We start from the raw sequence: 71,887 nt of genomic DNA on the forward strand, positions 1-71,887 counted from the left end.
ATCAACTCCTGCTGACGTCTACTTAAAGCGAAGCATCCTTGGGGTAATCGGCTCATGAACCATGTGTGTATGTATATGAAGCGCATTTTTCGAGATATATATATTAGGATTAAAGATCAGCATGATATACTAAGAAATGATTTTATATTCAGATATGAATATGGTGACATGCAGGTTTTGTGTATTTCTCTCATTGAATTAAATTAAATAAGCTAGAGCAATTTAAGTTTTCCAGACGTTATATAAGTCCCATTGCACTGATAATTTTTGGTAGGTCTATTGCCTTTAGTGAGCTGCCTTGAGCCTTTTGAGAAGCTTGATAATCACCACCCAGTTGTTTGCCTATGAGTGGGCCAGACACTTCTCGAGGGTTCACGCTTTTCACACGGGCTTGTTTATTCAGGATCTCAGGGGAGTGAGGTTGGAGGTTCAATCGCACCTAGTCTGCTGGGTGTATAGGTAACTTCCGCATTCCATCTAGAAGATAGCGAACCATCTGTAGATCTATGGTCCATACCGCACATCCTTACTGAACTTAACTGAAGAGTGGAAAAAAAAGTTTGTGTATGCATATAAGATGCTTCGGCCGTTTTATATCGCAGGGTAATGCTTAGAATTTAAAAAAATTAATGAGACAAATAAATGATCGAAATATCACTCCGTAGAATTGAATTCGAAGTGGCGTGTCCGACGCTCACGCTTATACGTTATATAATGTAGACAACGAAGACAAATTACGAGTGTCATCCATGTAGGATACGAAAGGCGTGCTCGCAAATCCTCTGCTCCTACCCTGATTATGACTCGAAACGCTAAAGCCCCAATTCTCACACTGCCAGGTTTGGTGACTGACTCCTTTCGGATCGGGAAATTTTGGTCGTGCACTTTCTTTTTTTTCTCACTCCGAATGGCGCCGGCAGTCCAAACGTAAGATCTTGATTGTGCGCGATCTAGCATGAACAAGGCCACGAAATCAACATTGAGCTTCTTGAAAGCAACTGGACTGTACGAACGCTTGCGGCTGTTAGCAAATATTAATCTGCGAGTGTGTTCACAATGACGCCTATTAATTATTGTCTTTTCTTTGATCTATTTCGTCCCACTTTCCTCCTCCCCAATTGTAGGGTAGACAAAGGGGCATGCTAATTGTTAACCTCTCAGTCTTTCGGTCTTCACTCCTCTCTCTCTCTCTCTCTTTATCTCTCTCTGATGGTGTGGAAAAACGCTTGAAGTGCCACTGTGTGCAGGAGGGCTTTGCAGACACTTTCAAAGATAATTGAACAGTTCTAATGCATGCTCTAGCATCACCTGCCAGCCGCGTATGTGCTATGAAGCGACAGTGCACAGAACAGATAACCACGTCGCACGCGTAGCACGCATTCTTTCGTAGTCGGTTATTGATATCTGCACTCACTCCTTTCCTCTGGTCGTCTCATACCTAATTGTATACTGCTGTAACCTTGAACTTTTCTTGTTTTTTCCTCACTTGGTAGATTTTATTATCACTCCGCAGAAAAAAAAAGAACAAACATGCAGAACAGGCAACAAGAAGGCTGCTGGCCATTTTCCTTTTTTTCTTTCTTCTTTTATCTGACAGCTGGGCCACCGGAAACTTCATGAGTCTCGATTCACTGAACGCGTCAGAGTTTACTGAACTGCGCACGCTGTCGCTCGATCGACGTCCCGGCTTCGCGGGAACATACGTATCGATGTCGACTCGGGCACGATTTATGACGCGTATGTAGTATCTCACAGTACTATATTACAGTCACCTGCCATCTGCCTCTCTCCTTCCCTCTATGTCACACTTCCCCTTATATTAGTGAGGAACAGCAGGTTAAAGCCACTCTCTCCAAGCCGACCTCTCTCCCTTTCTCTTCATTAAACTCCCCTCTTCCTCCGGACGTGGCCTAAGAACTACGGCTTCTGAGAAAGCATTTGGGCAGAATTGACTAGGATATCTAGTGTTGACTAGCGTTTTACTCGCACGCACGCACGCACGCACGCATGCACGCATATTTTCTTATCATGCCGGTGACTGCAGGAACTGCACTAAGCAAAAGCAACTTCGTTGTTGTGATAGATCCAGTGGTGCTGGCTAATTGCATCAACCAACAGAACCCCGAAGAAAAATAAGAAACAAGACTGCTCTAGCCTGCAGATCATCTGCGGACATCACGCAAACTGCTTTACATTGTTTTAAGCTTGTTCTTTTGACCGTAAAATGTCCACGATATGGAACCTACACATTTACTTTATTTGTTAAAATTGTGGTGCATGCGGAGATTTCCAGACTAGCTGTTTGCAGAAAGTATATACGCATCGGTCAGCTTAAAGTGCACGGCATGCGTTCCTTTTTAGGAGCTTGTACTTAAACATATCTAACTTAAGTATAGCGACAAGCTGGACGTTCGTAGTTTTTCTGCGCTACGTGTCCGACGAGAAATGAACAAATGAAAAGGTGGCCCATTGGCGATTTGTGCCTTTTCATTCGTGCATTTTTCATCGAATATACAGCTCAAGAAAACTATGATCGCCAAAGTTGTGAGAAGCTGCCCAAATAGATTTTTGTGAGAGTAGGAGGAGGAGTAGATTTTAATGAAGCGAAATGAGGAGAGGTCAGCCTGGAGAGCGTGTTTCTAGCCTGCTACTGCTCACTGGGGAAAGGAGAAGTGAGAAATACAGAGAAAGGTAGGTGGCGGGAGATTATGTTATGGTACAACGAGCTACTATATACACGTTGTCTAATATGCGTATGCGCACTGTAGACGCAATACACGCAACAGTAATCTTGTCCACACAAAAAGTAATCGTGTCACAAAAAGTTATCGCGCAAACACATTTCGCACTGACTGCACGTCTCACAGGTTCTAGAGGCGATCATCTAAACCAGTCTCACTAAAAAAGTTCAAAAGTGATTTTCTGGCATGTTGGGCACAGTCAACACTTTTCCACACGCCCAAAAGCTTTTCTTCCGAAAAGGGGCGGGAGTCCAAGAAGTCAACAGTAGACTTTAGTGTTCTTCGTTCAGCCTCATATTGAGGGCACACGCAAAGTACGTGAGCTATTGTCTCGGGAGTGTGACAGACGCTACAGTCAGGGTCCTGTGCTTGTCTAATCTTGTGAAGGTATCGGTGGGTGTATGCCACACCCAGCCGTAATTGGTGAATGAGTGTTTCCTGGCCTCTCCGCAATCGAAGTGGAAGCCGGAATCTTAAATCAGCGTCAAGTCTATGGAGGCGCTTTTGCTGATGTTCGGGGTTGTCCCAATGTCGCGCCATACTAGTTTTGATGGAGTTATGGAGCAAGGCGTTGATGTCATATCGGGAAAAATGAATTGTTATAGTGCTGCGGTCAGTGTGCGCATTGTTTGCTTCCGCGTCAGCCTGTTCATTTCCAGCTATTCCACAATGGCTAAGAATCCACTGCAGCACGATGGTACGCCCGGAAGGAGACGCCTCAGCAAGTAGAGACATGATATCATAAACCAGAGGGCTATGTGCGGTTCTGTTATTCATATAATTACTGACGAGTTGCAGTGCTGGTTTTGAGTCACAGAACACTGTCCACTTCTCAAGGCTTTGTTGCTGTATGCAGAGAATTGCTTCTCGAACTCCGGTCAACTCAGCTGCAGTAGACGACGTTCTGTGTCCTATCTTGAACCGTTGTGCGATCCCCATTCCAGGTACCATGTAAGCCGCCGCGGAAGGGGTCTGTGTCACAGAACCATCTGTAAAAACATGTTCGGAATATCTATACATGTAAGCAATGTATGATAACGCGAAATGCTTGAGCCAAGCAAGCGGCATTTTCGACTTCTTCGCTATTCCAGGGATTGAGAGTCTCACCGTTGGGGGGCTTTGACATCGTCCAAAGTGGGACTTCGGGTATGTCATGCGGTTCGAAGTCCGACGGCAATAATTGCTGCGACAAAACGGCGTCCGAGTAGGCGGCGGCAGGTCATATGCTTGTGATGTTCGTCAGTGAATGATTCCTGTGTCTAGTCAGTAGCCTTAGATGCGAGAGTAGGTGAACATCACGAAGGGAGCCTCATGATTCCTGACAGAAAAACTTTTACGTCATGCAGTTGGTGATTGCACTGAAAATTCAGAGAGCACTAACGTCGTGAGGTTAACGAAGCGCGCGTCGTCATACGGTGAGCTGCGCATGCTGCGGCATGGGAAATTAGCAGCGTTGCCCCGAGGAACGGGTGAACCGATTGCACGGCATGCGCGTCCTTGAGCAGTTCTATATTTCTGTGTTCTTGTTCTGTAATAAACATTGATCGGTTGCTTATCCCAAGATTCCCTAAAAGCTGAAAAATAAGAAACATATAGTTGAACCGATAAGCTGCTGTTTATGAACCGGGATGACGGAAGGACTCTAGAATGAACATAAAATAACAAAGAGTACACGTAGGTGGCGCGAAATAACGACTAGCTTAAGACTATTTCAAACGAGTTGGTAGTTTGCGCCACCTGCGTCCACTATTTGTTCTTCTGTGTTCGTTCTAGAGTCCTTCCGTCAGTGTAATACTAAGCGCAATACAATCATGAACGTTCACCAACTAGCCCCGTTCATTGCTACATGAAATGCGCCGCGAGTCTAGTCGCCGGATACATTGCAGCTGTTGACATTGGGAAAAGGTTGTGTTGAAAAAAGTCGGTTATGGTAGAATGGCACAGCTGCTTCACCGATACCGATGCCGCCACAGAACTATGTGAATTGTTAATTTGTCCCCGTTCACGTTCCGTTTTTGTGCGTCATGGAAACGGTGGCGCCGAACGCAATAACAAGGCAACTGAAGTGGTTCATTGTCGACCGACAGCGGCGCGAGGAGTCATCTCAAGGGACACCACGCCCGGGCCGGGGAGATATTAGGACGAGCGTGCGCACATTGCGCATTTCAAGAGCGCCCACCACACCGGTAAATCAGGCTTTGTTGTTGATTTAATATCGCGAAACTATACCGCAGCGTTATAAAAGATGCCATTGTGCACTGCCCAATATCATTTTGGACCGCCGAAGGGTGTGCTGCACCGACCGCATAAATCTAAGTTGACGGACGTGCTACAGAGATAGTTCTGAGCCTTAGTAAGCACGCGGTGGGAAAAGGGGGAGGGAGGGATAAGGGGGCCTACTTGAGGGCCGTTCTGTCACAAGCTCATCATCGCATTTGTTTGGCAAAAGAAGCCGTCCGGAAGCAAAATTTTATCCATGATTTCGCCGGGGCCGCGGTGTATGAGCCGTCGTGCCTACATGTCTTCGGAGGTGTCGTTATCGTAATGTTAACGTTAACGTTAACGACGGCTGTGATCTTTGTCATGCTATCATCGTAATTATCGTTGCTATCGTCGTCGTTATGCTCTCGTCATTGTCGATCGTCACCGCTAGTCGTCATCGTCGTACTTTGGTTCTTGGACAGAATTTCAGTGTTTTGGGAAATGTTAAAGGCTTTTGTGTGAGTGGGCCCCACTATAGTATTTTCATTACAATACAATAGAAATGTGACCGCCTCCTCCTGGAATTGAACAAGTAATCTTTTGACGAGAAAAATAACATCATGCGGCTGAGCCAGGATACATTGTAGACATCACCCACGGATGGGCACCTGCACTTCAGATGGTCAACACATACCCTTCCTTTTTTTTTTTTTAAATGCGAGGATAAATGCCTTAGGGCATACAAGGGTATGTGATGGGGGTGAATAAGGATGATTAAATGAATGAAAAAAGATTTGCTGACTTAATGAAGTCCACGAGGGATCGATAATGCGGTCCCTGCGTCCAAGCAGTGTAATGGCTCAGATTATGCGGCGAGAGTCCCGCTGCTGCGAGGTGCCGGAGCCTCGTCGGTTTGAGTGCAGGGCAAACCCACAGCAGGTGGTGGATGTCGGCTTCAACATTTCGCGACTTGCAGAGTGGACACTCAGGACGAGGATATAGCGGGCGAAAGTGCGGCCACTTCCTAGTCACGGCAGGAGTGAGGGCTACCCCGACCCGGATCCTCCGAAGCGCAACCTCCTCTGCACGGGTAAGACCGCGGTGGAGGTTTACCGCACACGGAGGTATTAGAGCACGTGTGCGGCGCCGGAGGTGCTCCTTTCTTATTAAAAGGAGGGTGGCATCATCTAGGTGAAAGAGTTGAGGCAGTGACGATGGAGAGGTCGCTAGACGGGTCGCAGAATCCGCACGGCTTTGGAAGCTTAGAAGGTCGCGTGGGATCCACTCGACAGATATTGGCTGCGGGATGCGTGCCGCCAGAAGATGGATCTCTTGGCATATGTCAGGGCTGCGACTGACGCGTCGCAGAAGCCGCGTCGCCTGGAGGGCATCAGTGCGGATGACGATGCGGGCCGTGGGAACCATGGGAAAGGCGGCTGCAGAGCACAACGCTTCTCGGATAGCAAGGAGCTCAGCACAAAAGGAGGAAGGAGGTTCTTGGACTTGAAACCGGGTCGTCTTATTAAGGGCAGGTGCGCATGGGCAATAAATTGCAGTGGTTGTTTCACAGCCCTTAAAGCTTGCATCAACGTAAAGGACGATGGAGCCAAGCGGCAGGTGGGCATCTTGAGCTACAAGTCGGTCACGAAGCGACGCCGCCGCGTGAGTTGATGTCGGGCGATGTATATCAGTTGGCTTGTTATCACTCAGTTGTACAAAACTCCAGGGAGGAAGAACTGGCGATGGTGGTGGTAGAAGCGAGTTCGAGAAAGCGTAAGCCCTGAGAGCACACGGTGCGTGTGAAAGGCTGGTCTTAAGCTTGCGAGCATCACGTCGCTGCTGCACCAGCTCATCTAGTGTGTTGAGCTGTGCATTTTCTTGGAGAGCCACGATCGGGGTGATGCGGGGAAGGCAAGTGATGACCCTCATTGCCTCGCGATTAACAGCCTCAAGGCGATCCCATTGTGCCCTCGTCAAATGCTGGAATTGGGCTTGATAAATAAGGCGTGGTTGCACTACCGCCTTCACCAATTGTCGCGCAACATATGAGCGGGCGCCGCCCATTTTAGGAGCAATGCGCCTAATCAGACCCAACGTCTGAATTGCCTGCTTTTTAGCGCTGGAGAGCCAAGCAGTTCCGGTTCCCGACTCGTGTACCATCAGACCCAGAATTTTTATAGTTGAACATTGTTGAAGAGGGGTTCCGGACAGATGAAGACGAATGGGTGTTCCAGAGAGTTTACGCCGGCCCCAGCGATTGGCGACTGACATGTAAGCAGATTTGCTGACGGAAAGCCTAAGGCCGACCGAAGAGGCGTAAGTCGCCGTGATATCTAAAGCTGATTGAAGGGCAGCGGCTTGAGTCTGCAGGTCCTGATGAGTGCTCCATACCGTGATGTCATCAGCGTACAACAAGAACTTGATGTCGGGTACATCGTGCAAGCGCCATGCAAGCGGGATGAAAGCAATATTGAATAACGTAGGTGACAATACAGATCCCTGGGGTACGCCACGAAGAGGGACAAATGAGCCGACGGCGTTACCACTGAGGCGAATCGCAAAATGTCGGTCTTCAAGGAAAGATTTCACAAAATTCCGTACTCTAGGGGGAAAATGCAGCATGTCAATTGAAGCCAAGATGGCAGCATGACTGATGTTATCATACGCCTTTTCGACGTCCATAGCGAGGACAGTACGGACACTGTGGCTACGAGTTGACGATAAAACCGAGGATGCCAAGACAGCCAGCCCATCTTCAGTACCTATGGATGGACGGAAGCCAATTTGAGCAGGGTGGTAGAAACCGTGGTGCTCTAGCCACCACGACATTCGTGTGGCTAGCATTTTCTCAGCAAGCTTGCACAACGTTGACGTTAGGGAAATGGGTTGGAAGTTGCCAAGGTCAGTCGGCGGCTTGCTTGGTTTCGGAATCGGGATCACAATAGCTGACTTCCAGCCTGGAGGGACAACGCCATCTAGCCATACCTTGTTAATGGTGTCGAGGAGTTGAGGCAGCACAGCGGAACTCAGGTTCTTGTAGGCCTCATAAGTTATAGAGTCTGGACCTGGTGCTGTCGTGCGACTGGTACCATCTATCGCTGCAAGCAACTCAGGCATGGTGAAAGAGCTTGCAATCCCCTCGGAGTCAGCTGTAGATGGTAACCTGTCGATATGTGTCGGAATGCCTGCCAAGGGAGCACCATTGGCTGTTTGAGGCAACACGTCGTACTGAGGGAAAAACTTCCGGGCTGCTTCTCTGGCGAAATCATCCGGCGACAAGCCAGCAGCGAAGCAGGCTGTGGCTGCCGCGTCTGGACGGCGGCCACCGTGTTCCATGGCACGGAAGGTTCGCCAGAGAGAAGCATTCGATGTCTTGGATGAAAAACGCTCACACCACGTATGCTGGTGCCTCCGCGAGAGGTCGCGTTCATATCTGCGGGCCTTAGCAGTAAGGAAATTCAGTCTTGTACGTGCTTGTGCAGAAGTGGGGTCTCGGGATGCTGCCAGCTCAGCTTCGGCGTTACTCCAACAATTGGGGAAAGGTTACACAAAAGAAGTATTTTTGCCAGTAAACCATTGCAGCATTGCCGACGTAAGAAATTGTTGGATATTTGCCACTAAGGATATTACAAGATTTCAGTGAATGTAACTTTTAATGGAACGGTATATATATATATATATATATATATATATATATATATATATGGTTGTCCACTACTACGGGAAGCATATTGTCAGTATTCAAAGCGATGTTGCGTATTTATTCTAATATAAGGGAGAAAAAGGGGTCTGTATGACGCCTAATGTTGATAATGTTGATATAATATTAATAAATGGCTTAAGTAATTGCCTGAATTTTAAAGTGAAACCACATTTAGCGCGCGAATACTAATTTTGTGCTTTTTTAAGGATGGATGGTGTACTTTGATCATGCATGTACAGTATATTATAGAAAATGTAAATGTAACAAAACTTAAGGGCGGAATAATTTTTACCTTGGCGCCAACTCTAATTTCCTTGTTCACGTCTTATCACGATGAGATGCGACTCTTATTTGTAGCCTATGGCTTGGAGTATCTTTTACCAATGCGTACTCCTACCTCATCGAAATGGTCCCAACTCCAGATTGTGATGTTTGTGGGCGCAAAGAGACGATAGCGAACCATCTGTGTGATTGTCGTCGTTAGGATTCACAAAACACACTCCTCTGCACTAAGCCCGACAAGATTGACAACATTCCCTTTACGAAAGCCACAATTCTTGGACCCTGGTCCCAGTCGACGCCGTCACGAGCTACTTTAAAAGCACTAGTGGGCTTTTTAAAAGAAGCGGAACTCATTGAAAAACTATAGAATGTGCGAACTGATGCATTTCTCTTTTTTTTAAATATCGTCTTGCTTTCTTGTCTTTTCTGCCCTTGCCTCATCCCCCTGTGCAGAGTAGCTAACAGGACACTTAATCTGCTTAACCCCTCTGCCTTTCAACTCTTGTTTTCCTTCCTTCCTGGTTGAAGTACCCCTCTGAAGCACAGAAAGGCTCTCGTTATGCAAGCGTTGAACCAATGTGGATAAAATTTGTTGCATTCAAGAGAAAAGCCTGAAGTCCACAGACTATATGAAACATAATTTTGATTAAAGGGATCATGTCGTTTACACTAAAAATCTCACAAGAAAGGTAAATTAATGAACATTTAAGAACAAGGTGTTTCATAGCCGTAATTAGGCACCAACAGGTATAGCAACTGTATGAAGCGGTCAAATTTGATAGACTAATTTACAGCTTAGGCGAGATTGTTAGAGTGTTTGCGAAAGCTTTGAAAAAGTCCCCCTCACAAATTAGTAGCACATTTATGAGGGATGAATAATACATAAATTCCGAACGATTTAGACGTTTCATCAGGTGAAGTTTATATAATTGTGACATTGTTTTTTATTTATGAGTTATACAGAGTTGTTGCAGACTTGATGCTTCACTTTTTCTAACTTTGCGATTTCCAACAACTTTTGTAATGTGGCCAAAATGAAAAATCTACCCCATTCACATGGTACATCTTTTATATGCAACAAACCTCATTAAACCTGGTGTGGTGTATTCAGAGAAAAAGTATTTCTACAATCTAATGTTTCTAGACACAGAGCTTCTGAGGTAAAGGTTCTTCTTAAAAGGCTCAAAAATAAGATTGCAGTAAAAGTTAGAAATAAAGCGGCATGTTTAACGAGCGAATGGTAAGAGAAACTTAATGTGTTAGAAACTAAGGATCTCTAAATAAACTGGAAGGCAATCAAGTGTTAGTGCATACGGACATTCATCACCTTCTGAGACTGTGGCTTTATGATGAGGATAATGGGCACAAGATGCTCCAGGAAACTAAACTTAAGCCTAATCTTCCAGAGAACTGTATCCACTGGTTAATCGACAACAAATTAGCAAACTCATTGCTGCAATAGCTGTATCAAACAGGGCTGAATGCACCCTTTGCAAGATTTTTTCGGTATTTCTTTCTTTCTTTTGGGGGGGGGGGGGGAGGGTTAGATGACTACCCCTTCCGAAAAAGAAAAGCTGGATGTACGATCAAGAAAAATATTGCCAACAATACCACTGTTTTCAGGAGCTGGTGAACAAGCGAGATACAAGCATTGTTTGCAAATGGCTATTTCCGCCAACCACTACTCAAGGTACAGCAGTGAGGGTACGTTTCAGTGCAAGATGAAACAACAACAACAATAATAATAATAATAATAATAATAATAATAATAATAATAATAATAATAATAATAATAATAATAATAATAATAATAATAATAATAATAATAATAATAATAATAATAATAACAATAATAATAATAATAATAAGAATAATAATAATAACAAGACTTGCGCCACACACTGCATTTGCTTTGAGCAGATAGACTTATACGGAGGTATATGTTTCCTACAGACGTGGGGATAAATCCAGCATTTTCTTTTGTTTCATATGCACCGAATTGCAGGATGTCGTATTTTTCTTTACTGGTGGAAGCCTGAAAATAATGGCCCAACCAGTGTCGCATATTGTTTTGAGAGCAAAAAAAAAAAAAAAGACACATTGGTAACGTTTTCAGAAAGATAGCTTACCTAGATCAGCGCGTGTGCAAATTTAAACGCGCTCACTTCGTCGTTTCAGCACAGAATAAACCTGGACGTTGCTGTTGTCAGCTCGAGCCAATTTAGCGACACGACGCTGACATGTCGCCATCCTCGACGCAAGAGTTCCTTCGCAACGTGAGTACTGTTAACTAAGAAATACGTGATTTGAAATTTTCAACTGCTGATTGAAGGGGATATGTTGCAATGGTAGGGAGAGGGAATGCCAACAATTGGGGCTTAGGGATTAGCAGCCCATAGCAAATCTAGATATCAATGCTCCGTGACCATGAAGCTATGTGCAGCTATATGCAGTAGCATATAAGAATGCTACTGTCACTCCTGGCCGTGACAGTCAGCCTGAAGGAACGCTTGGTAATTTTAAAGCTTGGAGCCTAAAACACATCTCCCTGCACTTAGGTACGACGTAAAAGGTTTGCCAGCTCTCGATGCACAACGAAATCATGCGCTTGTTACGTATACCACGGCAGGTGCGATCAGCGCAACTTCAAAGGCGAACAAGTTTAAAACCACTGGAGTACGCCCCTTGCGTTTCCAGGTTGTCCCTCTCTTGTAATAGTGACCTAATTCAGGCTCCAAAACGTGCATTGTGGACTGCATCGGCCACGAGGTGCTTGCAGGTTGCACTCCGATGTAATTGCGCGAAAGAGGTGTTCTAATTAGCATTTTCTGTTCGCGTTTAAATGTATGCTGATGGTACAGTCGCCGGCTTTATGAAAGTGGTTGCTTTATTTCTGTGTAAGGTCTGGCATGAAGGGTCCCAAGACTGCTTATTTTCGCTGTGGGATGAAGATTAATAGGTGGAAATTAGCACTTAATGCAGTCTATACTTTCGCAGGAAATCAAAAGGTCTTGTTTCCAGGAAAGAGCCATTAGTATACGAAGACACTGCATGTAGATGATAACCTATGAATCACTGGTGACTGTACATGCTCCAACATTGTCGTCTAGAGCGCGGGAGAGGCATGCAAACTGCAGCATGCGTACAAATACATTTACCTGAAAGAAAAACACAGAGAAGCGTTGCCCGAGGCGCTGGATTTGTGAGGGTAAGGGGTGGCACCCAAGGGAATTATAATCCCAGAAGGATATTGTAAATGTTGGAAGAATTCACAAGTAGAAAACTTCTTCAAGCTCAAAGCTTGTCCGGTGTCTCTCGTATGCTTGTTCGCAGCACTTCAGTGTTTCTAAATATTAATCTGCGTTGACTACGTCAGCTGCTGACCTCAGCAACTGATTCCGCTCCTGAATTACGAAGTGGAGTAACGAAAAACGGATTAGGTCAGTGCAGGCGAAAGGTTGGTGAATGTCGAAAATGAGTCCAAGCGCGGAAAAGCTGTAGCTGCTGCCTTTATTATTGTTGTAGTCTAAGAAGGACGGTTGCGGTAGATCATTTGAAAGAATGTTATTCCAGAAGCTTTCCTTCTTCTTACCAGTGATGCAAAGTCCACGCTTTTCTTAATTTCAGATTTACTTGAATAGGAAGAGTAATTCGATAAGATGAACTTAGCGGCTTTGTTTTGTAGTGATTCTCATCTATTTTTTTATTCAGTACCTGCATCGCCTTTGTAGGCATTACAGCAGGGGGTACATTCATGTGTACATCAATTGTCACTCATTTCAACACACAAAGCGCTGTAAAAGTTTTCATTGCATCGTACACCTACAACATTTGACGGAAGAGCATTCCACTCCCTCGTTGTCCTATATAAAAGAAAGCGTAACGCAAGGTGTCAGCCTCAAAAGAAAATTCATGATATTTCAAGGCATGGTCCCTTATACGCGATATATATAATGTAATGTTATATATTTGTTCCTGTCAATGCCTGTTTTAGAAGGGTAAGCACTGAAAGATTCTAAGTCTGAGGCCCTTTCTTCTGTCCTTTAGATCCTGACAATGAAGTGCGCACTTGTTTTCGGTGATACTGAGGTTTCTGTCGCAATTCCACAGAACGAATCGAACTGCCCTATTCTGAATTTTTTCAAGTACATTGGCTAACTGACATGTATAACGATCCCAGCAGATACACGCGTAGTCAAGCACCGAACGTACATGAGTGAAATACAGCCGTTTTTACAATTTGCTAAGTAATTGGCCAACATTTTGACGTAGGAAGCGCAATTTTCGTGTCGCCTTCCTTCTTACTTCCTGTACATGCCTGTTCCACCTAAATCCGGGGTAAATAAAATTCATAACTATTTGGATTCCGTAACCCAGCGTAGAGTAACACTATTTAATTTGTACTCATATGCATTTTATGAATGTTTTCTTGTAAAGGTGATGTTTCAACATTTCGAAACATTTAGCGACATTTCTCATTGCGCACACCAAGTTGAAGCTTTATCTAAATCACTCTGAAGGGCCTAAAATCACAATCACTATCAATAACCCTATACACTACAAAGTCGTCTGCAAACATCCTGAAAGGTGACGTAATACATCTAGTGACATCATTTATATACAATAACAATAAGAGAGGCCCCAATACACAGCCTTGGGGTACGCTAGAGGTCACTGCAACAAGATCGGAGGAGATGCCATTGAGAAGCACATATTGCTCTCTATGAGAAAGATATTCAGATAACCGTGCAATTACCTTTATGTCCAATTTGTAGGCGTGTAGTTTGCTAATATGCAGGTCATGAGCCACAATGTCAGAAGCTTTGCGAAAATCTAGAAATATGCAATCAATTATCTGCCTTTTGTCTATTGCTATAGGGCCAAATCGTGAGTGAATTCTACAAGCTGGGTAGTACAACTAAAAACCGTGCCGCACTACGTGTTGGTTTGCGCTTAATAGATCACGTTTAACTAGGTGCCATATATTAAAAGTATATATGATGTTTTCTGCTACTTTGCATGTAATACTAGTCAAGGACACTGGTCTGTAGTTCTGAGCGCAGTTTTTAGGCCCACTTTGGTATACAGGCACGACATTTGCCAATTTCCAGTCGGCAGACCGGCACGACACCCATATGTAAACACTTTTGGAAAAGACGGCATAAATACAGGCATAACGATTCAGAACTACTAAGCATTTCTGCTGCTATATCGTGGGGCCCATTTGCCTTTCTGGGAGAAAGATTTGCTAAGAGCTTACATACACCTTCCAAGGCAAACTCAACTTCGGGCATTTCTTTATTGCAAAGCGAACAATCCACACTTGCGACCTGAAATAGGTTGTTACAAAACACGGTAGAAAAGAAACTACTAAATACTTCAGCTTCGCGCTTGTCATCACAGAGAACTGTGTCTAAGTATTCAAGAGGAGGGACAGAATTGTCGTTCTGACTATTACGCCGGATATACTTCCAAAATTATTTCGGATCTTCTGCCAACCGTTCCCCAAGACGAGCAAAATAGTATTTATTAGCCAATTTGGTTAAATTCTCAAAATCAAACTTTAACCACGTTAGTTCGGATAAGCTATTCAGGTACCTGCGTTTTTTATACTTTAAGTATACCTTCCGCACTCTTCGCAGCAAGATGTGCTGTTCCTGATTTTCATGTGTCGTTAACAGGAGGTCCCGATACAGTCTTTGACTATGGGACCTCCTTATGTATACTACGCACATTTTTCACATTTTCAAACCAAGGTTTATTTTTATTACTTTTAGATGAAAGCACCCGCGACGGAACGAACTTACCTCGAAGATAGAAGAACTTTTCTTTAAAGATTTCCCACAACTGTTCAACGCTCAAATCATCCGCTAATATGTCAAACGTTGGGAAGTACGAATCTAACGACTGATTTATAGAACGGTAATCAGCCTTACAATACAAGAACACTTTTCTAGGCGTTTTCTTCACCATGGATACATTTTTTAACACTAACATCAGCAACAAAAATATTATGGTCGCTCAGTCAACTTCTGATAACATGAACATCTGATACAATACCAGACCCATTACACAAAAGCAAGTCCAAGACATGGCCAGTGCCATCATCACGCGACGCACTGAGGACGTATTGTTCAAATGCATGAGCGTTCATTAGATCAAAGAACGAGTACAAACAACCACTAACAATATGCCTGGGAATTGCACATGACCAGTCAATTTCCGGTATATTAAAGTCACCTCCGACCAAGGCACGGTCATTTTTCAAACACTCCAGAAAGTCAGAAAGTTTGATGAACTTTTCATACGACAGTTAGTGGACGATAGTAGGAGCTAAACACCATGCTTTTTGCGTTTGGGAGCCGCATCCTACAAAAAACTGCCTCTACATCAAGAAGTGCGCTTGCCACGTGAACGCATGGACTACTATTATTTACAAGTATAAAAACACCTACATCGTGAGAATTTCGATTGCGCCGAAAACAGTGGCAAATTGGCGGGAAAATTTCGGAACCAAAAGCAGAAGAATCTAACCATGACTCGGTGCCCAACACTACCATGGGCTGTAGAGTACGTAGCAGGGATGGAAATTCATCAATTTTATTCTTTATGCTCCTACAATTTATCAATAGAACCATGAGGGGAAATCCTGTTGTATGCTTATGCGAAGGTCACTGCTGAACTACATCTCTCCTTGCACTATCAAGCCGAAAGCGCTTTCCCCGCAAATAAAGCGCATCATGCTTCAAAGCAGTCTTGTTGCCTTCCCGCTTGTTCAACTTCGCATAGTCCCATAGTTTCTTTCTTTTATCCCTGACTGAGTGTGAGAAATCTTCAGATATGTTATAACTGGTGCCTTTGAGTTTGTAAGTGTTCAATAGCACCAACTGACGGAATTTAAAGAAACAAAATTGAGGAGCTATGCGTGATGAGGGTTCGAATCAATGACGAATATTCAAATTCAGATCAGACGATTGAGTTGTAGGCAAGAAGTTTTCTATCCTTGTTAGCTAAGCGAAGTGCGCGTCGGAGAAAATCGAGTTGTATTTGCTTTCCCTCAAAGACAATCAATATGTGCGTTCTACGTCATATTAGTAGTCTAATGGGCACCTGAATATTTGAATGATGCGACTGGTTCAATTTCGTCATTACTTATTCCATAGGTGTGCGACAAGAAGTTATTTAGGGCAGTAAATCAAATTAGTTTTGTTTTCTTGATGTTAATACTCATGTGCCAGTCAAAACACCATTGGTTTATTTTCTGAAAGTCTTTTTCGAGTTCACTGCAATCGTTATGGTTAGTGACAGCCCTATAATTAACACCGTCACCGGTAAACAGACGAATATTTGAATTTATACCTGTGTCAATATCGTTTATGTATATTAGAAACAACGTTTGCCCCAATACTGCGCCCTGGGGCACGCCAGACGTGACGTGCTCGAAGCTAGATGCATTGTTATCAACAAACACCGCTTCTCACATGCCACATAAATATTCTTGAATCCAACCAACAACTGTATATTATACTTTAATGATTGTATTTCTTACTTCAATGACTGTATTTTTTATTTTATGGCAACATGATTGTTTAATAACGAGTGTCTCAGCTACTAGATTTGTTTGTATTTGTTGGTTGAACTGTGTGCCGAAATGTCTCCGCTATGGCATTATCTTATAAGTCTTTCATTAGAAAACTAAATTATGGGATTTTGTGTGCGGAAACCACTTTCTGATTATGAGGCACGTCATAGTGCCGGGCTCCGGATTCTATATTTGACCATCTGTGGTTATTCTTTGACAAGGCACCCAAGGCGCGGCACAAGGTCATTTTTGCATCGCGCCCTCTCCGAAATGTGGCCGCCGAGGCCGGGAATTGACCCCGCGACCTCGTGCTTAGCCGCGCAATGCCAGAGGCCCTAAGCAACTACGGCGGCGTGTATGACCTTTATTTGAAATGTGCCCCGTACATTTCATGTGTAGTGCAATTTCTCAATGAAACCTTACACTGAAGCGAATATCTGATGACAGAATCAAGGGAAGTGAATGAAGTATACAGTTGTCGTGTCCTGGCAAAATACTGAAGCTATCACGACGCTTCAACAAGATACCCTGTGGTGTCCGATGCAATAACACGCATTTTTCTTATATGCTGCAAGCGGACGCAGTGCCTTTAAGCGATTCGCTTTTTACAGGGAAGCCATATATGGCTAGGTTTCCATACATTCTTCTTCTACGTGAACAACGACTATCATCGTCAATGGCTCATACCGCCGTAAGCATTCATACTCCGTAAGCAAGCAAAAAATGCAATGGCTCATAGCACCGTAAGGCAGAGGCTACAAGCACTCAGCAAAGTGAAGTGAACAGTGCTCGCACCCAATTCTTTCTAATCACGCATACAACATACAGAGCAGCATGTCGAAAACTGTCGTCATCAATGGATCATACCCCCGTGAGCAATGGTTCATACTCCCATAAACAAGCAAAAAAAAAAAAAAAATGCAATGACTCATAGTCCCATAAGGTTCATGGCGACTCAGGTTGCGTGATTTAGCTGCCATGACACTACCCCTCTTGTCGTGGTCGGCGATTTCAATCTGGATGCGTCGGTACCGAAAAGGGAGTGATTTACTTGTTCCGTGTTGCAGACATATTCCTTGCGGTGCCACACCGATCCGGCCCAACCGACCACCCAGCGGTGTACGTGCATCGATTTGAAATTATCAAAGAATGTGATTGTAGTTGCGAGTGAAATAATGACCACCGATTCAGAGAATGAGTGTGCGTACATTTCGTCACGATGACCACCCATCGAGATAATAAATGAGTTCGTACCTTTGTTCAATATTATGCGTCACCTCCGTGTCGTGCGCTGGTCAACCACCTTCACAGAGTGAAATGGCTCATGTTTTTTTCCTCCAGGTTCTCAGATGGGAAGTAAGCTGGTCAGCGATCGCAGTGTGGTTGACCATAGCCAGCGGACTATTTGTACTTAAAAGCCTTGTTAGCAAGAGAAGAGACAAAAAAAGCGAGCGTCTTCCGCCCGGTCCGAGTGGCGTGCCGTTGCTCGGCTATCTCCCATTCGTGCGGAAACCGTATCACGTCGCCTTTAAAGAGATGAGCGACCGCTACGGGCCAATCTTCAGGTAGGCGTTTCTTGAATGGCCGAGTACACGATTGCGAACCGATGACCAGTGTTGCGCTCCATGCGTAACTATCACTGTTGTTCAGGAACGGGTTGATATGGACGTGTCAGATAACTAATTTCAGCGCCGAGAATATTCGCAAAAGGAATATAACATATGTGATGTTATGTAAACGTTCGCGCTGATCATTGTGGTGCTGTTTACTGATTACCCTTGACTTCTGTGAGATGCCACGTGGATTATGACAGACAGCGTAGTTAGGGTATGCAGGCCTTGACGTCACCAACCTATGATTTATTACCGGTCTCGAAAATCGAAGTGTACGCGCCATTGCTCATTTCGCCTCCGGCAGAATGCGGTTGCCTGAACCTGCAAAACAAACTCTTGGCCTGATGCGAGGTATCATCGTGTTTTATCATCTCGTGAGAAGCCAAGAAGAGGCGATGAACGCTGATACGACGTCAAAATGTGATAGGGAGCTAAACTTGCACGTGCGAATGTTAAAGAAAATTTAAACTATTGGGTTTTATGTGCCGAAACCACTTTCTGATTATGAGGCACGCCATAGTGGAGGACTCCGGAAATTTCGACCACCTGGGGTTCTTTAACGTGCACCTAAATCTAAGTACACGGCTTTTTTCGCATTTCACCCCCATCGAAATGCGGCCGCCGTGGCCGGGATTCGATCCCGCGACCTCATTGCTCAGCAGCCCAACGCCATTCACTGCGCCACCACGGCGGGTGCACGTGCGAATTTTAAGTAGTGAAATTTCGTCTCATAATTTTGGGAGTGTTGGTAGGCACGGATTATTTGTGAATTTCTCCTTCAGAGCTACTTTAACAGCTCTCTGGTCCCTCGACAGGAATTATATGTGAAGGGAGTGCGCGCTTCGTTGTTGGTTGATGCTTGAGGAGATAGTCGACCAGCACTTTATAGACGGTAGCGGCTGCCAATAGAGCTAATATTGAACCTATGCACCCCATTAGAACAGCACCTACCACCGTGTGCAGTGCAATCACATACCCTACCGATGAGCATACGGTTGCTGGTCACTTTACCTTGAGGCTATATGAACTATTTATTTGGCAGCTTTCTTTTGTTTTCCTTTCCGTAATTACTGTCGAAATAAACACACTTAGTCGCTTTGTAATACGGTGGCGGTGGAGGTGGTGATGTTGCTGCAGGTGGGGCTAGCCTGGCAGGCCCGGTCGGCAATTGCACCGCCTGAGCGTCTCTTTTTGTGCCAGATATATCACCATGTGCCCATCAGTCCTGTCTCTCGCAGCATTTTGAGAAGAATGCGTGAGGCTTCCACTACTATTCTTTTGACGGCATTGCGGTGAACGAGCCTGCGTGATTGCGCTTGTCGGCACTGTAGCAGATGGCCGGAAAAGGAAGCTGTGGAATAGGGGTGTGTAGTGATTTGCCGTAAGAATACAGCCTCAACTACAGATGCATGATGTGCGATCATACCGGCAGTTGACCGCGCTGCTTTCGCCTTCTGTCGTTTAATCCGTACTTTGCTTCCTACTCGCTCTCATACAATGCAATAGAACTGCTTGTTGGCCTAGTTGGTGCTTGCTAAACGACATGTTTTTTGCCGCAATTGAAGACTCACAAAAGAAAGACTTTATGTTGTTTTTATGTGTCTTTCTTTTGGGAGTGTTCAATTGCGGCAAAAAACATGTCTCATACAATGCCTTAAGGTAAATGCACTGCCACTTCAGCTTCACCCTTATCTTAGCATAAGAACTTTTTGACTATTGCGTACTAACAGCGCAGCTTAGTGAATTCCGCCCCTTGTCTAATCAGATTGCGTGGTTGAAGCGAATAGTGGCGCAGATTCTCGAAAGATTGTGGGTGCTAGTGATTATGATGGAAGGCACGGTGAACCATGTGTGCATAGCCGACGCTCCTGACCCGGAAATCAAATTTCGACGACCGACGACTTTGTTCGCCGCTACCATTGTGGTTTGAGCATCGTTTGTCTTGCTGGTGACACGCTAACCCAATATAGGGCAAAATTTTGCGCTAGAGCTTTTCGACAATTGTATTCTTCGCCGTCCCTACGATGTGAATATTGTCACGTGGTAGTGACAGTGAAGAAATCAGCAAAATTGTGAATGACGAAACTAGTGTTTTATTGGGCGAACTTGTGCCCTCAAATACAGGCTGCACTCAAAGAATCGCGACAACGGCGAACACAGTCGGCGATCATCGAAAGTCTGCTCAGCGGGTCAAGCGCGTCGGCTTTTATACATCAGTCATCGAAGGTTCCAGAGTAATCGCTGGTGCTCGCGTGTCTTCCAGAAAGTACTACACCTTTGGCCTCGCGCATACATGAAATCAGATTACAAAAGGTTCGGGGACAAGAGACAGCGGATAGAACCATCGACACCATTCGAGAAACTTCCGATAAATGCAGGCGCGTCCTGCGCTGTGCGATAACCTTTCTTAAGCGGTGATAAGCGGTCACCCGAAAAGATAAATAAGTACACGTGTCAATATGTTTAGGCCATAAAGTTAGTGTCCTCTTTCGCTGCTCGGTGCATTACAAAAGCTTTTGCGGGCAGATTCATCGATTCAGGAAAACAGTAATCTTTAATATGGCCTCTTTTTTTCTTATTGTCCTTTGATTTTCTGTACGCAGGAAACTGAGACCTAACAAACACGTAAAAAAGGACGTTGTTATAACAAATGTGAAGAAATAAACTCGACGTTGACTCGCGAACAAAAGCTTCATTGCTCTTTTGTTTTGTTTGTGTCGCTTTATGCATCCGTCCGGTCATGGCCACTTGTCGAGAGATGATAAACATCAGGTCACATCGGTTAGGGAAAGAAGGGGCATGTATAAAATAAATAATTGAATTTTTACAGCCTTACCGTTCCTTTGCGTGAATAGTTTGATGTCGTAAGGAAGTCATCAAGACGTGGGGGGGGGGGGGGGGTGTTCCTGCGGTGAGGCTAGGAACGTCAATTGCATCCATGTTTTGTACAGAAAGATAGCAAGCAAGAAAACGTCTGTTATTCGATTTGTTATGGCGCTAGTTACTGCTGTGCAGTATACAGTATGTGGCTGTGAAGGGCGGAGTCAAAATTGATGGTCGTGACGTGAGAGAAGGAAAGGTACGGAAGTGCCCAAAAGGAGAAAACAAAAATAGCAGGAGGGGAAGGAGTAGCCATAATCGTGAAGGCGATAACCCTGAGCTCTCATGCATCGTCGACAGGCTGTGGAAGCAGGGAAGGCAAACTCGTATTATAGCGCACTATCCACAGGCTAGTCGAACATATCAGCAGAGTAACTATGGGGATTGCGGATGACAAGGGGCTAGAAAGCATAGGAAAGATGAAGCGTACCGGTTTGACTAGCACTCGAAGGGTTCTCCCAGCTTTCTCTGAAACATTCGAGCGGATGTCTATAGAAGAGAAGCGGTTTTGGATAAGTGTGGCTGTTTGCAAGTTCGCGAAGGGTTCGCTAAGACATCTTTGCAGTTTGCGCGATCGATGTCGAGATGGAATTAGGGGTGAGTGGAAAGCAGGAACAATCGCCGTACAAGCTCGTCGGCCATGGCTAACGCCACAATTTCGCCCCACCATGCGCTGGAGAGATCACTCACGCTTTTGCATGCAGCAATAAAAAAATGATATACTCTTCTGCCCATCAGCGACATTGTAAGCAGTTGCCGAGCCTCCGATGCTCTCGTGAAATGATACTTGTATTTATGTCACTGTCACTGCAGCAAAGAAAAAAAATACTCTTTAATGTTAGAGAGAAGAGCGCAAGGCTAAGTCCATCGGCATGGCCACAAAACACTTGTGAAGACACGTTCACGCTTAGCAGGTGCCATGGGCCACCTGTGCGACCGATGGCGGCGCTGGGAACAGCGCGCCGGTAACGTCATCGACGGGACTGACCTTTGTGCTCAGCTACACCTCGGCCTGGCGCGATCATTGCACTTTCATTCGTGCACTTGCGCTTTCAATGCATGCACGCGTAGCATGGGGGCTCTAGAATGAGTCTATAGTTCCCAAATTAAATTCTGGGGTTTTGGGTGCCAAGACCACGACCTAGTTATAACGCACGCGGTAGTGGAAGCCTCTCGATTAATTTTCACCGCCCTCTCCGAGGCAGACGCGGTGCACGGGCGCGTGTGTCTGCCACCCTCGCCGGAGGCCGCTGAGTGGCCCAACGCCACAGCCCCTGAGATGCACCGCGGAGGGTAATTGATAATCCCTGGAGGCCTAACTTTATAAAAGCCAGCACTTTACTAGCCTTTAAGAAATGGCAACCTAAGCCAAGAGCCCGACTAGAATATCGCTGCTCAGACGCCGAACATCAAGCCGAATGGGTTAAACTAGGCTCAATACTACTTTAGAGCCGAAGCATGGTTTTATGACTCATTCGAAAAACAACGCGTTGTGCATTCCTCGGTGTATAAAGTATAAACGCAATGTATGCATTCCGCTCATAATTCCCCTCAGTGGACGCGATACAGGGCGCTATAACGTAAACCTATTCCAAACTTTGCCATTACAATTCTGCAATCAGCCCTCCACGATTGGTCAAAAGATTTTCGGGCGACCCCCACATCGCCTGTCTCACGCGACGTCACGAAAAGCGCGATAGCTTGCCATCTGATATGACATGTACGCACTGGTTATGCATGATTAGACCAAATGAAAGAAAAAAAATAATTATTTCTGATTTCCCGCCTTTTCATTGTTCGCCCTCTGCTATTGGTCAGATGTTTCCGGGCTGCGCCGACTTCGCCTGTCCGTCCTGCCACATCACAAAACTGCTGAAGCTCCCCGCGTCAAAGTGACGTGTGCGCGTTAAAGATGCATTAATATGCCGAACAAAACGGATTCTTTTCTGAACAGTCTGCCGCTGTCGTGTTCTAAAGAAACAGATGGCTGACCGCCGATCGCTCAGGCACTGGCTGCTCGGAGCTGCCGGAGAGGATGGATTTATTTGTGTAAAATAAAAAACGTTTGCGAGGCAGTATAACGTTATAGAGCCCTTTCGGCACGTATGTGACATCGATGTGCGAACTCTTCTTTATTGACGATCCGTTTTAGCGGCATTCTTAATCTTCCGCTGCACTCCGCCGTGATTTTCGACCAGCCATCGCAAGCTAAGTAAGGGGAAGCGAAGCAGTCACATGCAGATGCCGGCACCACTCTCCTCATCCGGTTATCTATTTTCACTCCACTGACTCGGCCTCATGGAAATCCCCTCCCCTTGAGTGTGCTCCTCGCCTCTCGTCAGCCAATTAGATAAAAAGCCGCTAAAAAATTAAATTATGGGGTTTTACGTGCCAAAACCACTTTCTGATTATGAGGCACGCCGTAGTGGAGGACTCCGGAAATTTCGACCACCTGCGGTTCTTTAATGTGCACCTAAATCTAAGTACACGGATGTTTTCGCATTTCGCCCCGATCGAAATGCGGCCGCCGTGGCCGGGATTCGATCCCGCGACCTCGTGCTCAGCAGCCCAACACCATAGCCACTGAGCAACCACGGCGGGTAAGAAAGCCGCTCAATGTAGGCAATTTTGTTCGCTTTAAAAGGACACAAATATGACCTCCTAAAACCAAGAGAGCGTTTGATTGAGCTTTTCAAACAACGCTGCGGGCTACCGTCCTATGCTTGCGTTGGTGGTTACGTAAATTTGACGTCAGGAGACTGGAATGAGAACAGATTGGAATGGTGTTACGTTATAAGGCCCATAATTAGGACTACCGTTGAGACCAACAATTCTGATATTTCGGAGAATGATGTGCAGTAGACTAAGCTTGTATAGCGGTTTTTCAGTTGCATCCACGAGTTCCTTAGGAGAAAGTAGAGGTCTTTCAAAGTTCTTCAGAAATATCGGGTGCTTCTCCTCGTACCATATCTACTATTCGTAGTAAACAAGTTAAGAGAATCAATCTTGATTTCGATTTCTCGTTGTGAACTGTATTCAGCGATATGCATTATTTTTTTTCAGAAAAAGCGTTAAGAGATAGCGGGTGGCACGGTGCATTTGTATTTTAGGAATAAGAGGAGAAACGCTCTGCACAACGCTATGCTTAGTTCCCAAAGCCATGTTTTTCGCTTTCTTTCGTTGTGAGGTTTTTGAGCTCTCACATTAGTTGTCACTTCTGTTTTCTTTCATCAAAATCAACCTCGTGACGAATCGTAATTCCCACAGGAATTATTGGAACAGAAAATATTAAAAGGACCCGCATTGCCAAGTTAAGGCCAGTAAAAGAAGTTGTGTACAGAAATCTTACCTGGATTACCAAATGAAATCCTAAGCATAGAACTTTTACGGTGAAAGTGATTAATTTTACTGCCGCAATAACATTATGACGCTTTCAGGGTCCGCCTTGGCTGTAGAGATGTGGTTGTGTTGAATGACGTCGCTTCCGTCCGGGAAGGTCTCAACAATCCCGACATTTTCTACAGGCCCGAAGACTTTGTGTTTCGGTATCTCGACACGAAAGGTTTGGTACTCTGCAATATTTTCGTTCACTTTTCTCGAACGTTTTACTGACTTTTATCGTAAGCAACATACACTGTTAGTAAGTAGTTCACCAATTGGCAGTATTCCTGATTTTCTCCTTTTGTCGTCAGGAATCGGAGGTTTGAACGGAGAAATATGGCAAGCGAACCGAAGGTACTGCTTCCAGGTGCTGAGAAACTTGGGCTTTGCTAAGAAACCCATGGAGAAGCACATTCAGGTAAGTGCGAGTGCGCGGGAATTAAATGTCCTCTCGTACGAGCCGAGAAGCCCGAAAGTATAGGAGGAAGCAGCGAAGTGTAATATGTACACATAATTTGGTTCCTGACCTGTCTTCCAGTGAGAACTACTGATTTCTGCTTGGAAGTGTTATGCAATTCTAGAATTAACCCATGACCTCTAATCAGCACACAGTTTATGGTTGTGGTAAAAGTTGTTTTGGCAGCATCACTAAAATGGTGCTATGATGCTGGCCTAGAAACCACGGCAAATGGACTGCGACAATGACAAGCGAGGCAGGGACGGCTTCTTTCAGCAAACTATTAATTTCAGACCAGTAGATGTAAAGTTGTCCTCAGAAATCAAATTTCTTGGATGGAGCGGGCATCAGCTAATGCACAATCAATCAATCAATCAATCAATCAATCAATCAATCAATCAATCAATCAATCAATCAATCAATCAATCAATCAATCAATCAATCAATCAATCTATGCGCCACCAAATCAATCGATTAATTAATTGATTAATTGAATACTAATTAATTATTACATCATCAATCAGTAAATACCACCATGGCTGACGAGTGGCTATGGCGTTACGCTGGTGAGCTCGAGCACGTGGTTTCGATGCCGCCGTCGCGGTCGCATTTCAATGGGGGTAAGATGTGACAAAAATCGATCCGGAATCCCCCACTACAGTTTCTTTCATAATGAGATCGTGGTTTTGGCACGTAAAACTCCACAATTTGTTAACCACTTGATTACTCATAATTACTGCGTTTAACCGGCCCTTTCACCACCTTCACGTCCCCCCCCCTACCTCAGGTCATCTTACTGTATATACTGAAGTTATTGCTTATCGCTGCCTCTCTTACTCATGCATAGTTAGAAATACACTGCAGTGAACAAAGTTCAGTGCATTGCGCACTGAAATGTTCGCTTGTTGGTCATAAGCAAAATTATGCCTAATACTGTGCAAGATGTCAGCAAACGGGTGACCATAATAAGAAAATAAAATTGTCGAGAGCGTCCCTTAAGAGAGCTGACGCGGACGCTGTGGATGTCGTATGCTCTCGTTCTTTCTCGAATCAGGAGGAGATTCAGGGCTTCACCAACCTATTGGAACTCAGCAAGGCAAAGCCAGTGAACGTGGCGCAGCAGCTCACTGCCAGTGTGGCTAATAACATGACGGCCCTGCTGTTTGGCGAACGCTGCGATCCCCGCGAGCCACGGGGTCGCTTGGTCGCGGAACTGCTCACCATGTTCCTGCAGAACGCCAACTTCTTCACATTCAACGACTTCCTGCCCGTAGTCCGCTCCTTCGCTGTGTACATCCCGAAAACAAGGCTCCGCATCGTCAACTACGTTTTCACAGAGTTCAAAAAACTTGTCAGGTTAGTATACACGCCGCCATTGAAACCTGCGCGCAGCAACTACACCCGCGAGTCGGCGCTGAGACCATGAAAGGGCATCCCAACCTGGATTTCCTCCACGAGTATTCAAATAAGATCCACGCATTCAAAATGTGGTCGTGCTGTTGCCTCTTTTCTGAGAGCTTAACAGTGTAGGCACACTTACTTTGTATATTACGGGCGCTGTAGTATTTGTCCGTAAAGAAGTACTTCACGCATTTGTCATCGAGCTCAAGTTATCTCAAAGCTGAGTTTGTACAGCACGAATTGACAAGACACACAGTATAATCTCGTTAAGCGGAACCTCTAGGGACCGGAGAAATACACATATTCTGAATAAGAGGCGTTCCGTTTACTGAGAAATACATGCAGAGGGACAGCACTCTATGCCATGCACCCTCTTAACGCAGCTAGCATGAATATCTAGCATGAATCTATGCAGCTCGGGCATGCTAGGGACTAAAAATATGTCAGCTTATTGCCTGCTTGAGCCCTTCCCACCGGTTTTCAAGAGTGAGTTTCTGAATTAAAGGCAGGTCTCACAAAATATGTACTTCAGATCCTGCCTCTGTCTCTAAAGTTTCTTCAAAGTATGCATCTCTGATTCTGTTTGACGTGAGCCGTGAAAATTTAGGTTCCGATTACCGAAAGCTTGCTTTTTCATCACCCAAATACAAAACAAAACAATTTAGAAGCTGCTCCTCTGTTTAAGCAGCTATTCCGTTTAAGCGTTTAAGTTTACCGAAATTCTACTTAAATGAACACAAGCGACATATGGAGGCGCTGACTTCCCACTTTTTATTTTGGAGTCGTCAAACCAACTTTTATTCGTACAGACATGCGATCGAACAAGAAATACATGTCAGAAATGTCCATGCAGAAAGGGCAATTTCTTGTCATTAAAATTTACGCCAGAGCCACTCACGCCAAGATCTCCAGCTTCTCTACGCCATGAGAAGTGCTTACGTAAATATTAATGATAAGAAGTGAAGTGCCATTTTTGAATGGTCATCTCTGATGTGTATCGGTTGTTTGATCCCATGTATGCGAGTAAAAAGTTGGTTTGATCATTTCAAAAGAAAATGTTGGAAGCCAGCTGCCGTGTTTGTAGTTTGTGCTGGTATATCTACTGTTCATTTGAGTCGAAAAAACTTCCGTTTTCAAGAAGAAATTACGAACTATAGTCCGTGTACGAATTCTTTTGGACTTATTTTATTTTTTCTTAAGTAACAATAACTATACGTTGAGCAAAACGTGAACAAGGTGAATGCAGGAGCCAACGTTTCGACAAGTGGACTCGTCGAAACGTTGGCTCCTGCATTCACCTTGTTGACGTTTTGCTCATCGTCTTGAATTTCCATCTCCCGCATTCCCCGTCTTTTTCCTGAATAACTATACGTGTACGTTGCATGCGGCGGCGCTTAACGAATGTTTTGTTTACTTGGAAACTATCTGTGTACTAGAGCGGCAAGTTGGGCTAGTTGGTAGAAGTTCACCTTGTAATAAGGGGGTTACTACGCTATACACACACGGACAACAGAAGTAGAAATGGACAGGACGCGCGCGGACTCACAACTTGTGTGTGGTGAGTTTGCGCGCGTCCTGTCCACTTCTGCCTTTGTTGTCCGTACGTTTATAGCACAGTAACGTACACCCGTATCTGTGTAGCTGGGGCAACAAGAAATATAAACACAGACTATATAAAAACAATTCCACCTGCCTCTCCCCTCCCGCCCCCCTCCTTTTCAGATAGCGCTGGGTGTTGACATTCCAGTCGCTTCTATATTGAGCAGTACAATTTTTTTCTGTGAAATATCAATTATTTCACAGATAGATTTATTTCTAATCGATGGAAACTTATGTTACGCTCGGTTAATTTAACCTAATTAACTCATTAACTTAAATCTAACTAGAAGCGTGTAAACTTCCTAAATCCACACGAATAAGTTTACTACGCAAACACAGCGGCTGTTCATTCTAAAACACCTGTACGCATGTTATTCTGTCCCTGTGCATTGTCTTACAGAGCTGAAGTGAAGAACAGGGAACAAATCATGGATCAATATAAGGACAGAGACTTCATAGATGGTTATTTGAGAAAGGTCCAAGAAAACAAGGGCATTAATTCCCACTTCAGCTGTAAGTATACTTGAAACCTCCCTAGAGGTAGTGGAGATGGCTTTAAACACTTTGCTGTGCTCCTCGGGATAAATATTGAAAGCAAAAAAAGAAGAAAGAACAGAAAGACTTAAACGTATTCGAATCCGTATAACTTCTTTTCTGAAGTTCCATCTATTCTAAATTAATTAAACATGTATTTCTGGCTAACAAATGAATACCTTCGCTGCCGGCTTTCTTCAAAGTATATTTTATATTTTTTTTCCGAAGAAAGGAAGTTATTGCCAACGTAGCACGTCGCACGAAAACATTAACCGATGTTTCCTCGATGGACTAGCTTTTACATTTCATTGTAATTAAGTAATTTCAACGGACGTTGATTTTAAACTTGAAATGACTTTCGAGAAATTCTCGTATAGGAAGGAAATTCCATAGCCTGAAGACGACTGCCTAAAACTTATCATGTTTGTTTGCTTTCGTTTAGGAAGTTTCACATTTGTTCATGAAAGATACAGATATCTTATAGACAAACGTTGCTGTACCAAAGGCTGTACACAATGTTTGAGACTAGTTGTTCTCAAATAATGGGCATACAACGGTCGAAATAAAGTGAGGGCCATAAGATCATGGGGCGTCAAGTGACGCTGTAGAAGCTTCAAATAAAAGCATCTATAGACTTTCTACAGACTGATTAAGCTATACATAAGAGAATTCTGCTTCGAATGGGATGTAGTGTTCCATATTTTGTGACATTAGGAGACAAGACAAACTCGTCTTGTGCCAGAGGGCAGTGGTCTCCGCGAAAGTGAGAGGTCACATTTTATCGCAGTGGCAATTCTGGAAGCGACCGCGATCAACTTCTACAGCGCTTCGACCAACACAGTGAGGAGTGCCATCTTGTGGAACCTGTACATCGCGGCCAGTGACCCAGATGGTCATCAGGCGCGCATACACAGGGAGATCGATGCTGCTGTGGGCAAGCTGCGGGCGCCTCAGTGGGACGACCGGCTGCGCATGCCATTCGCCATGGCCTCAATACTGGAGATGCTGCGTTGGAGGACAATATCACCCATCGGCATAAACAGGGCGTAAGTGACGAACCTACGCGTGGAAACGAGTAGTTCCATCTCTCTATTTCTATCTCACATACGTACAACACCCACACACACACACAAGTATATGCAAATGTTGAGGTACATGTAGCGTACTTCTTGTTCTTGAGCTGTATTATTCGAAGGCGTGTACATTACTAGCAGGGGAAACTGAAACATATAAGCATCTAATTACCGGGAATTCAATAATTAACTTCCTATTCAATAATTTATCGCGCATAGTGCAACTTACGATATGGAGCCGGTGAGTTCGCAAGGCGTATCCACTTGTAAGGAATTTCAAGAACTGCACCAGTTTCGGGATATTATTTCCCAAAATGTGGGACGAAATACACGAGCGTTCTCGTAACTTTTGTGCATCAATGGATAAAAGAGCATTTTGTAAATAAAGTAAGTGGACCAACAGTGTATTCTTATGGCGAGTTTTATTGTGCATATCTCCAACCTGGTGTCATTCTGGAAATCAATTTCAAGTAAATACGCGTTGCAAACTCGGAGGCTATGATTTTTAAACTGCAATATGTGTCGTAAGAGAAGTAATCAAGAAGATAATTAGCGGTTTCTTGTTAATGAGATGCATGTTCGTTTCGATTCATCATGCAAGTAATTCCCGCCGCTCGGAATAATCCAACTCAAGGTCTAGAATCATGTTAGCTGCAACAGTTGATCTTTAGGTATTCCTTAAAACATAAAAATGTTCACCCCATATATACATATGCGCGAGTGTAGAGGTGATCAGAAAAGCGTAGGAAAAAAGAAAGGCATGATTATGGTCCAACATATTCTAAGAAGAACAGTGTCAAACAGCGCCATATCAGAGCGAAGTCAAAGTAAGTTTTCAGAAAAAACTCCTTGAGAAATTCGCAAAAGAGGCATTCCCACGTTCAGTAAGGTTTAAAGCTGGGCTAGTTCGTACGGATGCACTGGTACAAGCTGTGCGACAAGATGGTATAGAAGGCAAGCAAGAGAAACTTCAATAAGGGGGGGGGGGGAGGTGAAAACAGTGTTTTCAACCCTAACCAAGCTTTTAAGTGTTTTCGACCTCATCAGGAAAATGAAAGAATGCGCGCATGCGTCTCATCGAAGGGAGTGCAGTGTCCAGCGTAAGAACCAGTGTGTTAGTAGTCACCTGATTACTCACGCGGCAATGCAAAGTCCGGCTCGCGGTGCGATCCTGCCGTGACGTAGCAGGGCGGCGTGAAAAAGTGAAAGCACATCCAGTCGGGAGTTGCGTGCAGTGGCGATCCCAGTAGGAACGAGTAAATGTGGAAGTGCGATGGCAGCTTCGTTCTACTCGGCCTCGCTGCATTGCAAAGGAATGGCGCCGCGAGCCGCGCTTCGCATGCGGCGCAGCGTAAACAGGTCAATTTAACGAATAACTTATGGTGAATTTTTTCGGTTTACGTGACAATTTTTAAATGTTGAAACACGAAACTGGAATGTTATGTCTTATGCCTTCAAGTTTCCAATATAGATATCATCCGTAAAGTTTGTAAGTAAGAGGTTAATTAATGTAATTAGGTTAATTAGCGAATGGATTGCTTTGGTTTTTCTTGCGCCTGATATTTGTTTCAGTAGGTGTTGCGGGCTTTAAATAAAAAGTGTTCTCTGTAAAGCAAAAAAAGTACAGCAACACCATGTCAGGGTCAGCGTCGCCGACTTTTCTCAAGTGCTTCGCTAAACTTAAGGAAAGTCATTATTAAATTCAGCTAGATCTTGCTGTAAACTCCCTAGAATTGTCGCTAAAGATGTTGAGTAATCTTTATGTAATGTATACCTTTTAGAACACTTGAATAGAGGTTAAAATGGCATAAGGCATCTACGGCAACACTTTGCGTTCGTCTAGCTCTCGCGCAGTTGAGGAATAAAGTCGTAATTTACCAGCAGGTTGTAAATTAGATTTAGTTTACTAATGTACATATCTAAACAAAAGCATTAGGGGTGTGCGAATATTTGTGACTTTCAAATAACGAATGGAATACTGTCCTATTTAAATTAGACTCCGACTTGAGTAGTCATTATTCGTGAATGTGAATGCTTTTCGAATACTTTTCGAATTTTTCAGATCGTCAACTGCCATCAATTAAACATAAAAGTGCAACAAAAGTGCGGTAAATTTTCACCCTCGCGGGCATAGTATCAACATAAAACATGAGAACTTGCGAGGTAAAGTAGGCTGCGTTGCTTAGGTAGCCATAGTCTACATGCTATACAGTGATCATTCGCCTTCTGTGAAGAGTCCTGTGGTTGTAAAGAAACTGCTTGTTTGCTCCTAATGCACAATTTGTGTTTTTATTTAAAACCGCTTTATAAATTACTATGCAATATAAGAATCTTACTAACTTTAAGATACTAGCATGTCATCATCGTTTTGCATTATATGTGAAAAAAAGCTGTTCATTATTCCAGAACTATTCAAAAACTATTTGATATTCGATTCGGTTCGCTCCTGGCACTGTTCGATACGTATTCGATTCGGTTTCAAAGATTACTACTCGCATACCCTTAAAGAGCAAACATGATGAACACTGATATCCTGCTTTCAACTTCAGATTTTATGGTTACAAATACAGCATGGTTAAAGAGAGTAAGAATCACCTGATTTTCCTAGTACAAAAATAGACTTCGTCCGCGTTATGCATGCGAATTTCCTAGTTGTCGGCACTCGTGAAAGGTTAACTGAATAACGCGGTAATTCTTAATCATGTTGTCAATGTGGCAATGACCAAATACATAACCTTTATACATATCAGATACTACGTGGCCACTCCTTGATCTACCGGAAATCTATGTGCTGTATTGATTTTTCTGAGAGCCGTGAGAAACAGGGGCATAACGTATGCATTCGTGTGAATGAGCCCAACCACTTGATATGTACATTTTTTTACAACTGATCTGTACGATTTGTTTTTCAGGTTCTAGCGCTCGCCAGAAAATTTACTGCAATAAGCTTTGGTAATTTAATTTACTGCTACGCTTGCGAACATCAACCAAGCAAACGTACTAAATGAAACTGCAGCGTTAAAAGACATTCTAATTCTTTTTTAAAGAATGTAAAGAAAGATTCATTATGTGAGCACACTGTGAAGAATGCAATGAAGCTCTCAGTGCCATTGACCGCAGCGTATGGCGTCCGTGAGGGGAGACCATCGTTACCTTATCATGATCAAAGGGCCCGTACGTCATACAGTGAATATCGGCCGCATTTTCATACCTTTTGAATAGTAAAGCGTGTTCTAGAAAGCGTTTTCTGGAGCAAGTATCATAACTTCGGAATCACTGAAATGTCGCCACTTCTTTCGTCAAAGCAGCCGGTCCTCCAATACGAATATTTGTCGCTAAATAGACCAAACAGTCCGTAAATATACCGAAACTATTGCTAAAATGCCAGCCTTGGTTGTTTTTTTATCACCTTCCAATAAAGTCAGTTGTAGGCCTGCGCTCGTCTGTTCATTTTTTTGTCTTTCTTATAAATAATAAATCAATAAATTCTTTATTTGTGCATTTAGAGAGTGCAATATCCTAACTTTCTTTTGGCGCAGCTTGTACTGAGACATTTTCTAATGTTGCGTCGAACGAGAGTCGATGGCTGCGTGTCACCGCTCGCGTGACACATTGAAACGGATTCGCCCCTGTGACATCCCACGAGGCTTAGTACGCACCTTTTAATCCCTCAGCGTGTCGCTATAAAACTGATGCGCTACTGTCGCGTTACTGTTCGTGCAGCTAGATGTAAAACTTGCACAGATGTTTTCATGTTAGAGCGTTGTGCCTGCCTTACACGGTCTCAGTGAGTGGGATACATCTTTGCCAGTCATTTTTCACAACAAACACAAGTGACTGGCGTAGGACATATTGACAGAGCAGTCTAGTGTTAATTGTTTCAATCTTGTTTTTTGTAGCATCATACTTCTACAACGTGAATGGACTATCAGAGTGCTGCGCTGGCTAGGACAGCTGTCAGACAGTTTACTGCGGGGACATCACGGTCGGCGTATATACTGACAGTCATATTATGCAACCTTACAGTGTTCCATAACACAACCACTCCAATTATCACCCTTAAAAAGTTGATTTTATGTCAGGTATTGTTGATAGTTTTCTCAGTGCTACCAATTTTTATTCGGCGCTTCTTGAATGACTTAGCTCGATTCTTCATGTGCCTCTCTATTACACTGGAACTGTTCTGCCAAGCGTCTGGATTTTCTTGCAAAAGCTACAAAATTGTTGCGCGGTAATTTGACATCAATGGAGATACTCGGCGTTTTTATCTTGCGGCCAATTTCAGGCGTCACTTTTGCTGTAAGAAACTGAAGATAGTGAATACCATTCTGATATTTTTTCAGATTCAACATCAAGTATTGGAGCGTTGCAACAGTGCTTGGACGAAAAATTTGGCGCTTACGCGTTTCAACCGGCGTTTTAGTACGCAGGCTGGGCAATGGCATCGGTCCGTGTTTTCTGGTTCTTTTATAGCAGACATATTACTTATCCGTAATTTCTGATTGCTCAAAGGTGCTGTTGAAGCTCTCCTGCACTTACCTGTCTTGCTGGAGAAAGGATTGTCCTTCGCTTGCATTAAACTCACAGGTTACAGCGGTGTGACGCAATAACTGAGCTCTTTGTCAATCAATCAATCTGATTAGGCGACATGTTTTCGCTAAAACACAGGCGACAGCATCAATCTGTCAAAATGTTCAACTTGCTCCATCTTCGATATATAGAGCGGGTAAATTTTGTGGGAGTCGGCTCCATTTCTGAGCAAACGTTATTGCCAAGATATAATGAACACTGCTGCGGAAGGAGACGAAGGGACAGGACTTGAGCGAGAAAACAACACGCGACACCTGAGCACGTCGTGTGTTGTTTTCCCTCAAGTCCTGTCCCTTCGTCTCTTTGCGCAAAAGTGTTAATTATGTCGAACCAACTAGCCCACTGCAGAGTAGGCACGACTTCATCACTCTTTCCAAGCTTATCTTTGTTAGTGAGTGCTTGCTGCCGATAATTTTCTCAGGTGATTTCCTTTGGTAAAAGCCCCAAGTTCGGTATTCGTGGCCTCTGGTTTCATAATGAGAAACTGCAGAAAGTAGGCAAGGTAGCTCTGGCTTTGTTATTACAGGTTCAGCGCCAAACCACCTTCGGTTTTTACATAAGGACACAAGCAACATCTCGGCACTTACGTAACGCCTCCCAATGCAGAAAAGCGCAATTTGACAGTCGCCTATTTTTTCACATGCAGCTCTTTCGTGTTGCTGTTCGATACCCTAGTGCTAAGAGGTCTTTTTATTATTTATAATTGTGACTCATGTTGAGGCAGCCGTCGCGGTGGCTTAGGGGTGCTGGTCGGGAGGTAGCCGGTGCGATGCCTGGCCATGGCGAGCGCCTTCCGGTGGGCCAGAACGCTAGAATACCCGTGCACTTAGATTAAGGTGCACGCTAAACAATCCCACGTAGTAAAAATCAATCCAGAGTCTTCGACTGCGACGTTTTTCATAGCCGCACTTTTGCTTTAGGATTTTTAAACCCCGTGGACCAGTCGATTACGGCTATAGCACGAGTCACGCGTAGAATAGTCCACGTGTGCATATTCCAAGCTGAGCAGTTCTCGTTAGACAGTGATTCATTTCTTGAAATTCCTGTGTATATTTCGTGTGATGTTTTGTTTCGATGATTCGGCGGAATTTATTAATTAAAGCAAAATTTGGTTTGCTCCTACTGCGACACCACCTCAATAACAGTAGTTAAGGGTTTTCATAGTTCATGGCCTCAAAATTATATGAAGAGGCATGCACCCTGTGTATTAGTCAAATTAGCTACAATTAGTCGTAAAGCATATTGCGACTACTAACTGCTATACACGGTACTATGGCGTATTGTGTTCGCACGTTAACATGCTTTTTACACAGCTATTTAAGAAATATCAGTACTTCTGCTTTATATGACTCTATTTAACTGCCTTAGAAGGGAACATTTTTAGACATCCATGAAAATGATTTATTTTTTCGAGGCGGGTTGCCTTGAGGCCGAGAAAAATATATGTCGTAAAAATGAATGTAATCCCGCATCATGGCAGGATTTATAATAAGGATCTGTAATGACCATCATCTTTAATCAACGTGCTGAAGTTAGCATGCTAGTCACTGTGGTACTATTCTGCTAACATAGTACTAGCAGGAGCAAGGGTTCCCGAATATGTCGTGCACCTGGGAAACACCGCAGCAAATTTTTCGATTATACTTTCGTGTACTTAGTCCTTTATCTACTGCCTTGCCGCGCAAGCCAAGTCGCTTTCCCCATTCATAAATTCAGTACCTCTTTTCCCCCAGACAACAAATGCGTTCTGTGACTGTGGGTTCTTGTCGAACACAAGCCAAGTTGCTTTCTTTCGCAAGTCATGCTGACCATTTTTTTAGCTCGCATATATTGGAGCAGTGTGCATTGACTCGTTTTCTTAATTTAGATAATATATTTTGTTTCTTTTTGTTTTTACTATAGGGCTGCAAGAAACACAGTAATTTGTGGTTACGATGTGCCTGCTGGTACTATAGTGGTAGCAAACTTCTGGAGTCTTCACAATGACCCAGTCAACTGGCACAGTCCATCCAAGTATGATCCAACGCGATTTCTCAATGACGATGGCACAGAAGTAAAAGAGAAACCGATAGCCTTTCTACCGTTCAGTACAGGTAAGTTTGGAACTCGTTGTCAAAAGAACTCTCCTCCATACCTAAAAATATTGAAGCGTTTCGCTTAGCAGAAACCTAGTGTCGTGTACCTAGTATATCCAAATACCGGAAAATGTAAACAGGCATATCAGGGCAGTTGTTGACACCTTGAGACAATGAGTTGCGCCATAAAGCGCAGAAGTCTTTGCCTCTTATTACAGCGAAGGTATTTATGGCTAGTGTCTGGCGGTCTCCGCGGACATAGACCAACAATTTTTCATACGTGGCCCGATCCCGAAGGTAGTGCAATACCGGGCCGACCCGCGGTGGAGGTGCAGTTCGCCATTAGGGGGCCCACATTCACAGGTTCGCTGGTCATCTTTCTTCACAGAGTGGAAGGGCGCTGAATTTTTGTCAAGGAAACTGCTCTGTACAACTCCGTGCTGAAAAAAGTATATCGTAATATCTCCCGCGAATCTATCCGTGTAAGTAGACTTGTATTCATCAATATTGAATCGTAGTCATGGCTAGAATTTCCATAGGCTAAGTACCTCAAACGAAAGTTACCTGTCTGTATGACCACAAGTTATCTACTGCTCATCAACACTTATAAACGTATGGGGTACTCGGCAGTGTTTCCCTTGCAAGTGTATCTGCAGGGATGCCTATATTTCGCTTAATATGTTCGAAAAAATGTTTAGCGCTCACCGGTACACTGTTCTTGCTCAAATTTTGCAGAAAGATCGCATATTGGAGTCTACGTCGTTCCCATTAGCACATGGCACAGTTACATGCGTCGTTTCTAAGAAAAAAATATGCAAAGTTGTCCTCGTGTACAGCGATGCAAGCTGCTGCCGCGATGGCGCTAGCATAAGCGCTAGCATAACATAAGCGTGTTCCAGAGGACCGGGCAAACCACGGCGACCCTCCGTGAATGGCTACTTAGTGCAGCTGCCGGTGGGCGGTGACACGAGTTTATGCTAGTGCCGTGGCGGCAGCAGCTTGCATCCCTATAAATGAAGGCAACTTCGCATTCCTTCTTAGAAACCACGCAATTAACTGTGGCAAGTATTACTGTGAACGACGTAGACTCGAAAATGAGGTCTTTCTGCGAGTATTGAACAAGAAAAGTGCAGCGGGAAGCGCAAAGCATTTTTCCGTACATTTTAAGCGAAATTTGCACGTCCCTGTATGCCATTCACTAGGCTACCGGTAATCTGCTCAAGGCATGTTGAACATGCTCGGTCTAAACCCATTATTTTTTTATGCAAGGCATCAAATGGCGCATTGATCGAAAAGCCGGCGTTTCTCTTCTGAAGTAGCGAAACGTTCCCATTGGCTGCGACACCGTTACCTGCGCCTCGGCAGAGTTACCATTGGCTGCCACGCCACGTTACGTGTGCGCCTAGACGAAGCAGAGCGGGCGAAAGGGAACACCTGCTGCTTCGTTGGCGCGCCAGACGTTGCGTGAAAAGGGAGAGCATCGCCCTCGGAAGCCTATATGTTGTCCGCGCGTTCCTGTCCGTGCAAGCTTTCGCCTGCCTTCCAACTTCGCCTCGGTATTCGCTATAAAGAATGTAATGTATAAACACAGAATAAATTCGAAGGGAAAAGTATTGGCGGGAGTGGGTTTCGAATCTATCACCTCACGCTCAGAAGCCGAGTGTCTTAGCCCCTGGGCTAAACCAGGGCCGCCGAGATCGCTGGCCTGTGCGCTCTGTTTTATCCCATCATGCTACGTGGACCGAAACTTCCATTGCCAAGCCCGTTGTGATGAAAGCGGTGACGTTAAAATCAGCGCGGCTTGCTCGGGAGCGTCCCCATGGGATTCTATGGAAGTCGGGCAAGGTAGCATGTCGTCACGGATCGAAGCGCACGGGCCCTGTGCTATCTAGGAGGCTTTGACCAAGCCTATCAGTGCGTTCACATACACATAAACAGTTCACAACTCGAAGGGCCGCGCAGCTTCGTTCAATTGGACATAAATGCTTTCGCACTCACAACTTATAAGAAGTGCTTAGGTGTCCTCGGATTTTTTTCAGTTCCAGGTAAAGGTGTTCGATTCAGCGTGTTTGCCCGACATGAAATAAGCTCTAAGCGCAATTTCTTTTTGTAGATCGTGGAAGCAGAATAAAGAATACTTATACATCACGATTCTTGAAAACGCCATGGTAACGGTGACACTAGGTGCAAAGGTGTTTGCGTAACATAGCGAGTCACAAGGCTCAATTTTTTCTTCCGTCTAGGTGAAACTCGCGAAGATGCGAACGGCTGCCAACAGCTGTTGCTGGGGGCAGCATGCAATGCCCGCGAATACAGGTCGAGAAGACAGGAAAAAAAAAAACAGATTTTTTTTTTGTGACGACACACGGCGCGAAGGACAAGAATATACGGTGTATAGCTTCGCTTATGCTACAAACATTACGATGGCAGCACTCCTTCATCCTTGCCCTACCGAGGGCGGGCCAGTGTAGTCGTTGAATTTTGTAACGCTCCTATATACCGAGGACAAGCTGGGTTCGTCCATATGAAAACCTACACGCCCAGGTTCGGCTTGACCACACATAGATCAGTTGGGCGTAAGTTGTGCGGGCGTTCATCTAAGTAATAGCATTGTTCTATTTTAGGGCAAAGAATGCGCCTTTATCAGATAGCGTTAGTGTTTTTAAGATCTGCGATGAATTACTTACTACTGGTGGAGTTAAACAAGCTCTTAGTATATCATATTTTAAGATATATTTTTAGAGCGCTGTTCTGAAACAAATATATTCAATAGTATTTCTGGCCCTTTGTTTGTGTATATGTTTGTTTGAACAAATGAAAACAACCATTATATTTTGGTCGTTCTTCCTGAGAATACTCGGTAGCGAAACGCTCAACAAAAGGAATGTACATCAATGCGGCCTGCAAAACACATAGAGACACACGTGTTTTGTGTGCTGATATTATAAGTTTATTCATATGTAATGCTGCTTGCTCAACATTTTCCACTGCATCTGAATAAATAAAATCGGGGCCATAAGAGAATTCAGCCGCCAAGTCCTAGGTAAGTTATATCATACGTCGGCCCCAGCTTCACAGTTACAAGCCCTATAAGTGACTAGACTGTCGAATGTGGATATTCACCTAGACGAGTCTGTGAATGATCTCGGAGATGTGAGCATACGTTCCACAAAGAGGATATTGTCCAGGCAGATAGATGTAGGAGCTAAGCGCTAAATATGGAGCTCGAGTATTACGTGACCGATCGCCTACTTCAGTCCGTTTTTTTCGTTAACTGGTTCCAGCTGACTTGTCGTTTTTTATCCCTTCCTCTTGCAGGAAAACGAGGGTGCCCGGGCGAGACTCTTGCATTGATGGAAATCTTTCTCTACGTGACTACTGTGCTTCAGAAATTTAGGGTACTTCCCGAAGAAGGCAAAAGTATTTCGCTGGACGAATTTGACGCCCTATTAACCGTAATCGATGATACTCAAGGGCTGCGTTTCATATTACGATGAAAACCATGACGTAACGTTCTGCTTGCCTCGAAGGCTATACCACAGAAAAATCTTGACATTTTGACAAACCAAGATGAGCGTGGACAAGTAAGACACCGGCAGCGTTTTTACAAAGGATAAATTAATAGTGCTACAGATCGTCAGGAGACTTGAAGACGTGTGTGTAAGCGGCGCGCTGCAGTAAAGAACCTACGACTTCTGCCTTTTGCTTTTGTTGAAACGTGCTTCAAATAACTTCAGGGTATAAAAAAAAAAGAGCCTTTGGCGTAGCCTCTTAGAGAATTAGCCACTCTTTGGGCAAGACTCATGTGCCTGTGAAAAGGCTCGCATATAGATATCCCTGCATGGATAGAAGGCGTTCTATCGTTCAGCAATGCTGGCAATAACGAGTTGGCGCTTTCCCTTTTAGTTTGCATATTTACTACTACGTTGGTTCCACTAGAGAGCACAAACAGAAGAAACAAAAGAAGTGGTGCTTTAATACGTGTGCCATAGGCATGAGGAAAACATAAATAATGTTTTCTGGATTCATCAGAAGCTGTCTAATATTACTCACAGACCTGAACTTCGCGAGATGAAGTCGGTCCCGGCTATTGAGAACCAAAAGAAGGTGTTATGTTAAATGCGAGCGAGGGCATTGATTTTATCGACACTTACGCACACTGCTGCATAAGCGTTTCTGAACTTTATGCTATGCTGAGGCCCTATAAATTGCACCACAATGTCATCGGTTTAAACGGGTTGCGTGGGGTCGAACAATGACACCGCATTATGACCCTGAATAATGTTTTGCAAGTGTGTCTGCTCGTGGGCTAGTTGGCGATACATTCTTCGCAACAGTGTTGCAACATATCATGACGCTCCGCTATGCATATGATGATGATGATAGTTCAGACGAATCTTCTTTAACTGCGCTCGCAATCGTTTTGACGGTAATTGATTGATGGTTTCTACCAGACTCCTAAAAATTACCATTATAATTAGACGCTTTGTCGATAGTGCAAACGGTGCTGTGGCAATTCGCCCTGCCGAGTGCGCTCTCATCTGCTAGGGGGCTTACGTACCGAGCAGAAATGCGAATCTGCATATTCTTCCGCACAAACAATTTCGACACGCATGGGAGAATTTATGCAAACAGAGACGGAGGATTGCTATAAAGCATAGGCGGAGAGCTGAAAGTTTTCTGAAGGGGTGGGGGAGTCTGGAGTGCGACCAGCTTTCCGAACCCCTTGTGTATACTATATATATATATATATATATATATATATATATATATATATATTTCTCGCACTTGAAGAAACTTTGTGTAACCTAGAAGAATTGAGCGCTGAAGTGACGGCGTTATATGAGTATAGACAAGACCTCATAGTAGGAGACAATTCAATTAGTCCTCTCAGTGGTGTAATCGTCCTTCCTGTAATTGTCGTATACTTGGCTTTCACTAATACTGCTCCGCCTTTCCGGCGAAACTGCAGTCTCTCTCCTCTTTCTGTCTCTTTCTCTTCTTTTTTTTCTCTTTTTCTGTGAGTCTGACTATAAGCGCTGCTGCGCGTGACTGCTGTTCATTCTGAATTCGAGAGAATCCGACTTGGCCTGATTTCAGTTGCTGAGTGAATGTTCCCCAACTACCAACTACCATGCCACAAGACTTAAAAAATGAACAGTTGCGTTACTCGAAGAAGACCTAGTGCATATTGTTTCCACTACAGTGGAGTAGCCGCCAGTAATTCTTTCATTACTGAGATTTAATTGGGTAATTGCAATTAACTATCTAACGCGAGAAGTACTGGCCTAATTTTCAAAGTGACAATGAGGCATTTCTAGGCACCCAAAATGACATCTAACTGCGGTGTTTTCAGCGAAGTACTAATTGAGGACAATTTTTTCCGTCTGGCAAAGAAACCTTACAAAGTACGAAAAATACCACGAGAGTGCGTTCCCACCCGCATCATAAAGCAGCGCCCTCAAATAAGCTGATTGAAAGTGACTACATTGCTTGTCGCAAACCCGAAGAGACAGCGCATCACCTTGATAATGGTGTGGAAGGAATAACAACAGCAGGTATCGCGGCTTCGCAGCTATCCCTTCCTCTCAGTTTCACGTCCCACTTAATATCCGTTTCTCAAGGCGTACTGATCACACTAATAACAAAACCCCCTTATTAACCAGGCCGAAGCGCCGCTATGACCATGCACGAAATGCGAAAAGCAATGTAGTAGGCATAAATACATTTATGCCTATTACATTATTACATTACCGCATCGAAAGAGTGCGCGTGAAGCTATATTCTGTGCCAGAAACTTGCTTGGACCAAAGGGAAATTAAAGTGACCGTTTTATTTTTCATAAAAGTGTATACGTGCAGCAAAAACAGGTTAATGTCAAAAAATAAAAGCGAAATAAACAGATTGGGAAGCGACCACCGTTTAAAGAAAAGGTAAAAGCGATGCGTTCAAGAAAGTAAATATACCACTTCTAAATGAGCCGAATTGGCAATCAGTATATCTGCAAAAAAAAAAAAACACACACAAAATAAACATGAGTTTTTCAGAGTGCCCTTATTATCTATCTATGAATTCGTAAGCTCCGTTGAACACCAGCCTAGAGGACGTGTTCGAATAAGTCTTCTTTTTTGCAGCTACGCAGTATTGTGTCCGTTTTATCACATCTTCAGTGGCTTTCTTGATGACCGACGCCAGGATTCTACGCCAGACATTAGTTATGCGTGCCTTCAACTAATCTGAAATCCGTCTCGATAATGTAAGCACGATCTTTGACAGAACCCCAAAGAAAGAAGTCGAGTAGAGAGAGGTCGGGTGACCTAGCCGGCCAATTTACAGGCCAGTGCTCTCCAGTTTATTGCGCTTGAAAAGTCGCATCCAGCTAGTTTTGTGCTCGGCTGTTGCTGTGTGCTGGCGCCCCATCTTGCTGATACTAGAGAAGTGGAAGACGTGACAGCGAGACTTTGCTGAGAAACTAATCCACCCCTCCTTCAAGGATTTCGTTCCCGTAACGCTGTCCAATCTGTGTGTAATCGAAAAAGATGGGACCGATTATACCACCAGCGTCAATTGCGAACTACACATTGAACGACCACTGGTACTCGTGCCGATTTCACTTTACCAGGTGTAGTTTGGAGTCCCTCCAATAGTGTGCATTATGCAAATTTATCTAGGCGTTTCTGCAAAAATTGGCTTCATCTGTGCACATGATGTTGCTCAATATGTCCGGTGACTCATCGGCCTTTGTGAGCACCCAATTCGAGAAATCTAGACGATTCTAGAGGGCCTATCTTCTAAGCATTGGTGCTGGTTAAGGTGGCACGGGTGAAAGGCCGTCATTTAGAATCCTCCAAACTGATGACTTGGAAATGGATACCTGGGCGGCCACGTCCCGGCCGATAACATGAGGGGTTGAGGCCATAAATGCTTGAACATTCGTGCGCAGGTTAGGACTCCTCTGCCGCTGTTTTTCGAAGCTGCCAGTTTGTATTAGGTTTTCATAATTTATGGTGAGAGTCGATGCGTTTGGTCTACCGCTACACTTCCATGACTGATATATATTTGCGGCCTTCTTATTGCCATTTGCAGCGCCCAAGGCAAGGGTCATGTTTGCCTTCTGCTCACTAGAGAAAGACACGGCGACTGAGACGAAACAAAACACACCTTTAAACATTTGCACTGAAGTTGTCAGTTCGCTTTTGGGGTAACAGGTTTTGTGGCAAAAAAGAAAAAAAAAATCATCCGTGCACTTTATTTACGCGAAGACAGCAGCTATCACAGCTTGTTTCCAACTAACACCAAACGCGACATGTTACTTCGGCCGGGGCGCGGCAGGTAATTAAGGCACTAGCTCGATCACGATGTTTTTGTTTATTTCCTTTATTTCGTTCTGAATAACTGAGAGGGAGCCTGTTCGAGGGCGCTGCTTTATAACCCATGTGGGAGCGCAGTCACGAAGTATTCTCGGTATTTCGCGGATATTATTTATCAGTCCGAAAAAAAAAAAAATAGTACACAATCAATACATCGCTGAAAAGCCGCAGTTAGATGTCCCTTGGCTGTGCCTTCAAATGCCTCATCGACAAGTTGATAATTAGGATAGTACGTCTCGAGTTAGGTAATTATATACAATTACCTAATTAAATCTCTGTAAGGAAAGAAATGCTGGTAGCTACTCCGCTGTACTGTAAAAAATCTGCACTGGATATACTTCGAGTAACGCATTGCTCTTTTTTTAAATCCTGGTGCATGATAATTAACTGGGACACCCTGTATATATTTATGCCCTTTGCATGAAAGTTACGATGTTTCCATCCCTAATAAATGTTGTAACTTATTAGAAATGTATTTTTTCATGAGTCGCTAGCATTGTTTACTGGAAAGAGAAGCGATACTCAGACACACGTGATTCACGTGCATTTCACATGCCGTTGATAAAAGGCTTTGCCGAAGGGGTCACTGAAGCCTATAGATTTTTTTCAGGGTCAGAAAAGCACGCAACGCAATTTGAAGTGAGGTTAACATACAGCAACATATTCATTCTCTAGGCATAGGCTTTCCGAAATAGGCATTCCAAAAATATAATAAACATTGTCCGTTGTGCATATTTAAATATATTGTGTATGTGCATGGTGTTTACAGTGGAAATACAAAACAATGTTGAAGCGAGAAAATACGGATGAGGCAGCCGCCGCTAGGGCTCCTAATGCGCCTGTCCTCCTATTGTCAGGATTTGCAGAAATAAAGCGAAAGTATCGACTACAAGCTGTGCACATCCGCGCCAACAATGGTTCAGTAAGGTACGAGCCCTAGTAAAATTTCAAGTGAGAAGGCGAAGGAAAGTCAAAAGAAACCTCAAATGATGTGGGTGACAAAGCTCGGGTAATGACACTTTAGGTGTGTGTGTGGGGGGGAGGGGGAGAAGGCTCGGGCGGTGCGCCCCCCCCCCCCACCCGGTAGTCAGCGCCTATGCTATACAGATAGATGCCATGTTCATACACATTTCTGGATATAGACAAATGCCAGCAATATTTACTTATTTATTTATTTATTTATTTATTTATTTATTTAAGATATATTCAAGGCCCGAAGGCATTACGGAAAGGAGTGGGTGAACATAACAAAAAAGTTGTGCACGATACAAAGACATATGAAACGTGGCGTTTCATGAATGCTGGTTTGGAGGTGTCGGTATTCATGATGGCTGCAACGGTGGCGGGAATGTGGTTCCAATCTTTGCTTGGGCTAGGGATGAATGCATTACTACAAAGTTTAGTACGTGAAGACGGCACACCAACTTTGAAACTGTGGTCACAGCGAGATGGTATGTATGACGGTTGGGTGATGAGCTGTTCTTTCAACAAAGGGTTGTGGCGGTAGATATTATGGAATAGCGAAAGGCGGAAGCATCTATGACGGAAAGAAAGTTCTGGCAAGTGAAGTGTTGTTTTCATTGAGGTAACGCTAGCATGTCGGGAGTAGTTTGATAAGATGAAACGCGCTGCACGATTTTGAATGGTTTCTATGCTGTTTGTGAGTCTAATGTTAGCCGGGTCCCAAATGGCGCATGCGTATTCTAGTTTGGAGCGAACTAATGTTTTGTAGAGAGTTAGTTTCAGTGAAGATCGTGCGGATGAGAAGTTTCGGCGCAAATAGTCCAACATGTGATTGGCATTGCTACATATAATGTCGACATGCATGTGCCAGGAAAGGTTGCTGGTGATGTTTAGTCCAAGGTACTTGTACGATGAGACAACTGAGAGAGGGCTATTATTCAGGAAATATGTATGCAGATTAGTAGTATTGGTACGCTGTGATACGCGCATGCATTTACATTTGCTTAAGTTAAGCTTCATAGACCACTTGTTACACCATAACAGAACGTTATTAATGTCGCCTTGAAGTTTACGAAAATCATTGAGGTCAGTAATTTTATTATATATAACGCAGTCATCAGCAAAAAGCCTAATAGTTACCTTCTACATTACCTTCTTTCTGTCCAGCTACGTGTTATTTGCATATTTCCAATGTTTTGCTCAAGTTACGTGGGGCACCTTACATGCATGTCTACCTTGCATAGTTGCCTACGCCTGTAACGGACCTGGTCTTCTCAATTTACTTTCAGCTTTTCTTCCCCACCAATGCCATAAGTGTCTGTTGCTTATGTCGACTGCTGACCGGTTGATGCTTCAGTCCATTTTAAATCCAAGCGCTTCAGGAAGCTGTACGTTAACTCCGGGTTTCACTGGGTGAGTCCTGGCGCATTCCATTAGGATGTGCTGAGTGGTCTCCGGGTTTTTGATGCAGCATACACATGCCTCACACAGTTGCGCAGTCAGGGATCATTGAATGCTATCGCGTTCCACTCTTAAAGGCGAAGCTTAAGCGTCCTCCAAATTTTTTTTTGTGTTTTGTGAACGCCTTTATAGCGAAGACCACTAAAGAGGATCTGCCTGTACAACGAAATATAAGCGTGCCCAAGGGCTGATTTGCTAGTTTACAGCGAATGCAGGTAGCATTCAGGTAGTAGTAGATTGTTGTTGTGCGACGCGGCGCACGCTCCAAGCGTCTCAAAGCGGTAGCCTGCCTGCCTGCCTGCCTGCCTGCCTGCCTGCCAGCCTGCCAGCCTGCCAGCCTGCCAGCCTGCCTGCCTGCCTGCCTGCCAGCCTGCCAGCCTGCCAGCCTGCCAGCCTGCCAGCCTGCCAGCCTGCCAGCCAGCCAGCCAGCCAGCCTGCCAGCCAGCCAGCCAGCCTGCCTGCCAGCCAGCCAGCCAGCCAGCCAGCCAGCCAGCCAGCCAGCCAGCCAGCCAGCCAGCCTGCCTGCCTGCCTGCCTGCCTGCCTGCCTGCCTGCCTGCCTGCCTGCCTGCCTGCCTGCCTGCCTGCCTGCCTGCCTGCCTGCCTGCCTGCCTGCCTGCCTGCCTGCCTGCCTGCCTGCCTGCCTGCCTGCCTGCCTGCCTGCCTGCCTGCCTGCCTGCCTGCCTGCCTGCCTGCCTGCCTGCCTGCCTGCCTGCCTGCCTGCCTGCCTGCCTGCCTGCCTGCCTGCCTGCCTGCCTGCCTGCCTGCCTGCCTGCCTGCCTGCCTGCCTGCCTGCCTGCCTGCCTGCCTGCCTGCCTGCCTGCCTGCCTGCCTGCCTGCCTGCCTGCCTGCCTGCCTGCCTGCCTGCCTGCCTGCCTGCCTGCCTGCCTGCCTGCCTGCCTGCCTGCCTGCCTGCCTGCCTGCCTGCCTGCCTGCCTGCCTGCCTGCCTGCCTGCCTGCCTGCCTGCCTGCCTGCCTGCCTGCCTGCCTGCCTGCCTGCCTGCCTGCCTGCCTGCCTGCCTGCCTGCCTGCCTGCCTGCCTGCCTGCCTGCCTGCCTGCCTGCCTGCCTGCCTGCCTGCCTGCCTGCCTGCCTGCCTGCCTGCCTGCCTGCCTGCCTGCCTGCCTGCCTGCCTGCCTGCCTGCCTGCCTGCCTGCCTGCCTGCCTGCCTGCCTGCCTGCCTGCCTGCCTGCCTGCCTGCCTGCCTGCCTGCCTGCCTGCCTGCCTGCCTGCCTGCCTGCCTGCCTGCCTGCCTGCCTGCCTGCCTGCCTGCCTGCCTGCCTGCCTGCCTGCCTGCCTGCCTGCCTGCCTGCCTGCCTGCCTGCCTGCCTGCCTGCCTGCCTGCCTGCCTGCCTGCCTGCCTGCCTGCCTGCCTGCCTGCCTGCCTGCCTGCCTGCCTGCCTGCCTGCCTGCCTGCCTGCCTGCCTGCCTGCCTGCCTGCCTGCCTGCCTGCCTGCCTGCCTGCCTGCCTGCCTGCCTGCCTGCCTGCCTGCCTGCCTGCCTGCCTGCCTGCCTGCCTGCCTGCCTGCCTGCCTGCCTGCCTGCCTGCCTGCCTGCCTGCCTGCCTGCCTGCCTGCCTGCCTGCCTGCCTGCCTGCCTGCCTGCCTGCCTGCCTGCCTGCCTGCCTGCCTGCCTGCCTGCCTGCCTGCCTGCCTGCCTGCCTGCCTGCCTGCCTGCCTGCCTGCCTGCCTGCCTGCCTGCCTGCCTGCCTGCCTGCCTGCCTGCCTGCCTGCCTGCCTGCCTGCCTGCCTGCCTGCCTGCCTGCCTGCCTGCCTGCCTGCCTGCCTGCCTGCCTGCCTGCCTGCCTGCCTGCCTGCCTGCCTGCCTGCCTGCCTGCCTGCCTGCCTGCCTGCCTGCCTGCCTGCCTGCCTGCCTGCCTGCCTGCCTGCCTGCCTGCCTGCCTGCCTGCCTGCCTGCCTGCCTGCCTGCCTGCCTGCCTGCCTGCCTGCCTGCCTGCCTGCCTGCCTGCCTGCCTGCCTGCCTGCCTGCCTGCCTGCCTGCCTGCCTGCCTGCCTGCCTGCCTGCCTGCCTGCCTGCCTGCCTGCCTGCCTGCCTGCCTGCCTGCCTGCCTGCCTGCCTGCCTGCCTGCCTGCCTGCCTGCCTGCCTGCCTGCCTGCCTGCCTGCCTGCCTGCCTGCCTGCCTGCCTGCCTGCCTGCCTGCCTGCCTGCCTGCCTGCCTGCCTGCCTGCCTGCCTGCCTGCCTGCCTGCCTGCCTGCCTGCCTGCCTGCCTGCCTGCCTGCCTGCCTGCCTGCCTGCCTGCCTGCCTGCCTGCCTGCCTGCCTGCCTGCCTGCCTGCCTGCCTGCCTGCCTGCCTGCCTGCCTGCCTGCCTGCCTGCCTGCCTGCCTGCCTGCCTGCCTGCCTGCCTGCCTGCCTGCCTGCCTGCCTGCCTGCCTGCCTGCCTGCCTGCCTGCCTGCCTGCCTGCCTGCCTGCCTGCCTGCCTGCCTGCCTGCCTGCCTGCCTGCCTGCCTGCCTGCCTGCCTGCCTGCCTGCCTGCCTGCCTGCCTGCCTGCCTGCCTGCCTGCCTGCCTGCCTGCCTGCCTGCCTGCCTGCCTGCCTGCCTGCCTGCCTGCCTGCCTGCCTGCCTGCCTGCCTGCCTGCCTGCCTGCCTGCCTGCCTGCCTGCCTGCCTGCCTGCCTGCCTGCCTGCCTGCCTGCCTGCCTGCCTGCCTGCCTGCCTGCCTGCCTGCCTGCCTGCCTGCCTGCCTGCCTGCCTGCCTGCCTGCCTGCCTGCCTGCCTGCCTGCCTGCCTGCCTGCCTGCCTGCCTGCCTGCCTGCCTGCCTGCCTGCCTGCCTGCCTGCCTGCCTGCCTGCCTGCCTGCCTGCCTGCCTGCCTGCCTGCCTGCCTGCCTGCCTGCCTGCCTGCCTGCCTGCCTGCCTGCCTGCCTGCCTGCCTGCCTGCCTGCCTGCCTGCCTGCCTGCCTGCCTGCCTGCCTGCCTGCCTGCCTGCCTGCCTGCCTGCCTGCCTGCCTGCCTGCCTGCCTGCCTGCCTGCCTGCCTGCCTGCCTGCCTGCCTGCCTGCCTGCCTGCCTGCCTGCCTGCCTGCCTGCCTGCCTGCCTGCCTGCCTGCCTGCCTGCCTGCCTGCCTGCCTGCCTGCCTGCCTGCCTGCCTGCCTGCCTGCCTGCCTGCCTGCCTGCCTGCCTGCCTGCCTGCCTGCCTGCCTGCCTGCCTGCCTGCCTGCCTGCCTGCCTGCCTGCCTGCCTGCCTGCCTGCCTGCCTGCCTGCCTGCCTGCCTGCCTGCCTGCCTGCCTGCCTGCCTGCCTGCCTGCCTGCCTGCCTGCCTGCCTGCCTGCCTGCCTGCCTGCCTGCCTGCCTGCCTGCCTGCCTGCCTGCCTGCCTGCCTGCCTGCCTGCCTGCCTGCCTGCCTGCCTGCCTGCCTGCCTGCCTGCCTGCCTGCCTGCCTGCCTGCCTGCCTGCCTGCCTGCCTGCCTGCCTGCCTGCCTGCCTGCCTGCCTGCCTGCCTGCCTGCCTGCCTGCCTGCCTGCCTGCCTGCCTGCCTGCCTGCCTGCCTGCCTGCCTGCCTGCCTGCCTGCCTGCCTGCCTGCCTGCCTGCCTGCCTGCCTGCCTGCCTGCCTGCCTGCCTGCCTGCCTGCCTGCCTGCCTGCCTGCCTGCCTGCCTGCCTGCCTGCCTGCCTGCCTGCCTGCCTGCCTGCCTGCCTGCCTGCCTGCCTGCCTGCCTGCCTGCCTGCCTGCCTGCCTGCCTGCCTGCCTGCCTGCCTGCCTGCCTGCCTGCCTGCCTGCCTGCCTGCCTGCCTGCCTGCCTGCCTGCCTGCCTGCCTGCCTGCCTGCCTGCCTGCCTGCCTGCCTGCCTGCCTGCCTGCCTGCCTGCCTGCCTGCCTGCCTGCCTGCCTGCCTGCCTGCCTGCCTGCCTGCCTGCCTGCCTGCCTGCCTGCCTGCCTGCCTGCCTGCCTGCCTGCCTGCCTGCCTGCCTGCCTGCCTGCCTGCCTGCCTGCCTGCCTGCCTGCCTGCCTGCCTGCCTGCCTGCCTGCCTGCCTGCCTGCCTGCCTGCCTGCCTGCCTGCCTGCCTGCCTGCCTGCCTGCCTGCCTGCCTGCCTGCCTGCCTGCCTGCCTGCCTGCCTGCCTGCCTGCCTGCCTGCCTGCCTGCCTGCCTGCCTGCCTGCCTGCCTGCCTGCCTGCCTGCCTGCCTGCCTGCCTGCCTGCCTGCCTGCCTGCCTGCCTGCCTGCCTGCCTGCCTGCCTGCCTGCCTGCCTGCCTGCCTGCCTGCCTGCCTGCCTGCCTGCCTGCCTGCCTGCCTGCCTGCCTGCCTGCCTGCCTGCCTGCCTGCCTGCCTGCCTGCCTGCCTGCCTGCCTGCCTGCCTGCCTGCCTGCCTGCCTGCCTGCCTGCCTGCCTGCCTGCCTGCCTGCCTGCCTGCCTGCCTGCCTGCCTGCCTGCCTGCCTGCCTGCCTGCCTGCCTGCCTGCCTGCCTGCCTGCCTGCCTGCCTGCCTGCCTGCCTGCCTGCCTGCCTGCCTGCCTGCCTGCCTGCCTGCCTGCCTGCCTGCCTGCCTGCCTGCCTGCCTGCCTGCCTGCCTGCCTGCCTGCCTGCCTGCCTGCCTGCCTGCCTGCCTGCCTGCCTGCCTGCCTGCCTGCCTGCCTGCCTGCCTGCCTGCCTGCCTGCCTGCCTGCCTGCCTGCCTGCCTGCCTGCCTGCCTGCCTGCCTGCCTGCCTGCCTGCCTGCCTGCCTGCCTGCCTGCCTGCCTGCCTGCCTGCCTGCCTGCCTGCCTGCCTGCCTGCCTGCCTGCCTGCCTGCCTGCCTGCCTGCCTGCCTGCCTGCCTGCCTGCCTGCCTGCCTGCCTGCCTGCCTGCCTGCCTGCCTGCCTGCCTGCCTGCCTGCCTGCCTGCCTGCCTGCCTGCCTGCCTGCCTGCCTGCCTGCCTGCCTGCCTGCCTGCCTGCCTGCCTGCCTGCCTGCCTGCCTGCCTGCCTGCCTGCCTGCCTGTCTGCCTGTCTGTCTGTCTGTCTGTCTGTCTGTCTGTCTGTCTGTCTGTCTGTCTGTCTGTCTGTCTGTCTGTCTGTCTACTTATTTTTCTTTCATGGTACATACTACAAATATAACACGTACTTGCACAAGGTATTTACATAGTGGCCAAAACAGTCATAGGCATGTCTACATACATCACACAGACACTTCACAGTACAGTTACTACAGTTAACAGTTCTCTAAACGGGGCACAAAAGGACACACTGCATCAACAATGGATACCAGTCTGGTTGGAAGTTTCTTTGATCATAAAAACCTTTCAGTTGTGAAATCATCTGAATGAAATGTGACGGTGAAGGCACAACTGGTTCAGCATACCGATATAACATGCGAGTTTTTCATAAACTGTGCAACGTCATAGGTAGCAGTATGTCAAAAGGAGCATCTTCACATTTACGTATCATAAGATATGATATCATAAGAGGATTTACATCAAGAGCATTTTTTAAAAGTACTGGGATAAAGTTCCAATACAAGATGGTGTTCTTGCTGTCAATAAAGCAGTGGTCTGTAGTTTTCTGTACATTACAGAGAAGAAAGTTAATCGAAGATACAAAATGCACTTCCAGGCTTTAACAGGTAGCGTTTCACTATGCACATTGTAGAAGAATGTTTTGGAGTGTAGAGAAATAGGCCAGTTAGTACAGGCAAGCCTGATTCATCTTTGTGTTAGACGATTAGTATATCGTTTATTTTTTCGAGACTTTCTCACCCATTACTTCGGGTGTTCTTGCAAGTTAATCTCGGTAACTTTTTGCCAAATTTATTAATTTCAGAAAATTTTGCTTCACGTCCATATTTGCAAAGATTCATGCTTGAAGTTCACCTACCTCCGGGTGCGCTTTCTGAAAGTGAAGTCCTCAAATTAATACTTATTCTCTATCTCACGGAAAAATCTGCATAAACATCTAACTGATATGCTAGCTTTTGGAACTTCCGTTATAGCGATCGCTGTAAATCGGCTTGACTTGACACACTCGCATCAGTTTGTAAAACCTTCGCCACAGATGCACTGAGTATGTGCCGCTTTTCAATGAGCGCCTTTCAGGCCAACGTTTTAGCGAGCTTCATGAACGCAGTAGGTATACAAGTACACTCTTCAGTGTACGTGTCGCCAGCTTGGGTTGCTGAACGTGTGCCACTGAGTGTGCGAAAAGCGAGGAAGCAACTGTCAGCGTTCGCAGGCACCGGCACTCCACGCTCGTCTTCTCGGAAGTCACGCACGGACTTCGCGGTCGGTGGTGCAGCTTGTCCAGAACAAAAAAAAAAAAAAAAATTATGGGGCTTTACGTGCTAAAACCTCGATCTGGTTATGAGGCACGCCGTAGTGGGGGACTCCGGAAATTCGGATCACTTTGGGTTCTTTAACGTGCACCTAAATCTAAGTACCCCACGGGTGTTTTCGCATTTCACCACCATCGAAATGCGGCCGCCGTGGCCGGGATTCAATCCCGCTACCACGTGTTTAGCAGCAAAACACCATAGCTACTAAGCAACCGCGGCGGGTCGTGTCCAGAAAGAAGCGCATAGTGGACATATCTTGTACATCCATAGGCCGCCTGATCTCGGCTCGAACCTCCACCTTCCCTCGTCCTCAATAAAGCTTACTTCCTCCTCCTGGAGGAACCCGGTTGCAACACGACGCATTTCTCGGGCATTATGGATTTCGGAGGCCATGCACACGCATCGTGGTGGCGGCGCTAGATGGTGCCGAGTGTTCTTTTGGGAAGCGTGAAAGAGCAGTCCCGCTGCAGTGCACGCCTTATACATACCTCGTTCTGACGGTGGAAATACGTTGTGCCTCTATATTGATTCAATGTTAACGCATTACCGTCGACATTCATCGTGAGATGGGTTCTGCCGCAATCTTTTATTGAACGGCAGCTTGTGTTAACATGCCGCTGCTTTGGCCCAAAATTACACTTCCGTAGATCAGAATATTTTAGTCTCGTAATACCGTTTAGACCAAGCTTGCCTAATCTCCACCCCCGTCGCTAGCTGTAGGCGCAGCCTGTGCTGGGCTGCGAATTTGACGACGCGGCAGCTGACGGCAAAGCCGTGGCGAATTGACACTGACGGCAAGCCTGCGATAAGAACAGACTGAGTGTTGTCATTTTTGTTATTTCTTTCTTTATGCCAGCTCCCGCAATCCCAAGCAAAAGATGGCGGCCCCCTAAAGGCGCTGCAAATTCTGGTTTATATTGACAGCCTTGAGACTTCTCTCTCAACCAAGGAGGCGAGAGACTCAGCGACCAACCGACCAGCACCTAACCCCAGCGAGGTATAGGATAGAAACTTCACTTAAAAAAGAAAAGAAATAAGAGTGCTAGCTTCTTCAAGCTTTCTGAAGGCACGCAGTAGTCAGACCGAGAAGTCTGGCTCCTGCGTTATCTGCGTTATCACGCCGTGCAGAGCATTCACAGCCAAGTGCAGGGCGCTGAGCATCTGTTGACTCGAAGCGTTATCCCGTACGAAACGCCGACAATGCCTGCAGTTTCAGCCAAAATGAATAATAATAAAAAAAAGAGCAAGCAGAGGCTGCAAGCGTGCGAACTGCCAAGTAGATGCTGAACGACGTTCACATAAAAGTTTGCTTCCGATAACACTCAGCCGCCTCATGGCATCGCCACGAAAGCTTTTTAGTTATTGCCTTTTATTGTGTTCGAACACGCCATCGCTTTTCCCCACCTATGGGCCAATGACAACAAATGACAAGGAGGCCCCAACACAAGACCGAACGGCAAGAGTACGTACTCTCTTCTCAAAGGTCGTCTCAACGCGCAGCACTTACTTACCACCACTTTGGTGTGAGCAGCATAAAAGCCAGTGCCATCGCCACTGCACTGAGGTTGATACGCGGCCACTCCATCTCGTGTTCTTTGATCGAGCAGTCATGACTAAAGCTCACTTAATCAGTGCCAGACGTCGACTTTCGTCGGTGGAGGAGAAATAAACAATGCATAGCGGTAGTAGCGACATAAGGGCCGCGGAACTTTCTCAGCTTTCCGTCACAAGCAAAATAAAACTATACTTGGCTCCTTCTGGCGCTGCTCAACTGTTCCTAGACGAGCACTTTGTCATGGTACTGCTGCCTCTGTTTCACTATTTGAAGGCAGGAACACTTGCCAAAGAAGTTTGCAAGACTCTTGAGTAGCTCTTCTGTTCAACTTTCTGTGAAGTGGGGTTAAAATATTTCAAATTCCTGCTAAGCCTTTCTTGCCCCAATATTTCTTTTAACTGCGAGATATTTTTTACCTAGTCGGAGCCAAGGATAGAGCAAAATCAAGCGCAAGGAAGCGCCACTTCTGTCTCAGAGAAATACGGGCCGATCTCGGAGATAACGTATAGCTTGAGAAACCACCGGACATAGTGCAAACACCGGATATAGTGCGAATTAGGGCGACCCGATTGTGCAGTATCGGAGATACTGCAACCAGGCACAGGATCTAGCGCAAAATAAGACGGCCTGATTGGCCGGTATTGGGCACAGTGCAAACGAACACCGGTTATAGGGCAAATTAGGGTGGCGCGTGGCGGCGGGTGATGCACGTGAGCACTGACGTGTGCTCCGACACCAACATGCTGTCGTTGTCATTTCATTGCCTTTGTGTCATTTTGATCGCTAATTTTGCTGTTATGGCATCGTCATCTTTCCGCCGTTTTTACTCCGTTGCTGTCACTGCGTTGTCATATTGTCGCCATCACGTCGTCTTCGAGCCGTCGTCGTCATGCCATTGTCGACATCCCGTGACCATCGCAGTGTCGCCGTCATGCCGCCGCGGTTGTTCCGTCGCCGCCACTTTGTCGTAGCGAGTGCACTGTCGTCAAGCCATTGTCGTCACGCAGGTCAGGCAGTCGTCGTGATTCCACCTTCGTCACTCCCCTGATGCCACCGCCGACACGCCGTCATCGTCGGGCAGTCGTCGTCCCATCGGCATCGTGTTGTCGTCACGCCGTCGAGGTCACGTCGTCACACCATCGTCCCCACTGTTTGCACCCATTTGCGTCGTCTGTACCTTTCATAAATGCTTCGCATGACAGATTGTAATCAAGGATGGTTTCTGTCCAAATTTATTTATTCTTTTTGTACTAGCTGCAACGTTCTTAATGCACTTATTGCTGTGTGGAAAAATCAAAGTCAATAGTAACACCAACATTCTTCGTTTTACTCTAGGACGTCGTCAGTCTCAAGCAACTTCGGCACGTGGCTTGATAATGTTTTTTTCGTGAGTGTGTGGATGTATTCTCTGTGGGCAGCAATAGAGGTGAACGAGTTCTTATTTTTCTTCACGTGGAATGGTGTTTGCTCTTGAAGAGGCTAGTTACTGTAAAAACAAAAACAGAAAAATCCCGCCAAAGTTGCTTAGCGGCTATGGCATGGCGCTACTTTACTCATGGTGGCGGGTTCGATACCGGCCGCAGCGGCCGCATTTCGATGGGGGCGAAATGTAGAAACACTCGTGTACTTACAGGGCGTTTCACGTAACTTGAGCCAAACTTTTAAAAAATACGAAAATGCCACGTAACTGGACCGAACCAACGCAATTTTTTTTGCCGTCACTAAGAGGTACTCAGTTTATTTCTGGCATTCCACCTAATTGCATAATTAGTCAGTTGTTATAATTAGATGAAAAGTGTTAAAGAGAAATTTGTAGAGCAACATGTAAAACTCTCGTACAGCTTTCTGTTGCTGAATACGGGCTACATAAAACTGTTTTTATGTGTGTGAAAGAAGCCTGCGAACACACGCAAAATTGCCGCGCGACTGGCCGCTCGAGGCAGGCGTCTGTGCTCGAGGCTCGAGGCTGGAGTGCCGACACACGATCACCGCTGGTCGCTGTCACCGTAGGCTATCACCGCAATTAAACACGTGTAGCCCAACGAACACCAGTTCCAGTTGCATCCACTTGTGCAGGTCTGTTCTTAAAAACCGTAGCGTCAGTGCCACTCTACTGTTGGCACACTTAATACTCTCGGAAAGAACGCCATGTAGGAATTATGCCCCTGACTTGCTTGACAGCGAAGACACATATACAGGCATTTGTTGGAGCCGTGAATTTACTACTCGCCGTTGGGACTTAGTTGCTATAAATTTCTGCTGTGAAGAGCGAGTTCGGGATTCGAAACGAAATTGTAGTCTACCTTTCACCTATATAGAGCCGGATGCGACACTGTGATCAGTGATTACCACATTCCCGCCGGCAACATTGTTCTAACAGACATAGAGGCTGTCCACAACGACCCAGCCCACTGGTGCAAACAATTCCTGTACGACCTTACCCGGTTCCTGAACTTTGATGGCACAGAAATGGAGCAGATGGCTCAGGCGTTTGTTGCTTTCATTTTCGGTAAGCCTGTCATGATCTTTTTCGGCAACAATAAGGGTAGTAGCGGAAGGAAACAGTAACCACATCTGTTTAGTTTTCCTGAATACTTTCTCTTGTAGCGCATGCTTCTTACAAGGTAAACTTCAAGTATTAGTTTAATACGGTCGACATTTTTTTTGTTCGTTGCTTTCTGAGGGAAGTGCAAAGGCTCCTACTTTACACATTGACATGTAGTAACTAATATCGGTAGTAATGATCCCCATTGCAATTTTACTATTAGCCATATTTTTTAATGTTAGTGGAAATGCCTCAGGGCATACAAGCGTATGGGATGGAGGTGAATAAGGATGATTAAATGAATGAAAAAAGATTTGCGGATCTCATGAAGTCCAAGAGAGATCGATAATGTGGTCCCTGCGTCCACGCAGTGTAATCGCCCGGATTATGCGGCGAAAGCTCCGCTGCTGCGAGGTGCCGGAGCCTCGTCGGTTTTAGTGCAGGCAAACCCTGCACTGAACCTTTATGCACTTGGAATGAACAAGTTCTTTCAGCTTATTCACCAGAGCGTGCTTTCCTGCGAAATGTCCTAGCGCAAAAGAATGAATGGCTGCTCTAGCGTGATATACATGCATATTTTGAATGAGCAAGCCATAACGTGATATATCCTGTCTTTATGACAGCACAGGATCAGAGTTAACACAGGTCAGTGCTGAAGGCCATTTGTAAAAGTGTATTGCCCCTTAGAATTGTAACAGTGGCCTTGGCCACCCAACGCTGCGTGTCGCCTTCATGTCTCTCTCTTGAGAGAACAAAGAACGCGCTGGGCTGGGCCATGACACTGCAATTATTCTATTTCAAATATTCCAAAATTGAGTAAATAATGAGGAAGCAATAGAATGGTGCTAAAGATATGCCTATATTATTCCGACGCTGATTTATGTACTTTGGCTAGCACATTACTACGGTGATGTAAGTGGCTATTTTTGTTTCGAATTGTGTTAATCATTGATTACAACAAACAGATCCCTGGAACTTGCGCAGTGACGTCCACCCCGAAACACCATGGTCTGCTATTGTTCATGCGTTTATTCTGGGTTCAATTTTGCACAAGTTCTTTATTAAACCAGCATATACTGAATACATGTTGACTATTCGTGGTAAGTAAGTTGAGATAGCCGACTTTCGCGTCGGACTTCTAGGTTGCTGCCGTAATTTAAAGAGGAAAGGTGGCCTACAGTTGGTCGAACAAGCGTGTTTCCTGTCTGCTTTATTTTTTTTATTCGTATTGATGTTGTTACATGTAAAAATGTCCATAAGGAGTTTCTATAGCTGATGGCTGCAGGTGAGCCTTTTATACAGAAACGCATTTGATAAGTTTAAAACTATAACTGCAAGCACAACAACACAAACAAGCTTTCAAGCTAGAAAAAAAAGTAAGGTCATTTACAACTGAACCGAACTGAACTGTAACGCTTTCAACAACACAATAATTCCCCATGCACAAGTGCACAGAGACCTTGGAGTTATCTTCACGCACAACATGCAATGGTCCCAGCATATTGATCCCATTAAATCTATAGCCCTTAGAAAATTAGATTACATGAGACGAACATTATCTAAATCGTCAAAACACACTAAATTACTAATGTATAAAGCACTCATTCGCCCTGTATTAGAGTACACTTCATCCGTCTGGAACCCGTATAAAGTTTGCAACATTAACAAAGTTGAATCGGTGCAAAGGAAGGCTGTTCGTTTCATTCGTCATCGCTACGATCGTGATTTTTCGCCCTCATCTGCAATGAATTCTTTGAATTTATCTATTCTATGCACAAGGCGGCATATAGATTCCGTGAAACTATTACATTCACTTATTCACTGATGTTGTCGACTATCCGCTGATGATTACGTTTCTTATGCCAGTGCTCTTCCAACTAGATGTTATCACACCCTCAACCTTTCAAACACAGTTATTTCCCGAGAGTTGTCGACTGTTGGAATGAGTTACCCGGTGCTGTTCGTGAATTGGCGCTGTCTGATTTTGTAGAAGCACTATATAGTGTGATAAGGTTGCTGTTCATTTTTTTATCTATTATGCTCAACTGCCTTTTCTTTGCGTATTGTTGTACTCCACTCCTGGAATAGCCCTGAATATGGCTTAAATTTATTTATATTTGAAAATATAAATAAATAAGAAACTGAAAATAATCATTCACAACCGATCACAAATGTTATAAGTAAAGACAATGAGCAAAACGTGAAGAAGGTGAATGCAAAATAAGTAAAGACAGTTACACAAATAAACAAACAATAGAAATAACGGGTTAATCTTTTCTGATGCTGATAAACATGGCGAATTTCTATGTCAATTCTAATACGTTTCAATAGTAGCATTGTTTTAACGACACGAATTGTGCAGTGTTATGTCACTTCTTACGCATTAAATTTTTCGTCCCCTATTCCTCGATTTGCATGGGCTTGTGACGCCTTCGTTTAATTTTACTCTATTTTTTTTTTTCTGCGAATGCAGCTTTTAGATATGATTGTGCAAGAGGGACACGAGGTGTAGCGGGAATAATGATTGCATTTTCTTGTTTGTTAGAAAGCGAGGATGTCTCAGGGAAACCCTGGGGCTAACAGAAATATTTTTGTACGGGGCTACGCTGCTGCAAATGTTGCTGCCCGAAGAAGACAACACCATTTCCCTGGATGTCGGGAACGGCCTCATCGTGGCGGCGGACGACACTCAGAAACTGCACTTCGTACTTCGATGCTTAATTTGGATCCTCAACGTGTGCGTGGGTGTTCGTGCTCTTCATTATCTGAAGAATAATTACGCAGAGTGCTTATAGTCGATGGATAAAATGATATTACAAATTTCTCGGTCAATGCTGTTAGAAAGAATGACAATAAACATTCCCCCGTGAAAGTAATCAGGGAATGCGCGCCCTGATTTCAATAACCCACTTCATTAAGCATTCAGGTTCCGAGTTAGTAGCCTAAATCATCATACAGTCGGTTAGTGTGTTCATCCATTAGTGTATAAATTAAGCAATGTTGTGGGGTATGTCGTGCTGCCTCTAGTACTGCGAGCATGTTCATGAAGCTTGCATTCATCTTTGGTAATTTTGCACTCTGCCTTTTGCGTTTCTTTCCGCTCCTGTAAGAGGAAGTGACAAGGCCATCAGACTCAAGCGTCAGACTCATCAGGTTCAATGCGCCGAAAGATTGGTTCGATAAACTTGATGATAAAGATGAAAGCGGTTTTCCTAAACTGTTTTCTTGCAGTACATTTTCTAGGTTCCCATCTTTGTGGCTTAGGTGCTCTCTGAATAAAGTCTCGAGATGTTGCTCACTTCTGTTTGAAGTTGAACGGTTGACATTAGAAAAGTTCGGTATGTACGGCACTATGTTAAAGACGCACTAAACCATATGAACGGCGGAGTTTTGTTACACGTTTCTCTTTCTTTTTCTGCTATTACCAGCCCACCACTCACTCCTGTAGGCGCTGCATTTTGCGTACTATAGATTGGGATGTGCTCGTGGGGGCAATTTTAAGCTTTATACCTGCTGTAGCACTGAAAGCCATGCACTATATGTCACAGTTATGCTTGATTCCCATATACACCTTGAAACGAACCTTAAGCCTTCGACTGCCACCAAGAGTTCCCCGAAGAGACGCGCCCCTTTTGTGTAGGCTAGTGTTGCATACTTGACTTGAAGCGCAAGAAAACACTGAAACAGATTAAAGGAAGGCCAAACAAGACTAGCGCTCGTGCTGTCTTTCATCTGTCCCAGTGTTTATTTTCACTTCAAGTCAAGTATGCATTCTGATAAACTCGCCCAAGTTCAGCTGTTATAGGCTACGGTTGGGCACCGCTGCTGGCGGCTCAGATTCTAGGCCCGAGGCTGCAAGAATGCCATCAAATCACGTGGACGCCGGGCCATGCGAGACTGGAGGGGAACGAAAGGGCGAACACCCTACCTCGAGCGCTAATCAACCGAGCGGGGCACAACCAATCGTGTCATCAATCCTCACCATTTACCTTCGTGCCCCTGTGATCCAATTACTGCGACCGACTCGAGATCCAGCGACTCAACCGCGGGATTTATCCTCCCCCTCACAGAAAGCTCAGCACTGAAGAGGCAGTAGCTCTCAGACTTATTCAGACTAACACATTCCCAAACCTACACAGATACAGCAAAATTTACCCACAAACATATCGCGGCATCTGCCCCTGATGCGGCGACACACGCCCTACACACTTTCACATCTCGTGAGGGTGCGGGGGCAAACCTCAACACTTAAAGACGCCTAGTAGGTCATTTGAGCGGTCGGATGTACAGGTGACAGGCGATACCCTGGCGGGACAAGAAGCTCTCGTCCAGCAAGTACGTCGAGCAGCCATGGCCAGCGGAGTCCTGAAATGAGGACACCACCCACTCGCCCTCAAGAGCAACGACTTTGATGGTCCAAATAAATGTTCTCTCTCTCTCTCTCTCTCTCTCTCTGGGCATCGCTTTTACCAATGCCTACGCGTTCCGCATACGGATGACCGATACCGCATCATGTGGCGGTTGCGGCGACGCGGAAAGAATTCGGCATGTTTTTTGCTGCGTATGTCGTATATGTATAAGAGAATTGGCCTTCATGTACGCAATAACCCTAAATGTACGTAATAACCCCAAGCGGGGTCTTGAAGGAATTACAGTGACATAAAGTCGGACGATAAAGAAATTCTGGGCTTTGCGCTGTTTTTATAGGTAAGGGCAGCGACACATGCATCGGTTTCAAAATTAAGAAGCCTTGGTCGAACTCTTTCATGTTCGTCCGATATAGAACAAGGCTGTCTCTCCAAGCTGTGTACTGAAGGCTCCACAGTGCAGCATGCAACACTAGGGAGCGACACGGTTCGCTGCAGCCTGCAAGCGCGCATGGGACAGTCCCCGAGCTCACCGCTTTATATCACGTGAGTGGCAGAGCCACCTGCGTAAACTACATAGAGCAACACATGCGCACAGCAAATGCGAGGTCTTCAGCGTACGCTGTGCGCGTGAGGAAAAAAAAATTAAATAAGATAACTGCGTCCGGTGCGGGAGTACGAGCAACGGAATGGCTCACTCAAACCTGTAGATATATATATGCCCTGTCGAATGCTATTTGAAATCAGCACAGGAAGTTGTCCTGAATTTATGGGACGGATTTCGAGTTTAGGTGTAATAGACTGTTTTCACTCGACCGGTTGCTTCATTTTTATTGCCAGAGGACGCTCCTACGCTTTTATCTCCCAGCGCCGTCCTCTTGGGATGCTAGGAAAATGGGACGACATCAGAAACGACAAGTGAAGCACTTTTGCTTCACTGCTCCTCTAAGTGTTAGACTGAAAATTTTACGAAGCTCAAGCGCGGGAATTTTCGCCCTGCTGTTCTCGACAGGAAATATGCCAAGGCACTGAAAGCATGCGCGCTTGGACATTTTTGGGTCTGTACATGTGAATGTGCATTCCGTCCCTTCAGTTTTGCTTCCATCGTTCACTAGGCTGTGTGCAGCTTCACTGCAAAGTGCTTATAAGCCAATCAAAAAGTAACCAATAAAGGAACGTTATTATCAAACGAGAAAAACGGAAAATATACTTCAGGCTTCCTGGCCACCTTATAGACTGGAAACGAATAGCCAATGTGCTTAAAGCTCTAAAAACAACGTCACTAGCTGCTAAGTAGAACACAGTATTGATGCTGTGCTGTCGGTGGTCTCCGCACTGCGACAAGACCACGCTGAAAATCACAACACCTATAACAAGCACAGGGAAATTGTATTGACCTTGGCAATTGTATATGCTCTCGGGTTAGTGCATGGCTTTATGACGTTGCCGTGTTAGCGTACGGCGCAGCACCGTGTGGCGTTGCGCTGCTAAGCACGAGGTCGCGGGCTGGATTCCCGACTGCAGCGGCCGCAATTTGATGCGGACAAAATGCAGGAACGCCCGCACGTTGAGTGTTCGCTAAAGGATCCAAAGTGGTCACAATAATCCAGAGTCCCCCACTCCGCCGTGCTCATAATCAAATCATGGCTTTAGCACGTGAGAGCTCAGAATTTTTTTTTTTTACCGTTAAAGAGGCCACTAATCAAGGCAGAAAAAAAGCGCAGGGACAGCATTCTCCCTGACTGTATACAGTATGGTCGCAGCACCGGACATTGCGAATGATACAGCGCAGCTGCGCACTGAAACTCAGCTTCCAAGGTAAATGTACCTAGTATCCACGCTTCCATAGAAGCCTGTACCTTCAACACATGACGGTTCATTGGCGGTTCATGGGGCTTAGTTTCACATGCGTGACGAGATAACACTTCCGGTGGAAGAAAAAATTATGTGACGCCATAACCGTTAAAAACAGAAGTGACGTCATGTTTGTTCCCAAGGGCGCGAAATTTGTTTTTGCGGCCTGCGACAACAGATGCATTTTCAAATGCCCCACAATTTGACTCGATGGGCGTTTCCAGCTTTCAGTGCGGAAAGCACTGCCGCAAAAGAGCAACCGTACGGATGTCGAAATCACACGCCTGCACGAATATATTTTCTTTGCAGGCTGACGAAAGCTTTGGGTGTAGCGCGCTGGTTGCATTGTCAGACGCCAAGCCCGTCGACAAGCGCAACCGTACGAAAACAGCCAACGTAAACCATTACCTGGTGGTCGTAACTCACTACTTTTGACTGAAGACGTTAAGAAACGATGAAACCATCCGTGCAACCAGGGTTCAGACGATGCTTGATAAGAAAATCAACATCGCGTGTGAAGGGGCGTATTTATAGGTGAATTTCACGAGCGCGCGTTTCGGCACACTTCAAGAGCTGCATTGCATTGCAAGTGATAGCGGCCTCAACGCCCCCTTTTTTAGTGAACGCTGAAAAAGAGGTGTTTATTGTTAATTTAATTTAATTATGGGGTTTTACGTGCCAAAACCACTTTCTGATTATGAGGCACGCCGTAGTGGAGGACTCCGGAAATTTCGACCACCTGGGGTTCTTTAACGTGCACCTAAATCTAAGCACACGGGTGTCTTCGCATTTCGCCCCCATCGGAATGCGGCCGCTCCCGCGAGCCCGCGACCTCGTGCTCAGCAGCCCAACACCATAGCCACTGAGCAACCATGGCGGGTCTATTTATTGTTAATGAAAGAGTAAAATAGAGTTGCCTTTTCTTTCCTCGCCACGCGTATATAAAGTTGATTAGGAATTTTATTCTTGTTGAACGAATAAAATTGTCTCGCGCTTAAATAAAAAAAGAAGCTTTTTCTTTCACGTCATTTCTTCCTTGCTCACATAGTCTAGCTCCGATAATCACACTTGCTGGCGTCGATTACAATTAATTCTGAACCACTTTTTGCCCGAATCTTCGCAACCTATTTGGACCGGCCTTGCAGTTACTATCAATCATACTGAAAGCAATGAGCAGGAAAGTGCAGTGCGAAACGAAATACATCCTGTTTCCTTCCGCATGGGCAACGGAACCTGAAAGCCCGGGCAGAAAGTCGGGCTCGTGCGAGGGAGAACACGTTTTAAGATGAAGCCACACAAAATACAGCCGCTGAAGTTGTAGTTTGAAAACTATGTATACCGCGTGAAGCTTAAGCACATGAATGTAACCGCAAGGTCGGGATTGTAAAAGTTGTGCGTTTTCACAGAGCAATAAGGACTAGAGCCCCTCTTATTCTTACGACGGGGATAAACTACAAGGTTTTCTTAATATTTTGCTTGTGGATGTGGCAGTAACGTTTGAAAAGCGAAGCGTGCGCGTCGCTGTTTGCGTTGAAGTCACAGAACGTGGAGTCAGCGCCCCTCGCTCCGCTTAGCGTGTTATTTTTTTAATATTCTTTTCTTTCCATTCTTCCGCCGGCTGTTTCCTTTTTAAACAGTAACATATCAGCCACATCTGGAGGCAAGCTATCAACGTCAAGCTTTGGAACGCTCGGATATACCAGGTACGGAGTGGTGAGCTTTGATTCTGAAGGAGTATTTGTTGGGCTAGTTGGTGCTTGCTTGACTACATGTTGTATTGAAAAGGCACAATCCCAAAGAAGACACACAGACACACGGTTACACGCTCTACTAACAACGCTATTCCAAAGACAGCGAGATACAGTATATATACCGTTCCCAATACGCAGGCGCTCCAGCTAGCTCGGGTAGACGGGCGAATATCAGAACTAGCAAGATGATTTGAAACATATAAGGAGAGTATACTCCGCGTGGTACAAAACAATGCAAGTCTGACTTAGAACACCTGACACATTCTAGTTGAAGGAGTTCGTTTCGCACTGGATTCGAAGATTGACGCCTGTCGATGAACGCAACATTGACAAACTGCGGAGCTGCATACGTCCTGCAACAGGTAAAGCACGAAAGGATGACTGAGTAATAGGCAGTGATACCTACAGCTATAGAAATTCTGGAGAACGGTTAACGTTGATTCTTTTTCAGTTCTCAATTGTCTTTGTATTCCTAGGCTTCAGCTCGCACACCGAGTCGCACACGTTGCAACGGTGGGCTGAGTTGCTGTCCACTCCATTCGCTGTTTGACAAAGCATCAACAAAAGCCAAGCAGATTCAGCGCAATGTTGTAACCTAAATGCCGAGAAGCTTGTTTGAGTTGGTTACGTAACAACAGTAGCGGATGGAGCGAGCGCAGCCTGTAGTGGTTAGCTGCCTGTGTCATGGCACAAGCACTTTTTTTTTTCTTTTGTGTAGAACGCTTCCAATAGCTCACGTGCAGTTTTGCCTTCGCTTCTGCCCAGGATCTTTACAACATTAAATCTCGGCTGGCAAGAGCAGGGTTTACAGTGCGCTGAAAGATCCGCAATCAAGTCCTTCAACTTATTAGCGTGTTCCCTCATGCGATCATTGACGTAGCGGATAGTTTGTCCTACATATGACTTTCCACAGGACAGGGGGGTTTCATACACAACGCCGGCGGCGCACCGCAACTAAGGCATGACGGATTTTACTTGGCAGCCTATGTTAGAGCTGTCCAGTATGCGGGAACACATTTGGGCCAGCCCGTTGGTAGCGGTGAACACGACGAACTTGTGATCCGTACCTATTCACCTCTTCTTTCCACTTGTGGCTCATCTTGTGCACATACGGCACGACTTCGGCCTTTCGCCCCTCCCAGCTCTTGCCTCATTCGCTGTCGTTGATGCACCCACTTTTAAGTTTTGTTGTGTCAGAAGCGAACGAGGTTAGCCGGCTTTTGAAAGCCTAATTAACTGCTTATTACCACAACTAACGTGCATTTTTTGTTCACAGGGCCTCTTGAGTGCTGACCCCAAGCAAAACGCGGCTGACGTGTGACGTGTGTGCCAGTGACGTGCCTGTGACGTGCCTGTGACGTGCCTGTGACGTGCCTGTGACGTGTGTCCGTATTTCTTCTTTGTGATTGTGCTTTCGCGCAACAACACGTCGTTGGGTTTTATTTATCCGTTTTAAGTTTACCTTCGTAAACGAACTCTAAAATGGGAATTTACGTTTATGGGCTATGCAATCTGTCTCAGAGAAAAATAGTGAACATACTGTTTCAGAAGTGACACTGGAGACTACTTATTGGGACCGTATATGGAGCAAGTCGCTACATTACTAGCGTAAGCACACGGACGGTGATTTCTGGACGGTGATTCCTGGGTGATACGAGTCGGCCAATGGCTAGCAAAAATGTAATGATTGCAGCGAAGTCCCTTGAAAGCCTTTGGCGAAATTTGGCAGATAATCTGCACGCGTTGTGGGGACCTCGAAGCTAAATTCAGGGCTGGTATTCACGAAACGTAAAAAAAAAAGACCCCAACCACCCCCACCAACACCACCACCAACACCACCACCACCATAACCCCACTTATTCCGTTGTGATTGACCCTCGGCCCGACGACCGTCTCGCTGTCAAGCTGATTGTTAGGATTGTTATGCGAGCACCCGAACTTCGGTATATGTCTAAAAACTGCTTGGGGAACGCCCTGACTACCCTTTCTGGCGAGGCGTAACCAATATCCGATGTTAAATACTAGAAAAATGTAGTAACTGCTTCAGCTATAGCAATGAACGTGATTTAAACAGTTCCACCATGCTGTTATCGAGTTGATCTCGTCGGGTGGATGCTAAGGTCAATGCAGTGTTTACATAGGGTGGTGAAAACCGTGTTCGTAGATAACATATAAACTCACCACTACAAAAAGAGGAGCCGTCAACCCAATACTGTGACTAAACTTTCTTCTCTTATCATCATAACTTAGGTTGTTGTTCATACGAGTCCGCTGATAGAACTTATTTTTTGAAGGTTGCTGAAATGTCCCATTACTGGTGCACGTCGTCTGAAAAATCCTTGAAGAGGAAGACGAAGTGATTCTTTGATAGAACGCTTGTTATTGTGTCTCCGCTTTTCGCTTTGTTTCCCTGCATTTCTGGGAGCTCTCCAAGATCTCCTAGGACTTTCTTGATGTGCAGCCGTCAAGTCGGCTAATGCCCAGGAAGCGTGGAAGTGCGTCAAGCGATACAGACAGCGAGGCCACTGAGATATGTTCGGACAGCTACGACCCGTCGGACGATGACTTCCAGGTCGTGAGGAGTAGATCAGCGAAAAGAAGACTACTGCAAGCATCTTCGTCACCAAGTGCTTCTACCGTGAAGAGTGCACCGCTGCGCTGGCCGCACACTGTGCTCTTTATGCCCGTGGACCCGGCGACCAATTTGCGGCTCCTCAACAGGCAGGTCCTCTCTTCATTACTGGAGAGAATCGCACCAAATGAAATTAAAGACGAGCGAATAAACTCGCGGAAAGATGTCCTGACAGTTGATGTCTTACATCGCAGCGCCCTACAAGACCTACGTAATATAACTGAGATCTACAATGTAAAGGTGCGATCAATGATCCCTACAGGCGGCGATGGTACTGCGGGAGTCATTTATGACGTCGAAGTTGCCATCCCTAATGACGACTTGCCAACGCTGCTAAAGCCAACGACAGAAGGCAATTTCATTACAAGGATTTTCAGACTGGGAAACACATGCTGTGTGAAGATTTTGTTTGAAGGAGACAGCATTCCTTCCCACGTCAAAGTAGGACATGTCCGCCATCCAGTACGACCATTCGTACCGAAGCCCCTCCAGTGCTTCAAGTGTTACAAGATTGCCACGTAAAGCGTGTCTGCGTGAACAAAGTCGTGTGTCCGCGGTGCTCCGAGTCCCATTCAGAAGACGCCTGCAGCACACATGTTCTAAAGTGCCCGAACTGCAGTGGTCCTCACACAGCCTCATCAAAGGATTGCCCGCTGGTGCGGAAGGAATTCGCGATCCTAAAACAAATGGCGCGGGACAATTCAACGCACCGAGAGGCTGCTGACGCTGTTCGGCGACGTCGGCATCGACACCGAAAACGTTCACGAAATTCCGCAACTGCAGACAGAAACACGCCAGCTAACGTCAGAAGGACTGCCGCATCACCGCACAGCGCCACCAAGACAGATACAAGGAAACCAAACAAAGCGGAGAGGCTCGCCCGTGCTGAAGAATGGCCTGAGCTACCGAGGGCACAACTCCCTGCTAAGTTACCTCACACCGCACCGACTTCGACGGCTTCGGCAACTTTTGAAGCTACACGGGCTGATGACCTCCAGGTCATCAACATTCTGCGGTCGCTCATGAATGCCATTCGGGTTATACTTACCAACATGAGATCTTCATCTGCGCAAAGCGCGCTACAGGTGCTGGACACTTTGAATCCGGTACTTGCAGCTCTTGGTTGAAATCATGGCTCTCCAGAAGCCGCCGTTTCGAGATGAAGTCCGGAACGCGTCTATATTTCAGTGGAACGCCAGAGGACTTAAGTCACGTATGACGGACTTTCGACCGTTTGTGTTCACAAATAAGTTCCCAGTCATCGTCATCTGCGAGCCCCTATCAGATAACATCACACTGTCCGGGTATGAATGTTTCCAGTGCGCCACCCACGCAGAATGCAGCAAGATCATCGTATTCATACGAAGTGATCTTACGTATGTCCATCATCAAGTGTCACCTGACCAAGAAAACCCGTACGTATGTCGGACAGTGAAAAAAGGCAAGCTCACTATTACATTAGTTAGAGCCTACATATCGCCCTCAAGTCGGCTGGACTGCGAGCGGTTACGGCGAATCACGACAACGACTCTACAGCCTTTGGTGATTACTGGAGATTTTAATGCCCACCACCAACTCTAGGGAAGTTCTAAGATAAACTCGACAGGCAGAAGATTAGTGTCATTTGCCTCTGAACAAGAACTGTGCTTGTTAAATGATGGAAGCCCCACCTTTCTGCGTGGAACTACCTACTGTAGCTGCCTGGACCTCACCTTTGTTTCACGCTCCTTCACTAGAAAGGTCAGGTGGTTTCCGGATATTGAAACGCGGGGAAGTGACCACCTACCCACTTATCTTTGGATTGAAGGGTTGACGGACTCCAAGTTAGCCGGCGCCACACAATGTGTCGACTGGCCGATGTTGAAATCAATTGTCGAAGACGGCTGTCGCAATGACTTCTCCTCTAGCCTAGACGACATCATAAAGAGTGCCCTGGAGGCTGCCAATCATTCGCTTCCGAGAACGTATACACGCACCAATTACGACATTGAGCTAGAGAAGCTTCGTGCAATTCGTCGCCGTGCAGAGCGGAGATACAGGCGCACGAAGTCTGTACATGACTTGAGGTTGGCCAGAAGAACTCAAAAGAATATTCAACGTCGCATGGACAAACTCGCATCGCAAAGATGGAAGTCATTCTGCGAGTCTTTGGATCCACGAAAACCTTTGTCTCACATATGGAGAACCGTTCGTGGTCTCCGTGGAACCTCTCAGCAGCGCCACCCTTTTTAAGTCTTTGGCCCTTCACCAACAATGCAGCGAGATTGACGTCGCGGTAGCTTTCTGCAGGAGGATTGCTGGTGAAACTAGTTCCGCTGGAACATCGACGTTCCACCAGCCACCGATTTCACGCGACCCCCGCATGGGCTGTCCTTTCTCCATGGAGGAACTCGAAGCTGCACTGGCCTTGTGCAAGGGTTCATCTTCACCAGGACCCGACGGTATAACCTACCGTGCCCTATGTAATCTTGGCAAAGAGGCTCGGAAAGTGCTCCAGCTCTTGTTCAACAGCTCCTGGCAGGCAGGTACGGTTCCCCAGGAATGGAAGACCAATCGCCTAATTCCACTGCTCAAGCCTGGCAAGTCACCTGTAGACATTGCGTCATACCGACCAATTGCGCTTGCCATTTGCATCAGAAAACTAATGGACAGGATAGTTCTAGCACGGCTATAATGGTACCTCGAACATTACCAGGTATATCCAGATGCAGTAGCCGGTTTCAGGCGTGGCCGTTCTTCCATAGACAACGTTATCGACTTGGTGACGTACGTCGAGTACCAGAAGTCCTGCAAAAGATTATCTCCTGCCTTGTTTCTAGATGTTAAAGGAGCGTACGGCAACGTAACGCACGAAGCGATTTTCAACACCTTAGGGGCAGTAGGACTTGGTGGCAAAGTCTATTTTTGGATAAGTAGCTATCTACATAAGAGATCCTTTTTCATACTTACCGAGGATGGCCCAACCTCCCCGCATTACAGTAACCGTGGGGTGCCTCAGGGCGGAGTACAGAGCCCAACGCTCTTCAGTCTAACACTCATTATACTCGCCGACATCCTGCCATGCACCGTTAGGCTCTCCATCTATGACGACGACATTTGCATTTGGACGCCGGGTGTGACGCGACTGCAGCTTCGCGCGTGGCTTCAGAAGGCAGCCACTTTAACATCATCCTACCTTCGAGAACGAGTACTTCCTATACACTCTAAGAACAGTTTACGCCCTTTGGCGTGCCCCTTCTGCCACACAACAATAATCGTCACCTGCCTTGATGCGTTTCCTTTCTTTATCGCTGCGAGCCCGGAACTTTCCAGTAACGAACGGCACGCGCGTTATTAGAAGGGGCACTCCAAAGGGTGTAAACTGTTCTATGCTGAGTGGAATACCGCACATACAAGGCGCACAAGACTGCACAGACTAAACCCGACACTTCAACTCCGACCTCCAGCCGGTCTGCACCGACGTGAAGCGTCTCTTCTGTGTCGGTTATGGCTTGAAGTTGCCTTCACGAATGCTTACTCAGCACTAATTGGAATGGCTGATAGTCCTGCATGTGATGTTTGCGGATTCGAGGAGAACATTGACCACTTATTGTGCCATTGTCCTCAATTTCAAGCACAGACAATCTTTGTCCAACACATCGAGGAAATTAGATGACCGTCCTCTGAGTGAACAGACGTTACTAGAGCACCGTCCCGACAGATCATCGGCTCAGAAGGCAGTGAAGGCACTTTTATGCTTTCTCAGAACTTTCTCAGTGGAGCTCGATGGAACGGCGCTGCCATCTGGCGGCTGTCACAGAAGTGGCGACAGCAGCTGTAAGCGCGCGGGCGGAGAGTTTACAACTGAAGCTAGTCTAGTAACGTTGGGACAACCTATATGCTTGTAAATACACCTACGTTTCACTAATTCTGCCACGTGGCAACACACACACACACGCACACACACACACGCACACACGCACACGCACACGCGCACACGCACACGCACACGCACACGCGCGCACGCGCACGCGCACGCACAGGCACACGCACACACACACATACACACACACACACACACACACACACACACACACACACACACACACGCACAGATATATATATATATATATATATATATATATACACACACAGCGACGTGGGCCAGTGACGAGAATTATATACCGAGAAATGTACGACACAGATGCACTTCGTCAATCCAAGTGCATTTGCAGACTTCACCGCTATATTTGCTGCCCTCTTCGTCTTTTCCTTTGGTGTCTAGAAATATCCTTTCCACAAATTGCGCTGAATATTCAATAAAATGCTATTGCGCTTCATAGGAAGAGCCGTTAGATCTGATGAGCAAATGCCACTGGTTTATGTATCTATTTCATTCAAAGAAGTTGTGTTTGTGCCAGAGCTAACTCGACAGTGTGGGATGGCGGTTATTACGCTATAATTGACATTGCCAGTGGCCATGACATTATCACTGGCGCAAATTTAGCCCGTTGGCGCTATTGTAATTTCTATCGTTGAGATTTGTTTCGGATAGTTGAAATGCATGGCTCTAAAAGCAAGGAAAGCGAACTAGCCTACGCGAATGTCCGATAAACCGCTTTATTTTCTTGAACGCCAAAAATCAAAGAGAACGCTGGTGAAGCAGAGTCTGATGACACGGAATCGCTCGGCGTCTACGCAAGTTGATCTTTATGGTGCCACATCATCATTGATCTAGTCACCGTTATAGAGCGAGTCAATATACTTCAGTTGTTGCGATTAAAAATTTTTATTCGAGGGGGTGTCATATACGAGAATAATCTAAAAGCTGCGCCCAATGCCAGTTTCTAATGGTGTTCTGATCACAGTAGTCTGTAAATGCAGTGTCTTAGAAGGTATGTGCTTTCATAAAGATGGAAGGGCTTGAGTGCTGTAAAGCGCCGTTATCGACTAGAAAATGTTTCGCACACACACAGCTGAGATTTTGTATTATGAATATTGTGCCTTATACATTTTTTCTCACTCCTTTGTTTTCCTT

At 46.9% G+C, this 71,887-nt stretch overlaps 1 protein-coding gene across 1 annotated transcript; it reads left to right on the forward strand.

Annotated features, from left to right (window-relative positions):
- Positions 1 to 24,426: 24,426 nt before the first annotated feature.
- On the forward strand, positions 24,427 to 39,818 carry LOC126535772 (cytochrome P450 2A12-like; the record flags this gene model as incomplete). Its single annotated transcript, XM_050182566.3, has 7 exons — positions 24,427 to 24,565; positions 24,696 to 24,802; positions 25,896 to 26,197; positions 28,242 to 28,354; positions 29,163 to 29,421; positions 35,941 to 36,131; positions 39,432 to 39,818. Coding segments are annotated over 7 exons (1,290 nt in total), but the record flags the coding sequence as incomplete, so codon positions are not given.
- Between the last annotated feature and the right edge of the window lie 32,069 nt (positions 39,819 to 71,887).

This window comes from Dermacentor andersoni, chromosome 4, assembly GCF_023375885.2.
Source record: "Dermacentor andersoni chromosome 4, qqDerAnde1_hic_scaffold, whole genome shotgun sequence".
NCBI lineage: Eukaryota > Metazoa > Arthropoda > Arachnida > Ixodida > Ixodidae > Dermacentor > Dermacentor andersoni.